The following is a 72,089-nucleotide window of genomic DNA, read 5'->3' as shown; positions in this document are numbered from 1 at the left end:
TGTATCTAATATGGCATTATCATCATTTTCTCTACCACAAACCATCTTCACAAATTAGGTTCCTGCAAGATTGTAACCCTCTGTAAGTTATAGGTTAAATCTGCAGATTTGCAACCCTGCAACCAAATTTGAACCAGGGTTCTATATGATCCAATCTCCACTAGGATGAACCTCAAGCTCTGATACCACCTGATACAAGGAGGGAAAGAAGAACTAAGGCCAAAGGCACACCCAGCAATCCAAACCAACCTTGTAGAGTTAACACAATGGAAGATAACACACAAAGAGAGCAACACCATAGAGAGAGAGAAAGAGAGAGAGAGAGAGAGAGAGAGAGAGAGAGAACAAGATACTTTAATTTATTCATGAAATGATCAACACACATGCCTAGCTATAAGGCCTTCTAGGTTATGGCTAGATACAAAATATGTTCAAGATTTAAGATCCAACTTCAAATTTGCACCTTCTAGACACATATACAACCAACTTTCATAAAACTTTATAGTTCTATTCTAAGCTCTCCAAACTCTGCTCTTACTCTAAGCCTGAACACCCTATTTACACTTGCTAAAATGGCTTACAGAAGATTCTAGAACATTACAAATCCAAAAGGCTAACCCAAAGATGGTTTACACACATCCCAAGACAAGATCTTATCATAAAAATTGTGATCAAAATAAATCACACAAGTTGGCTCTCATCAAAAATGCATAAAACTCATCCAAAATACTGACGCTCAGCATCAACAGGAAAACTTGGTACATGAAGGATCACTTAGCACACATTGGATAACTTGACACATAAAGGATAACTTGGCACACACTGTGAAACTCAACACACACACTCAGAGTGAGATGGGATAACACGTTAGTCTAAGTGTTAACATGATATGGCATAACTTCAACTTGGCTTATACTACAAAATTACTAGCATTTGACAATTGTTATAACTTGGAAATCACTGCAACTCGACAAAAATTGGTAGAATGAACACAAATGAGTAGGATAACACGTCAACTCAAGATGCTCCTGCATCACTTTTCCTCTCAAGAGTAGTTAGGTGCACCCTGATAGTAAGGAAGTCGGCCTTCTCCAGAGACTCAATCTCATTGTTCAAGTCTCACAACTTGGAGATTGTTTCCATGTTTCACAAGGTTGCTTTTAGATAAAATACTTTAGGCAAGAGTGCAAGATTTTGTGTGAACAATTTTTGGCATGCCTAGTGGGACTGTTATTGAAGCATTCTTAAGTCTACGGGTTCATTGTTGTCAAAGAAATGAATTTCAACTTTATGTTGAAGAGATAGTGTTGCTCTTAGCATTCTAGGCCTTCAAGAGGCTCACTTTCAAAGCACTTGACGACTCTACTCCATCTCTATATATCAGTTTCTAGACCAAAAGTTATTGTGATTCATGCCCAAAGCTCAAACAAGGGCATCTTCTAGAGGTAATTTTCAATATACTAATCTTTCATTTTAAAACCCTAAAAGAAAAAGAAGTAGATTATCTCTATCGCCAGTTAGGAGTGCAGAAGTAACACATATACATGTAAGATCTCTCTCTACTCCTTTTGATAGATCACAACCTAGGGTACCATATGTTCATTTAAATAGATCATTATTTCATATGGCATAGCCTAGAGCCCACACTTTTTCCACCTTCAATGGTGGAAGTCCCCTCATTCTAGCCCAGAGACATGATATCCCAATTACTGCACTTAAAAGTATACCAGACTTCACTGGTGAAACTTTCATGTCTCCCTTAGAACATATTTAAGAGATCCCAAATGTTTTTAATATACATGGTATTACAGAGGATGATTTTTTTGTTAGACTTGTAGCTTCATCTCTAAAAGGAAAAGTCTTACAATGGTATAGGGGATCACCTCATAACTCTGTGACTAACTAGGATGAGTTAGGTGAAAGGATTTGTAAGAATTTTGAACATAAAAATGATCATTTATCACTCTTGGAGCAGCTAACTACCATTATATGACAGACTTCAATTATCGATTTCCAAAGACATGGGACATAATACCTACTGCAGTGAAGCCTACCCCTAGTAATGCCTTTTTGTATTACCTCGGAGCCTTTAATAGTGATATTGCTACCACTTTACAATCTATGGGAGGGGATACTTTACCTGCTTCCTATAAGAATTCCATAAGGGCAGAGAATATCCTAATTCAAGGAGGGAAGTTAGCTCCAAGACCTCCAATACCTTTCTTTCCTGACATGTCTAATCACCAACCTATAATAGCCCATATTCCTACTACCTCTGCAAGTCAAGCTCTTGTTATAACCCCAATAGCTTCCATGTCTTCTAATGGAATAGATAAGATTGAGGCCATGATGCAAATGATGATGCAAAACATAGACAATAATTTTTAAGATCAAGAAAAGAAAATGGAGGATAGCAATCCAGTGATGCAAAAATTGAGCAACGAGTTGGTGACCATAAAGAGGCAACAAGCTCAAAATAATAAGCCCCCCCAACTTTATTATCAAGGTCTTGTGTACTATAGACCTCCAAATCAAGGATAGGATCATGCTCTATATAGTTAGAATAGACCTACTGGTACTACCCCTACTGCAAGTGCAAATACAAACCCAAACAGGGCATTAGTCCCTCAAAACAATCTTGCTCGAGATCAAGATTTCTACCCTTCTTGCAATTTTTCTTGTGGATATTATATGTACTAGAAAGCATAATCATTCTTGGCACTAACTACACAAGAACAAGTAGTAGAGAAGCAATATAATGTTAGTCAGCCTACTGATGCTTCCCATTTACAATAGTAGGATGATTGTTCTTTTATGAACCATCAATTGGAGGAGCATTGTCCTACTAATCATAATGTCATAGCTCATAATACCAAAAGTAAAAGAAGAGCTATTGAGGATGCCATACCTCCTCCACCAAGTCAATCTTCAACTTTAGGTATTGTCTCTTACATACCAATGATGAATGCACAACCAAATGTTGCTCCCCAATAAAGGCAAGATATGGGCAACTAGAAGTCTACTTAACCTCAGATTGCTCGATTTCAGCCACCAATCCCCATAGCTCCCAAAGCTCCAACCAAAGTAGTTAGTACCCCTCTCAACATTGTAGATCAAATGAAAAGGGCTACTATTAATCTCTCCATATGGGATGTTGTTGTTGCTATACGATCTCAAAAGAAGTTGTTGCATTAAGAGTTAGAGAGCATAAAGGTGAAATATCAACCACCTAGAGAGGAAAATGCCACAAGCCTAGTTCAGCCAACAAAGGAGGAAGAAAAAACTAAGAAAAATAGACCTCCTCCCTTTTATGTTTCTTTGATCATAGGGACAAGTTGGTCCATAATTGCATGATTGCTTCAAGGGCTAGTAGCTCTATAATGCCTAGGTGTATAGCTAACCTCCTTGGTATAAAATATGAGCCAATGTTTAAGGATGTACTCTAGTTATATGGAAACTTTGTCAAAATAGTAGGGATCCTAAAAAATGTGTAGATGGCATTATATGCATGCCCTGGTTTTACTGTCACCTAAGACATATTAGTAGCTGAGGTCAAGCCATATTTCACCATCTATCTTTCTAGGGATTTCTCTACACAAACAAGTGGTTATATTGCATCTGACTAGTCTTACATGGTTTTTAGAACAAGTTATGGAACAAAGTCTTCCATAAGGGTAGAATCTCTAGCCCTCAATCATATAGAGACCTATACTCCTAGCCCCATAAACATGAATTGCATAATTCATGAGGTAGATGATGAAGACATGGCACATGAGCCTACTACTTCTTTGGCAGAGGTGCATGATTATCTTTTGGATGAGTGGGCCACTACTTATCAATTTGACCCTATACAAGAAGCTAGGGAGATAGATCTTGGAACCTACTATGTATTTGAGGAGAATGTTCCTATTCCCAATCTCATGAAAGAAAAGAAAAATACAAGTGGATTGTGGAATATGTTATTTGATATCTCAAAGAATAAAAATGGTTTAGGTGCTAGTGTCATGTTCATTTCCCTTGAATTGGAGAAATACTATTTCTCTTATAAACTCCAATTCAGCTGCACCAATAATGTGGCAGGGTATGAAGCTCTGATCCAAGGTCTCCAACTTGCATAGAGAAGAGGTGTCAAGCTCTTGAAGGTATTTGGGGAAAGTGAGTTGGTTGTTAATCAAATCAAAAACCAGAATGTCACAAAGAACAACCTATTCAAATCATACAAGCATAGAGTGTGGGATCTACTTGAAAGCTTTCAGGCTTTCAATATTCAGAGTCTCCCAATAAATAGGAATAAACATATTGACAAGCTTGTAGCCATTGGCGCTCATTATGATATACTAGAGCATGTTGCTGATGAAAAGGGGAAATAGATCAAAATTGTTGCAAGGCATGTTGTCCCAAACAATTGCACACATTGGCAAGTATTTGATTCTAATGTGCACATTGTCAATTTCTTGCAAAATGAACTAGAGTTCTTTGCTAGAAACCAGTCCAAGCTACAAAGTCAATATGGGGACTAGATCATGAATCTGAACTCCAACAAATTGCCAAAAGGATTAGTCACCTTGGAGGGAATTTTGAACTCTGATGACTAAGTTAGAGGCAAAGGTTCAAACTTGATTACAAAGAAGGATGACTACACACCTGTCAGTGTTGCTGATGAAAGGACTCTCAACTTGGGAAAGGTATGCACCAATAGTGAACAAGAAGTCTTCATTAAATTATTTCAAGAATTTAATGATGTTATTGCTTAGACATATGAAGATTTAAAGGATTTTGACCCAAATTTATTTCAACATACCATAGATTTAAACCATGATGCTAAGCATGTTAGGTGGAAATAAAGGCCAGTTAATACCAAGATTGAACCATTAATGAGAAAGGAATTATCAAAGCTCATAGAGGCTAACATTATTTTTCCTATTAAGCATTCCTCATGGGTGACTAATCTTGTTCTTGTTGGGAAGAAAAGTGGGGAAATTAGACTATGTATAGATTTTAGGGACCTTAATAAGGCTTCCCTTAAAGATCACCATCCCCTTCCTTCCATGGAACCAATTTTATCCAAGGTTAGTGATTCAGAAGATTTTCTTTCTTAGATGGTTTTTCAAGTTATAATTAGGTGTTAGTCCAGGAGTCAGATAGATATAAGACAGCATTCACTGCCAGATGGGTACCTATGCTTATTGTAAAATGTCATTTGGACTAACCAATGCAGGTGCCACATTTTAGAAGGCAATGGAGATGACTTTCAAAGGTGTGCTAGAAAATTTTTTGCTAGTGTATCATGATGATATAATTGTCTTCTCAAAGCATGCAGCAGATCATCTTGATCGTTTGAGACAGTTATTTGAAAGGTGCAAAGAGTATGGTGTGTCCATAAATCCCAGAAAGTGTGTGTTTTCTACTAACCAAGGAAGACTCCTAGGACACATTGTGTCAAAAGGTGGGCTAGCAATAGACCCAGAGAGAGTAGACAAAATTCTCTCTCTCCCAATTCCCATACATAAGAAATGATTGTAGAGCTTTCTTGGTAGGATCAACTTCGTAAGGAGGTCCATCCCTAATCTTGCTTCTATGGTAAAGCCCCTCACAGATATGTTAAAGAAGGACCTAATATTCACTTGGACCAAAGAGGGGACGGTCATCTTTTAAGAAATCAAGAGATCAATTACATCAGGCCCCACTCATGTCAACCCCAATTTTGACAAGAACTTTATCCTCTACTCTCTTGGAGGAGAATCAAGCATTTCAACTATCCTCACACAGTTAAATAATGAAAATTTGAAGCAACCTATTGTGTTCTTTAGTGAAGGGATCAAGGTTTATGAAGACAGATATAGCTATGTGGAGAAGCAAGTCCTTGTTGTTGTAAGGGCTCTAAAAAAGTTTAGACATCTTCTGTCCAATAACAAGATCCAACTTTTAGTCCCACATGCTAGTGTGAAGGAGTTCTTGCTAAACAAGGATATCAATGAAAAGTGAGTTGGATGGATAACTAAGGTCATGGAGTATGATGTCAATATTAAGATCACCAAGCTTGTCAGAGGAAAATATCTATGTGAGCATATGGCTTCATCTTTTGAGACACATGAGGAGACTGACCTCCTAAACCAAGGTGAGCAACCAGTGGAGAATGAAGATCGCAGTGATTGGTTTCATAACATGACTATCTTTTTGGTAGAAGGAAAATATCCCCAAGGTCTAGATAGAGCAAGAGAAGGCACTTCAGATTGTAATTTATTCCTTATGTCTTCATGGATGGGGTGTTGTTCAGAAAGGATTCTAATGGAGTCCAACTGAGATGTATACATACTTACTAGATTAGCAGGCTCCTAAAAGAATTTCATGATGGCCCTGTTGATGGCCATTTCTCAGCCAGAGTTACTGCAATGAAGATAATGAGGTTTGGCTATTATTGGCCAACCTATTCAATTACTACCATAGGTGGGGGAGAAAATGTGAGAAATGTGCATTTTTCTCAAGAAATGAAAGATTGGTTTCCCTTCCTCTCCATCCCATCCAAGTTAACCAACATTTTACTCAATGGGGTTTGGATTTTATTGGTCCAATAAACCCACCCTCTAGTGCTGGTCAGAAATGGATTTTGGTAGCCACAGATTACTTTACAAGATGGACAAATGTAGTGGCTTTGAAGGATGCAACAAAAGCCTTAGTGGTTGAATTCCTTGATGGAATTGTAACCAAATTTGGTGCTTCAACTATCATATCTGATAATGCCAAATCTTTTATTGGAGCTCATATATGTTCTTAGGCTCTAGAACATGGGATATATTTGAGCACGTCCTCAAACTACTATCCCTAAGGGAATGGTTTGGTTGAGTCTTCCAATAAGAACCTCATCAGAATCATGAAGAGGACAATTGAATATAATCAGAGGATTTGGCATGCCAAGCTGAAGACTACCCTTTGGGCTGACAGAATTACACCTAAGAGAGCAGTAGGGAATTCACCTTTCATGCTGGTATATGGAAGGGAAGCTAGGCTTCCTATATCATTGGAGTTCCCCTCCCCTCTCTTGAGTTGGTTCATCAATTGGAGCTAGAAGAGAATGATCCCATGATAATCAGGTTGGTAGAACTGATTGAGTTGGAAGAAAAGAGACAACAAGCTATGCATACACTTGAGAGTTGATAGCAATAGGTCAAAAGAAGTTTTGACAAGAAGGAAACAGCCAGAGTTTTTAGAGAAGAAGACCTTGTTCTCAAGTGGGAAGCAGACAGAGTTAAACCAGGCAGGCACTCCAAATTTGATGTTATGTGAAGTGGCCCTTATATTATCACCAGTTGCAAGTAGACCAATGCTTTCCAAATATCTAGGCCTAATGGTGATATTCTACCAATTCCAGTCAATGGAATTCACCTTAAACCTTGCTTCTAGAGAAGGTTAGGGTTTTCTGTATATATTAAAGTAGTTTCCCTATCTTTAATAAGTGCATGAGCATAAGCTATTTCTCTAGAAATAGCGAAGTTTTGAGTTTTTTGCAGTTGTAGAGAAGAGGCAGAATTTTGTGGGGTTTCAAATAGCATACAAGGTTTCATCTTTTATGACTCCAGCCCAACAAATTGCTTAGCAGGAAAGCATCCCCTATGAGTCACCAAAAATGTTAGCCAATTTTGCCCCTCCCCCTTAATTTTATTGACACCATCATCAAAATCCGATTAAAGATTTTTGGGTCTCTCGATGTTACGATAAGTCAATTTTGACGTAGCTTCGTAGACGTGTGTGATCGTAAGGGTGATTTCCATGGTTTCCAATCTTATGAGGGGTCAATACTCATAGGGTCAAAGGGGAAGACTTTTGAAGCCACAACAGGAAAATGATCGTAGGATTGTAAGCTGAAAATTTGTTAGATATGGGACAGGTGGCATTTTTTGTTTGGATGCAAGTGCTAATGAAGCTTAGACATTTTCAACTTTACCATGGTCGTCTAATTTGATCAGATCAACATCTAGCTTATTCCCACATTTTCAAAATGCTCAAACTCTAACGATTGAGGGAATGCGAGCTATGGAGACATGGAATGGTGGAGCCATTGCAAGAACCAAGTGTCAGAAAGATGTCTTCTGACCTTACGATAGACTGTGTTAAAAAGATCGTAAGGGCAAAAAAGAAAGGGTTATGATGTTACGCCAAGGGTGAAGCAGCCGCAATCATAAGATTGCAACGAAGAAAAGATACATGTGCAATGCTACAAAGTATTGATGTTTGTAAGATCATAAGACTGGCAAGGCTGCTACAATTTAAATTTGGGTTTCAATGCTACAACAAAGGTAGATCATGGTCACTGCAACAAAAGGACTAACTATGATCATAGGATCATAGGACAAATTGTTAGGACATCCGAAGCTATGACAAAAGGTTTAGTTGCAAGCTCATGTTTTCATGATCATTAGATCTTCCAAGATCAATGGCTTGTGTATGCGCATTTTCTGAAGATGCACAAGCTTTAACCATAGTGGGGAAGTGAGTGCTCACCACATGGACTTGTGGGACCAGTTTCAAGGGGTAAAAGCAACGGTTATGGATTGCTTATGATGTCATGACAAGGTTAGTTGGCAATTGATTGTAAGATCGCAAGGGCGGGCAGAAAGGCTTTTGATGTTACAAAGAACATTTTGATAGTTGTGGTCATATGATCGTAAAGAAGGAAAAGGTTAGTTGCAATGCTACAATAGGCTTGTCATAGGATTGTAAGGGTTTGAAGGATAACTGTCGAAGTCATGATAAAGGTCCACTAACCACGATCGTAAGATCGTAGGGCAAAGGAAAGTAAGTTAAGATGTTACATCGGTATTGACTCCACCAAGGGTTTCCAGTTTTATAGCGACCGTCTATCAAATGAAGAACTAGGGTTGTTGCTTTCTCGAAATTCAAAGATGCTCAAGTTTTAACTGAAGCGGGGAAATGACGAGCTGCCATGTGTCATAATGGGCCAAGTCCATAAGGAGTTCATGTTTGCATTATCGCAAGGGGCAGAAATATTTCGTCAAACGAGGGAAAAAATCTTTCAATCAATGAGTTCTATCGATTTGAGGTTAAAGGGTTAAGTTGTGATACTACAAGTCTTAGTTGTGATTAAATTTCAGTGCATTTGCATGATCGTGAGCAGTTTTCACATAACCATGTTTTAGGCTGTGAAGCAGCGAATGCCTTCATCGCATGATCACTGAGGTTAATGGTGGGTTAAGGAATTGAGTTGTGAAGTAGTGATTCTTCTTTGATCACATGTTCGTACAAAGCTAAGGAGATAAGGAGGAAACAAGCTACGATGCAGCAATCAAACATGACGAAGATGTTTGTGATTTCAGAGGGTCAAACAGCTAACGAAGAAATAGGTCGCGAAGTCACAAAAGAAGGTGATGAGCGCGAGTCAATAGACAGCTGAAAGTATAAGCAAGGTGGCAAAATGCTTTAGTATTATTGGGCCACGTGGCAGGTTTAACGGTCAAATTGATGACATATCTAATCTAGTGCATCAAAAAACACTCTTAGAGGCAGCGCTTTAATGGTGAACCAATTTCTTGATTGTCTGCAACTACTTTTGATGATCTCCATGCCTATTTGGTACAAAGGACACTCCATCGCCACTTTGAGTTTAGCTTCCTTAGCTAGCTATGCAGTTATGGTCGCGATTTTTGTCTTCTTAGGGCTCGGATTGGTATAAAGGATATGATTCTCTGCGTTTGGATGTGTACCATGATCAAATCTCCCCTAGATTTGTTGTCATTGTTCTCTGCAACTTTAATAGTAGTAGTTGAGCTTTGCCTTAGGGTAGAAATTTCTCAGTTATGCATGAGCTAATAAAAGCAAGTTTTGTAAACCCTCCAAGGGTCGGTCTTTCCTCTGATTCTATAGCAGTTGTATCACATGCTCTACCACTGTAATTTCCTTTTGCCTATGAATGAATATTTTTCTCTATTGTACCTCATTCTCTCATTAATATAAGTGCAAAACCTTCTTGCCTTTGCTAGTGTATTGCTTCAATTCTTTAATCTGCATAACAATATCTATTTGGCCTTGAATGATATAGAGTGAAGTTCCTTCCTTATAGCATTTCTTTTGGTTCCTAATCTGCATGTGATCGATGAATTAAAGCAAAGGTTGAATCAGTGTATTTGAGATTGTATTGTGAGTAGTGCATTGTTAAGCAGAGATAAAGCTGAACAAACTATTTTGGTGTATCACCCCCTTTAGATTAGATTAGGTAGTTTGATTTTCATGCATCTCTGTCTCCCTTTTCCTCTCAATAGTAGTTAGGTGCACCTTGATAATAAGGAAGTCGACCTTCTTCGAAGGCTCAATCTCATTGTTCAAGTCCCACAACTTGGAGATTGTTTCCAAGTTTCACAAGGTTGTCTTTGAGTGAAAAACTTTAGACAAGGGTGCAAGCTTTCATGTCAACATTATTCTCAAGCTCAAAGTAGTCTTCCAATTCACCAAATCCAATCTATTTGGTCTTCAAGATTCAAAGTACCTGAGAAATTAGAAACTTCTATCTTATGCTTCAACTTGAACTGAGATCCAGGTCTAGCAACTAACCAATGTTATTTCCCATAAGTCTCTCTACATGATCAATTATGTCCTCACCATTCGATCCAGCAACTTCCTCATAACCATCTTCAATACCCGCATGTTGAGGTACACCACCTATAGCACGTATGATTTCAGCAATCATATCAATCTTCATTAGTGCCATCTCAGATTTGAAATTGGCTTTAGCCTCCTCTATTTCATATTTAAAATCTGCTTTGACCTTCTCTGTGATCCTTTCTTCCACAACATCACTAAGATCATCAATTGCCCTAGGGTCCAATCTTCTTGGAGGCATCTTCCAGGATTTTCACAAACCCTCTACATTAAATCCAGCAATTCAACCAGCTCCACAAGATCAGCCTTCTCTTCCAGCCTTCACACAAGTCCTGGTGCAAATTGCCTCAACTTCGGTGCTCAGTCTACACACTCAGGAACAACCTTCACTCTGATACCACTTAACACAGTGCAAGGTAGAAGAATCCCCAAAGGAGATGTCCTAACCCCTAGCAAATAACCACACAGCGGAAACACAAACAAAAATGGAAGATCTGATACCAAATCACAACTCTTTATTCATAAAATAACTAATTACATGCAATGTGTCAAGCTGCAAGGCTTTCTCGGTTATGGCCAAATACAAAGCAAGTAATAATTCTGCAAGATCCCATCCAAACCCTAGCTAGTCTAGATCCACACTCTGGTATAAACCTCCAAGGGAGATATAAACTTGCACTCACAAGCCCACCAAGCAATCTCCTTCTTTTCCAAGTCTTAGCTACTAGCCCTTCTCAAAATTTGCTCCTCTACCACCTTTTCTCCAAAATGGATGAATAATGACTAAAGACTTCACAATACCCCCTATTGATACTCAACTAAGCCACAAGTTAGCCCAGTAAGCTACAAATTAAATATCCCTTACATTGACTACATGTAGAGTCATAAGTCGGCCTCCAACAAAAATTAAATACCAAATGCCTTTAAAGGCTTACAACACTTATTAAATACATCAATAATAATTAACCAAGATCCAAATAGGTCCACTCAACTCCACCAAAATCCCTCCAACATGCAAGATGGCCAAGTACCCTAGGATGCTCCTACATCAATTCCAAAAGACTATAACCCATTTTTCAGCTATACTCTCCTTTATTTCTACCATCCCAATTAAGGGAATCCTTACCTCCCTTGAAGGAAATCTTTCTTGAACAAAGAATTGATTGAAGGAGATTTTTATCTTCCGTGGGAATATCCTCATAATCAAAATCTTTCCAATTCCAATTCAGCCCATCTCCCTCAAAGATCAAATAATCCCTTACCTTAGGGCCCCATTTGGATTCCAAATAGATCTTAGTGAGGTGAAGGGACGGATAAAGTTCTAGGGCCTTATATCCTCCCCAAGAGTCATGCCAGAACAAAACCTCCCTACCATCCCCAAGATTCCAAGTTAGTTTATTCTAAATAATAGGTTTGCATTTAAGCATGAAATTCCAAAATCTTTAGTCTTTAGGAGGATTAGCTTCCCTAAAAAAATTGACTAAATTTTGGGAAGTAACATATTTATGAGTTAGGGTCTTAAGCCATTTTGGGTTAGGGAACCTAATCATCCTCGAAATTAACCTAGCTCCTAAAGCCTTCCCTTGAAGTTTGATATTCTTAATGCCCGCTACCCCTAATTCCTTTGATCTGCAGCCCTAATCCAAGGGAGCAGAGGAAACTTTCTTTTTTCTACACTTCCTTGCCAGAAAAAAGGCCTAAGATATCATTAATGCCAGTCAAATTACCACTTGGTCGATCCATATATGAAAGTTGATAAATTGGTTGAGTTGACAAGACAAAAAAAACCATGATCTTCCTCCCTGCAAAAGAGAGACACTTGCCCTTCTACCATGCCATTCTCAGTTTCAATCTCTCTATCAGAGTATCCCAAAACCTAGATAAATTCTTACCAGAGTTTCGAGGCAAACCTAAATATACTGTAAATTTACAATATATTTCTTCATATTTTGTTTCAAGGCTAAGGCATCCTCTGTCGAGCTTTCCTCATATAACATAGTATCATCAAAAATGTTGATGAGTGGTGTGTTCTTGGTCACTAGTAATGGGGATACCCTTTATCTCCCTTAGAGACCTAGCCCAAGATATCAATCTTCCTAAAGCATTTGTCATGAGAACAAAAAGGGGAAAATAGGGTCCCCTGCCTTAGTCCTCGAGAAATACTGAAAAAACCTATTGGAGTGTTATTGACTAGAATAGGCATTTTCAGAGTTGAAATGCATTCAAAAATTAATTATATCCATATCCACTGTTTGGAGAAACCACAAGCTTCTAGACATTTGCATAAAACTTGTCAATCGAGCCCATCATATGCCTTCTTAATATCTAACTTGATAAGCATATTGGGTGTTTTGTTGCATTGGATTGAATAAATAGCTTCTTGTTCTATAACAATGCCATCATATATAGAGCTACCTGGGACAAAACCCAATTGCTCCTCACTAATGAGGTCAGATAAAATCCTTCGAAGTTTAGAAGCCAAGATTTTGGTAAAGAACTTATAAAGAGTATTGTAGAGAAGTTTCCACACTTTCCTTCTTTGGGATAAGAGTAATAAAAATATTATTAATTCCATGCAACAGTTTTCCAAAGTTTCTAACACCTCAAAAGGCCTTTGTTATATAGTCTCCAATAAAGTCCTAGCATTTCTAGAAGGCAGGAAATCCATCTAGCCTTGGAGATTTTTATCCAAATACATTTGTTTAAGAGTTGATTCGACCTCTATTTTAGATATTTTCTACAATAGCTTATTTTGTTCCTTAGAGACAAGTTTAGAGATGTTTGGAAGGATACCTTGTTGGGCAGAGAAGTTAGAACTGATCAATTATTATCACGCTTCCAATTCTGATCTTTGAGATTCATCCACCGACTAGTTGTTCTCTCTATTATAGTATTCATGGCTTGAATGTCGACTATAGATTGAATATAATTGAATATGGCATTGTTTAGGCTAGATCCTAGGGTACTCTCTTGTTTCATGCATTTGTATATGGCATTATTTAGGCTAGATCCCGGGGTGCTCTCTTATTTCATGCATTTGTGGATGCTTACAATGTAGTCCAAGATTTTGATCTTATTAAAAAGAGAGATCAGAATAGTATTAAGGGAGTAGTGGCCGTCTTAGAAATTGCATGTGATACCTTGGAGTGATGGCCCTCAAAGACATTACATGTGATAGCTTTTCTAGATATGACATGAAAACACATTTAAATTTCCAACTTAGAAGACTAATCAGAAGAAAATGCTCAGATCTGTCGTCATATTTAGTTTATTTTCAAATTGATGGTAGTTAGAGTGAGTAAAATTATCTAAGGCTTGGTTTTTGTGATGCTACAGAACATCGATGACTGGTGATGGTAGAGAAGGTGGTTTCAATGTAAAGCAGCACATTTTGTAATTAGGGTTTTGAGGATAGCACTCCAATCATATTTGTTAGATAGCAAAGACTTAATAAGACCAGCCTTGAATTCTATTGGAAACAGAGATACGTTTTTGAGATGGATTAGATGAAATAATATATTATTGACGTGGTCAAGGAAAAAGAGAATAAGGATAATAGAGATGAATGAAATGATGATGATGTTGATACAAACGAACAGAACGAATATGGAGTGTAGGATGATGAAGAATACAATGATATTAAAGGTTTAATATGGATTAAGTCATTGAACTTCAGAATCTACTTAGCAAAATTAGAGCCTGTCTTAAAGCTCTTAATAGCAGTACGCTGCTAGGGTTATCAAAGCCCAAGGCACAGCACATGTTCGGTAAACTATTTAACCATTTATGTGCATAACTAATGAGTACAACGCAAAATTGTTAGTGATAAGGTAAAAGGCAATATAACAGCACCTCAATCAAACAGTTGCCACAAGGCTGCATATTCCACTATGCAACTGTCTACTGCATCAACAACTACGATTAAATTGTTACGCTGCTGATCATTAAACTAGGATTAGAAACATTAATCCATACAATGTAATTAGTTTTACAACAATAATAATTGAGCTAGGTTTAGAATTATGATGCCGATACTGTGATTAAATGTAAGGGTGCCAGCTAGAAAGGTTTTAGCAGAAAATACGAATTTAAAAATTGTCCAAAACTACAAATAATCAAAAATATCGTAAGGAAGACTTCTTGAATTTAAGAATTTTCACTTACACAGAAAACGGTAGTTACTTCCTGTCAAAATGAACCAGGTATAAAATGGCGCTACAGATTAAAATAAGTAAATAAATTCAAAATAGGTAAATCTACAACATTTCTGCATTGCACTAAGTTGTCCAGCACAAGAGACCCAGAAAGCTCAACCAACAGATTAGCTGAGCACTGTTTTCCTAGCAACCAACCATCAGAGCACCGCTCTGGCCAACAAATTTATGGAAAACCTTCATTCAATTTCTTTAGTTCTTAAATCGAAAAATATTTTATGTCTAGAAATACTACAATCATTTTTTCTCTACCAGAGAAGACCAAGGATCAAGTGGCAATCATTTCAAATTATTATGTGTGAATACCCATTTCTCACTAAAAAGATTTGTATTGCCTTCAGTTTAGAACACAGAGGCCCAAAAAAATTGATCAACAAATATAACCTTAATAAACTTCTGTAGTGCTGCCCATATTTTAGGAGAAAGGGATCCTTAAATTGCATCCAACAATCAGCACTGCTCCACCAGAAAATCAGTTGAAAACCTTCATAACATTTTGATTTCTACAGATTTAAATATACATGTTTAAATGTTTTATCCAAAGCTACCATAGTCATTGTTCCTCTAGCAGAAAAGACCAAGGATCAAGTCTTATTCATTTTGAAAATCATTTCAAATTATTATGTGATAATTACCCATTTATCAGTAATGACAAGACTTTCTGCTGTTATAAATTAAGTACATGAAGCAAAAAAAAAACCTAGACAATTCTTAAACTCTCAACTGATAAAATTATTCGCCATTAACAGATCATTCAAACAGGGGAGTACGTTGACAGAATTCCACACATATAGCATCCAATGCAAAAACATTCAGTAATCTTAAAATCTACAATGATAAAATTGCTCGCCATTAACAGATTATTCAAACAGGAGAATAAGTTGAGATTATTCCAAGTAGATGCATAAAATCTGATGTGCTTCAAGATTCTCCTGCTGATGATTTAACTATGAAGTTCTGTCTTCTGATTGGATTCATAACCACTGGAGGACCGGCAGTTCGAGGCCAAGCCTGTAATCTCTTATCTGTTTCTTCTGCCCATTCTTTGTTGGTAACTGTAGAGGGCACAGTACCTGCAAACCCAAGATATACACATTAATTTAAAAGTCACAACTCCTGGATTGGAAGATAATTTGTCCTTTTTATTATTATATACTCTAGCTCACAACAAAGTTCAACAAAAATACAAAAATATGTAGAAACTGACAAAAAACAACAATAACCACCTAGACTCCCAAATACATATTTTTAACTAATGCCCCAAAAAAAGTTTATTTGTCAAAAATGTCATTTTAGCAAACTCTAGTGCATAATATAGTGTCCCTTCTAAATAATATGATCTACTTAGACCAAAATTATATATAATTTATAGTTGTATCTCTGTTCTCCAATAACCTATTTCAAAATGGCATATCTTCATTTATATTGATAATCTTCCTCCTTCCTTTCCTCCCCAAATCACGGCTTGATAGAGGAGATAAAGAGTACAGAAGTCTAACTGCATCTCACCCACTGAATATGAAATCACTGAAGTCAGAACAGTAACACTTACAGAGATTCTGCAATAAATTTCCATCACATGGACTATCTTAGAAAAGACAATAAAATCTACCAGTGTGATCTACTCTCCAGGAAAGCTAGAACATAATGTGCATTTTGAATTTTACTTTTCTTAATCACTAGGCTTTATATAAACCAACTTATCACTCGACAAGTGACCTCAAACAATTGAATAGTCGCAAAAACCTGCCACAAAACAATGATACTTACTGATCACCATTTCTTCAATTACCAGTTTAGCCTGCATGAAATGAATGGCTGTTACCACACATGCTCTTTTGTACTTTTATCTCTTTCATTAATTTAAATAACTGCTTTTTGGACGTAACAAAATGCGGCTAAAATGTTTAAGGGACTGAAAAAGAGTTTCAAATAGTACACAACGACAGCGAAGAGGAAGATGCCAATTCAGACAATTTTCAGAAATACGAGAGGAGAAAATGAATTAAAACAATCTAATGATTTGCCAAAGGTGACTGAAGGCAATCTCCCTTCAAACGTCCCAAGTAAAGAAAAGTAAGGTGGAAAGACTTCAAACCATCAAAAGATCTATAACTACATTATATGGAATATGACAAGTGAACAATCAAACTGAAAATATGGAGAAGCTTCTGACAATTGACAAGTGAATGAATCATGCCCAGATCATTTGGAATAATCTTTTATGCATGCACCAGACTCGTACGATTCTAACTAAATATATCATTTTCACACTCGGTCAAATAAACAGAAGATGTTGTGATGCTTCAGGCAGGCTCCAAGGTTGTTATATCTCCTTCACCTAAAGCTTATGTTTACAGATGTATAATACAGCAACAAAAATCTACAACACATATTACAGTAAAAAAGTATATTCTCCAGGCATAAGAATCAACAAACTTCCTATACAGCCATATATACACCTATACCTCCGATCATCAAGAATAATGAAATCCCCTGATTTAAACTTCATACCTTAATAGAAACTGTCGTTACCAATGAAAAGGTACCCACAGAATAGCAAGAGACAGCAGCTACAAGAACTGATGACACCCACAAAGATATTGACAGAAACTGTATCATAAGCGACGGACAATCTTATTAGCCACAAACATTCTACTTCAACACATGATGAATCCAAGTTGTTCAATTCATATCATCGACGGTACCATGTCATCATAGACGGTTGTCAATTCATCAAATGAATAGAATAGACAAAACCAATGCCATGTCGAACTCACTCATCGATTAACAAGAAAAATACTATGTTAACCGGGGACGCATCTCCAGCCTAAAAACCCTTGTCCCCGTACTGGAAATATTTTGGGGACTTGGGGACGGCTAGGGGGCATCTGCACCCAGTCCCCCTTTTCTAATAATTCCCAAAAAATGTCCCAAAAACTTGGGGACTTCAGGAATATTTTTTGGGGACGTCCGTAAGTCCCAGGGACGATTGGGGATGCCTCAGAAGTCCCCGAGACAGATGGGCATCTCTGATTTTATGGACAACATCAGCACTTACTAAAAAAAAATTAATAAAACATTTTTTTTTTAACTTTAAAGTGAACCCTCCTTCCAAGTTCACCCTGACATGCTTATTACTGTTTGGTAGTTAATTCCTTCTATTTGGGACCCTCTGATTAGTATTTGACAACATTAAGTTAAGAATCATAGAATTAATATTGTTGTTACAGTCAAGCTACATGCTCAGAAATATATAGCAGACTGTTTGCAAGGTGTTGGGAAAGTCTGAAAAGTGCATTATAGAGCTAGAACATGCATCCTTATGTCATTTTCTGGCAATACCTCAGTGCTTGGTTGGTCTTGAGTTGATCTGGGTCCTTTATGGAAGATATGGTGTATACTGGAAGTTGCGTCAAGATACCGTCTTACTATAACAAACCTATATCATGATCAAAATTGTATAGAGGAGCTTTTTGTATTAATATCAGTCCACTTACAATGAATTGGAAGTGTAGTTTCAAAATTAAATGGTAGTAATGTGTTTCAATTTGAAAGGTGGGTTATTGTTCTTGTTGAAATTGAAAATGAATTCTAAATTATGTTCTTGGGTATATTTCAAATTTTTATGTTATTATTTTAATATCACATGTACATTGACAATAATTCCAAATTATGAATGCATTATAGCATATTGAGCATTGAGTTTGATATTTGAAATGTTGTATGTTAAAGTTCTATGATGTTTAAATGGCATGCTTTATTCATATCTTTATATGAATGCAATGTATATATGCAAATTTCCCTATATATTTTATGATCTCCCTATATTTCTATAGTTGTCTCTGTTTGTTGTTCCCCCCCGTTCCCAAAATCGGCAAATTTTTTTGCTGTCCCAAAAACCCATCATACCGTGCCCTATGGTCCCCATCTCGGAAACTCAGGGGAACATAGGAAAAACATAAAAGAATTTGATCACAGTTGAATAGCTGAACCGTGGTAAAGGAACAGCTTGAATATTTCTGTCCAGCTAAGAGGCAGGCATAAAGTAGAACTAATGACATCAATTCATGAGCCAAATGTACGGCCACCTCGTAAATGAAGAATGACATTTAACGATGTCGTTAAGGAAGGCAAATGTCTCAAATTATATGTAACAATTCAAACATGAACCGGCGAAGCATGAGCATCTGATGCAACTCTTGGCTTGAACGAAAAAGAACGTCACGTCCAGATTTTGCGATGACATGGTGCATTTGAAGACATGAATATGGTCGTATGACCACCCAAAAGCAACAGAAAATGAAATATAAAAGAAATACTAACAATACGAACTGAAGCAGCATGACAATGTTGCAAAGTTGGGAACTAACAAACCACATAGATTAGATGCACGATTAGACACTCAGATAGAAGAGATCTTTCTTGCAGTTACACTAGTTTTTTATATTCCTATTATCTAACCTAGTCCTAATACCATGTTTTTAATATTTTCCCCAAAAATAGTGATAAACGGCAATAAATATCTATATATATAAGAACAAAAGACACAAGAGATTATCCTGGGAATACCCTTCAACCTTGAAGGTAAAAACCCAACCACACCAGAAAAATCTCTTTTATCGATTTAAGTACAATGCTTCCCACTTGATGTCATGTCTCATTACACTAAGTGGTCACATGTATAAATAGAAATGAGAGGCACTTCAGATTACACCCAAAGGCCTCTTCAATTTCCAAGACACGTGACTCATTGCATGACACAAGTCTCCAAATAGTATTATCGTAAATATATTCTCCAGCTGTTGATACAATATTTATATTGTCCATATCAGAGGTAAAGATCTCTATCACAGCTACAATCTTGAACAAGTTTGTGTGTCCAGATGGGTGTGGTTGTTGTTGAGTGGAAGCAGTTTACTATTATTAAAAAAAGGTACAGAAAGGTTTCTATGTGCAAACTGTTCTAATTGTTTGAATTTTCAACTTTGGGTTTAAGCCCTATGTCATTGTGGCAAAAAGGGGGGGGGAGAACGTGGAAAAAAAACATTAATGGAATGTCTACTCAGGGGAAGTTGTGGCGTTCCAATAGTTCCTTTGTCTTTCAGTAAATGTAAAATGAAATGTATGCATCTTTAAGTGTTACTAGTATTTAGGTCCTGAAGTAACATGTTGGAAAAAATTTCTTAACTATGACCCAAATTTAGGATTCGTCGTAGCATGTTAAATACAATTATAATTTCTTTTGTTCTGGGGCCTACATGTTTTGTTGTAGGGCAGACATTTGTGGCAACCTTATTGTATGCAATAAGCAAAGGCATCTTTTGTATCCAAGCATGTAGAAGAGTGATGTGTGGATGCAAGTAAGATAAAGATTTGAATGTGATATAACGCTAGTCTATTTTGGTGAATATCTAGCAGCAGTGTGTAAGCAGAAGAAAGTTAAGGTCTTACATACTGTGTCACAGAGGTTTGATATATGCTAGCAGAAGATCTGTATCGGATCTCTGTTGTCAGTAATTTGTGCTTTCAACTAGAACTGTTTCGTGTCTAGCAGCAGTGTGTAAGCAGAAGAAAGTTAAGGTCTTACATACTGTGTCACAGAGGTTTGATCTATGCTAACAGAAGATCTGTATTGGATCTCTGTTGTCAGTGACTGTTGTGCTTTCAACTAGAACTGTTTCATGCGTAGACAAATGTAATTCTATCAGTTCACGTTTTGTCAATAAAATAGTTTCTAATACATCTTTAGTATAAGGGTATTTAGACCTACTGACAGTGAGCCCTTTGTAAAAATCACCTTAATCGGTGTTCCTTTCATTGTTATGGTAAATTGATGTTTTATTAAATGGAGTAGACGAAAGCTCCTTATATAGATTTACAAAGATGATATTTCTTAAAAAAAAACTAAGGACAAAAATAGAAACTATCTAATAAACTAAAGATTGATAACCATTTTTAAAAATTACACTATTCCAATAGCCTCCCTTAATGGTCTTTGCTAACTTCTCTACAAAAGACTATGCATCTCTTGTGGTCATAAATTCTTCAAAACATTCTATTGTTGTTGCTAAGACACTCCCTAGATCTACAGAACGTTAATGACCAAAAGTAACCAAAATATGTCATTCCGTTCAAAAAACAACAGAGAAGGGTGCCCTCTTCTTCCGAACGCTCTGCAATAAGAGACTAGAGTCTGCCACTGACTCTACCACTGAGATGAGCATGTGACTTACCCTCCCCCAATCTGCAAAACATCTAACCAAAAATCCCACATGAACTTCATGAATTACTTAAAGAACCAATTTTTGAAGAGAAAAATCATAAAGAAACTGGACTTGATTTTTGAAGTGAAAGATCAATCAAAACCAGGAAACAAAATCTGAGACATGGATTAGAGAATACAAAACTTCATTTTTTAACTATGTTACCCCAAGTTTCTAGGACGAGGGGATGGGGGGTGGGGAAATGGGTTTCCGGGACAGTTTTTTTTTTTTTTTGGCCGAAATAAGGGACGGCAGGGGACAAATATATATATATATATATATATAATGAATTTTCAAATATATTCATCAATTCTACATCCATCACAGCAACAAAGTTTAAAATTATCAACTCCATTCATCAATGATCATAGAGCATAGCAATCAGGATCTAATAGAATAGCATCATTTTCAATCATTATCTAAGTACTTAAAATACCATTAGTACATAATGAAATAAATCAAATAAGAGAATGAAAAACATCAACTCTCAATAAAATAGAAATATTGAAAAGATAAAGACTCAAACTTTAAATTTTTAAACTTTTAAAGTATCAACTATAGTCTATCAATGATCATATTGATATATAATCATTCCATCAATGTATCAACTATCAATGATCATATAGTGTCAAGACAAAACACTCCAAAGTTTGAAACATCAAAGTCAAAATGAAAACAAAGATACTATGGCAGCTATCCCTAATCATCTATATCAAAGTCACTATCACTATCATCCTGAGCCTCAAAATGAAAACAAAGATACTATGACAGCTGCCCCTAATCATTCATTTTATAATATATTTTATTAAAAAAATGACTTCCACAAGTCCGGGCCTGCAGATGACTGGAAAATCATTTTTTGTAATGGTTTTTTTGAGTCTAATAAATTTTTAATAGGAAATTTTTTATGCAGTCCCCAGGACGTTAGGAAACGGAAAAACAGTCCCCAAAACGGTCAACGTGGTTCGGAAACTTGTTGACCGTTTCCAAAGTTTTGGGAACATGTTTCCTATTTTCTTCTCTAGGTGGGGACGTCTGGAAAATCTCCCCTTTCGTCCCCCCATCCCCAAAACCTCCCCGTTTCCGAAACATTAGGTTGAGGGGTGGAAACGCGTCCCCGGGTAACATAGTTTTTTAATAAAATCAGTAAAACCCAATTAAAAAATTTAAAGGAAAATTTTATTAAACCCCCAATAGATAATGTCTGAGTAAAAAAATACTAAAAAGCAATAGACAATTTTAAAGGAAAAAACATCTTAAAACCCAACAAACAATCTTTTAATAAAAAATTATTCAAACACAACAGCTACTTTTTTCCTCAAAAAAAACATTTAAACCCACCAAAAACTTTTTAATGAAGAAAAAATTATGAAACTCCATCAAAAGAAATTTTAAGGGAACAATTCATGAAACCCCATTAGAATTTTTGTAAGGGATAAAATTATGTAAGAAAATTATGAAAACCTACCAGAATTTTTTAAAGAGAAAATTATAAAAATTCATCAGAGAAACATCCGTGCAACAAAACATAAGCTTCATGTGGTAAACACCATATGCAAGCAGCATGCAACTCACAAAAAACACATGCAAGCAAGATGCAAGAACATGCAAGAGCATGAAAATATGGATGAGCACAGAATAAACCCAACCCCACAAAATGACAAAATTTGCAAAAAGACAAGAAAGTTTGAATCACAGACCAAACCAGGATCGATAACTTAGCCTAAAGACCTAGTAATGTCCTCTTTAGAAGCAAAAGCTAATAAAAAGTACTCTGACATTGAATTGGTTGAAATCTAAACAAGAGTCAACAGAAATTAGTTAAACATTATGAAGAAAAATTCAGCAATAAATGATAACTAGTAAGATGATGATAATGCTCGATTGTTGCAAAGAAGAAAGTAATTCTAACATCAAAGCTGGGAAATTTTAACAAGTAAATGGAATAAATGATCAATCCTTAATAGTAGAATGTATCAGAAAATATGATACATTAAATATGGAATGAAGACTCTCTTAGCTCTGAAGGAGTAAAGCCAAATATAAAAGACAAAGCTACTGATAAAATTGATAGAATGAAGTGGGATATTTATGTTTAGGATAACCTCTAAGAAATTGCATGCATTAATTTATTTTATTTGCATTCATTGATTGTTAATCTGCATAAAATTCCTTATCAAAAGGATATCTCTCATTAAGCCAATAGGCTTGTTTATTGTAGCACACAATGGCCAGAAACTTGTCGTATATCTGAAAACTGTTGAATGTTTGATGGCCGAAAATTGTTGATTGTCTGAAAATTTGAAAATACTAAAAAGATTCAAAAATTTACTAAACATTGGATTGGATAAAAAGAAACAGTTTTAGGGTGAAAATTACGAAGAGAGAAATTCTTGCTTGCTCGGGATTCAGGGAAAGGGTGGAGACTAATAATAGATAAGGACTTGTTAAGAAAATGCTTCTTTTTTCCCTGAGAGGGAGAGCGGTTCTAGTGTCAGGCAGGGTGGGCTTTCCTTTCTGGCTGATGTAGTAACGGCAACCTTTCTCTTGGAGAATATGGTAGAAGTTTCAGGTTCCAAATCTGTTAAACTCAGTATGTCTGAATGTGTTTTAATGTACAGATGGCTAGCTCAATGCGTAGTTGGTATTTCACTAGAATCACTATATGAGTTGCCTTTATACATTTCATTTCTGTGCGAGTTCAGTGAACCCGATAGTTTATTTTCTTTATAGGAAACTTTGTTTTAATGAATTAATCTATAACTGGGGGTCATTCTATTTACCTAGTTCCTCAGTCTTGGATAAACCATGATCTTTTTTTGGTTATGTTAGGTACCAGAAACCATTTTTAACTATATGGTAATGTTGATTTCTTAACTTTAAAAATACATCCGCCGACTTGTGTAAATCTACGATGGACAAATCAATAATAGCTTTTTAATAATCAGGAGACTTATTGCAGTTGTGTAAGCCTCCTTTGGCATAAACTTGAGCAGCATATTACTACTGCTACCCTCATTTTGTGAAAATCCATTTAATGGCAGGAATAGTATGAATGTGTTAAAATATGATTCAGTGCTGCAAATCCTATGAACAATAGTGAATCATTGCTTTCATAGTTCGTTTATCTGGACATTGTAAAACTAAAGTGTAGGATGGATTATATCAGATTTATAATGATTATGAGACAAGTTGGTATCAATCCTACGTCTAAAATGGCCATCGAAGTTTCTAGATATCGTGCTTTAAGTTCCCTGCAAAACATATCCCATCATTTGGGAAACAAAAACTTTTTATGTTGGGATGTGTCTTCTATTACAATAATGGATAGTTTCTATTATCTCTGTTTAGTATCTAATGGTTATCTATTGTAATCTTCTATAAATATTAGAAGGTTTCTAATATTTAGTTTTATGTTTCTAGAATAGGATGTTTCTATTCTTTATGATTGTTTCCTAAGGATATCGTTCCATTCTTTTGTATATATAGACCTCTCAGTCTCTGTTAATAACAAGTACTTTACCAATTACTTCCTAATATGGTATCAGAGCCAATACTCTAAAAAATTCGAAAATAATTACTAATTTCTTGGTTGAAATTATCTACCTTTTGTTTTCGAAATTATTTTCAAGCATATTTGCTTCCAAAACCTCTAGTTCAACTAGGGCTTTCTACCAAAAAATTGTGTCAATTTGTCTAGACTCGCATCCTTCTATCTATAACTAGCGTGATTGAATCCTTTGAAAATCAAGGGTTATTCTCTGCTATTCACGTAGAGGTCTATTGGGCGTCATTTTTCTGCAACTCACACCTAGATTTTTCTACCACTCGCATCCAAATTTCTCTAAAAATCGTGTCTATTTTTGTAATGGGCACCCAGGAATGCCCAAAAGCTAAACCAAGGCTGAAATTATATTAATGCTAAGAATGCTGCAATCAATTACAAAGAGATGTATTCCAAAGGCCAAACCCTAAGAGAATGACCTCTAGAATGTTACAACAGAGAATGAATGTCCTCTATTGCCAAAAAAAAGAAGTGTGATTCACACATCCAAGCTCTTATCAAATGCAAGTCATAATCATCTCAGCAATGAGACTTTCAGCCCTATTTATCCTTTTCTTCATCCTTCTAGAAGGAACTAAAACATTAATTAATTGCAAAAGCTAGAAGCTTCCTCCTTCCAATAATTAATGCGTTCTCTAGAAATTCCTCCCTGGCAATAATTAATTAAATCACGAGAGGCTTCCATCCTTCCAATAATTAATACATACCCTAGAAGCTACTCCCTTGTAATTTTTAATCTTTAATTGAATGACTTTATAAGGATATTTAATTTAATTTATTCTTATCCTTCACTTAGACTTTGGAGAACGTGAGAGCTAAAAGATGGGATCATTACAAATCCGCCTTCCTTGAAATTGTTTGTCCTCAAGCAACTAAGTAACATAATGAACTCCAACCTCCACCTGGATCCCAATTGAAGTAATATGTGATATCCATATGGACATTAAACAAACTGCAAATGAAAATCATTAAGACCAACCACATGTCCTAGAAGTTAGCTCCCAAAACTTGTGCTGATGAAGTATAAGTCTAGATGTCACTAGAAGGCAGCTCCATAGAAGATCTATGAAACCTCTTCCTCCCAACTGCTGCAACACAAAACTGAATCTTTGTAGATGGTGAAAACTGAGCCAAACTCCACTCAGGCGAATGATCAGCCTCAAACATCAAATTGTCATAAGACAATGTTGTATCCATGTTGAACATAGTACTATCCCAAGAGTGAACATTAACACTTTGTTGATCGATAGTATAATATGACTCTGTCACTATATTGCTCACCTCATTAGCAATAACAAGTGTACTATCATCAGAGCACACATCTACAACCGCATGCTTACTGCCAAACTCCTCGTTGGATGGTTCAACTGACATAGAAGTGGTTGTTGATATGACAATTCCCTTGCATTCTCCTAATTCCACTATTGTTGCATCATCATCCCCTGACAAGGCTTCGTATGTGGTCTCCTAACTTGGCATGCATGTCTCTACTGACTTTGCCGAAATGCCCACATCACCAACATCATAGCTGGCTGGCTCTATACGTGTCTCGATCCCACCTGAGGAATCAACTACCTTCTGCTCTGGAGCAACATACAAATCGTCAATGTTGATGCCCATCTATCTAGCCATAAGCTACAACATCATATCCATTCCCCTATTTTGCTCCTGTTGCATCCTATTCTTCTCCTGTTACATATGTTGCCCCTTCTCTAATGTACCCAATAACTGTCTAAACATCACATCTTGATCTGGACTACTATACATTTTGTCAAACACTTTTCCCTTTATCCGGCTATCTATATGATCTCCACAGGATGACAGGACTTATAGCTCTAATACCATTGTAATGGATACCCTAGAAATAGCTCTGATACCACTGTAATGGGCACCCAGGAATGCCCAAAAGTTGAACCAAGGCTGAAATTATATTAATGTTGAGAATGCTGCAATCAATTACAAAGAGATGTATTCCAAAGGCCAAACCCTAAGGGAATGACGTCTAGAATGTTACAACAGAGAATGAACGTCCTCTATTGCCAAAAAAAAGAAGTGTGATTCACACATCCAAGCTCTTATCAAATGCAAGTCATAATCATCCAATGATCAGCAATGGGACTTTCAGCCCTATTTATCCTTTTCTTCATCCTTCTGGGAGGAACTAAAACATTAATTAATTGCAAGAGCTAGAAGCTTCCTCCTTCCAATAATTAATGCGTTCTCTAGAAATTCCTCCCTAGCAATAATTAATTAAATCACGAGAGGCTTCCATCCTTCCAATAATTAATACATACCCTAGAAGCTACTCCCTTGTAATTTTTAATCTTTAATTGAATGACTTAATAAGAAATTAATTTAATTTCTTCTTATCCTCCACTTAGACTTTGGAGAACGTGAGAGCTAAAAGATGGGATCATTACAATTTTGTTGCCTGTTTTTTCCATTTTTTTTTTTAAAAGTGGTATTTATTCCCTATGTGAAGGCACCTAGATTCTTGATGGGTTTTCTAAGAGCTCAACTGGGTTGTCCGATTTTTTTGGGTGCCTCAATTTTTTAGCCAACGGATCCAAAAACCGACATGTTCTTTCTAGGTTTTTCGAGCTCTCTACTGGGTCATCCTTCAAATTTTTTAGGTCTTCTGCTTTTTTGCCTCGAAGAACATGCCTTCACAGATTTTCACACTTCATTGAAAAACATGCAATGGCATCATTGACCAATATTTTGCTCTCGAGCAATCCAAAGTTCAATGGTCAAAATTATGGCACTGGGAAGCAACGAAGCATAGCAATTTTTTAATATCAGAATACTAATCAAATTGTTTTGGGTGTTACAAAGCGTCCGATTGCCCCTGGTACTTATCAGGATACATGGAATTTGAATAATCAGGAGGCGGTGATACTTCTCAAATTATCTATAGTTGATGATCAGCTCTCTCAGATTCCATTTGGTAAGACAACTACCAAGATATGGGCACATCTCAAAGGTCTTCATGAGACTTTTGACAATAGCAAAGATTTCTTCTTGAAGAACACACTGTTTTCTATTATCATGGATGAGCAAACCTTGCTCCAAGCTCACCTGAATAGGATTCATGAAATCTATGATCAATTAATTGCCACTGGTCGCAAGATGAAGGAAGAGGACATTGTGGTTATCACTCACCGAAGTTTACCAAAGTCCTACAAGCATTTTATTGAGACTCTCAACATCACATCTTTTGGCGTTGATCTAAAGTTCATTGATCTCTGCACACTTCCGCTTCAGCAAAATCGATGGAAACAACAGTTCGGTAGCACTTCCAACTCCACCTCCACAAAGCAAGCCCTTGCTGTCAAATCCTTTCAGAAGGATGCAAGCAAATCTCAACAATCTTCTCAGCAAAAATCCTCTACTCCAAATTCAAAAGGCTCTCGAAAAAAGAACATTCAATGCATCTATTGCCACAAGTTTAGGCACATGAAGGTTGAATGTTTGAAGCGCTTAGCTGCCCTACCTAAGTAACCTAGTTTACAGCCCACAATGAATAGTGCGAAGCACTCTAAGCAGACAGAATCTCCCTTTTACGCTTTTTGACAACTTCGTGCTCAAGATAGATTAACCATTAAGGGAGGGTATTGCGATAATATATAGTTTCTATTATCTTTGTTTAGTATCTAATGGTTATCTATTGTAATCTTCTGTAAATATTAGAATGTTTCTAATATTTAATTTTTTGTTTCTAGAATAAAATGCTTCTTAAAATATAGACCCCTCGGTCTCTGTTAATAACAAGCAAGTATTTTACAAATTACTTCGTAATACCTTCTTGTATAACTACGAGCTCATTTGATTCCTTGTGCATTAAAACTGCAACTTGTATTTAGTTATTTGCATTCTTTCCTTTGGATTGTGCCACAAAGTTCATACCCGATGTTGCGTTATGCTTTGGATTCGAGACGAGGACGGCAAGGCATAGTGGGATGGGTTTTTGGGACGGCAAAGAAAATTGCCGATTTTGGGGATGAGGGGGAACAGCAAATGGGTACAGCTATATAAATATAGGGAAAATATAAATATATAGGAAAATTTGCATATATACATTACATTCATATGAAGACAAGGATAAACCATGTCATTTAAACATCATAGAACCTTAACATACAACATTTCAATAATCAAACTCAATGCCCAATATGCTATAATGCATTCATTATTTGGCATTATTGTCAATCCGCATGTAATATTAAAATAATAACATAAAAATTTGAAATCTACCCAAGAACATAATTTAGAATTCATTTTCACAAGCAACAAGAACAATAACCAACCTTTCCAAATTGAAAACACTCTACTATCATTTAATTCTAAAACTAAAATTCCAATTCATTGTAAGTGGACTAATATTAACACAAAAAGTTCCTCTATACAGTTTTGATAATGATACAGGTTTGTTACAGTAAGATTGCATCTTGACAACTTCCAATATTCAACATCTTTTCTACAAAGGACTCATATCAACCCAAGAACAACCAAGCACTGCTGTATTGTCAGAAAATGACATAAGGATGCATGTTCTAGGTCTACAATGCACTTTTCAGACTTTCCCAGCACCTTGCAAACAGTCTGCTATATAATTTTGAGCGTGTAGCATGACTGTAACAGCAATATTAATCCCATGATTCTTAACGTAATGTCAAATACTAATCAGAGGGCCCCAAATAGAAGGAATTTACTACCAAACAGTAATAAGCATGTTAGGGTGAACTTGGAAGGAGGGGCCCACTATTAAAAAAAAAATTTAAAATGTTTTATAGAAGAGAAATATTTTTAAGTGTCCCAGGGACTTCCAAGGTGTCCCCAACTGTCCCTGGGACGTACAGACATCCTGGGAAAAAAAAAATCCAAAAGTCCCCAAGTTTCCGAGACATTTCCTAGGAATTTTCAAAAAAGGGGAACGGGGTGGGGATGTCCCCAAGCCATCCCTGACATGTTTCGGGTATGAGGATGGGGGTTTTTAGGCCAAGGACATGTCCCCAGCTAACACAGCTCTGGTTAGAAAGACTTCCTCCAGTGATTGTTTTATAAAATCTCAGACTTGTGAGCTGAGGATCCGCCAAAAGTTTTCATACCTTTTAGTGGAGTCGGCACCAACAACAACTTCCTCCATGTTTTTGCCAGACCGACCTTACCCCTTGCAATGTTGTCCATTGGGTTGGCAGCGAAATGTTAGCACATTAGAATATGATAAAACACTACTTTACTCATCCTTAAGTTAGTGGTAATTATTGGAAGTAAATTAATAGGGTACCATTAGCCTTAAGATGCATATCTGTTCCTTCACTTGTAGCATCAATAATCTTACAATGGGCTTAAGTGCGTAGAGTCAAGGAGTTTCCTAGAACATTATCTTCCCATTTAAATGTTAAGAGTTGTAAATGGAGTTTTATCTAGCTTGAAAGTTTTGACAATTTAATTTTCAATCAGCAAACACTCCAACCACACCTCTTAAATGGCGTCATTTTTTCTGTTGCTTGCATTTATGCATATATATTTTGTGATTAAGTTCGAACTATATTTTCATTAAAGATTGCCTTTGACTGTATTGAAGACTACTTTAGTTTTTCCTTCCTGTCCAAAAGTTACAGCAGCCAGTAATCAATTTGCCATTATTTGCAATGCTGAAATAATAGAACTTGACTTGAGCAACATTTACTAAATGTATACTGTCAACAAAGAGTGTAGAATATGATGGCAGCATCCTTGAGTAAACTATTTTGATGTGGAATTAAGGTTTTCCTTGTGTGTATAACTGCCAATATCATTGCATGCTAAACTTATTTCTCCATTCTTTCAAAACAATGAATAATTCGATATTCAATATATTTTGCTCATATGTTTCTATCTAAAGTATAAACGACCCTCTCTAACAATGTTAAAAATATTACATTTTAGACAATATCTACAGCATATGCTCCGATCAGCGTAAACAATGTATCTTCTGGTACAAATGCTAGTTATAAAATTTAAATCAAATGATTTAGTCTACCAATCCAATATATCATGTAATTAGTCTGTTTGTCATTGCCATCAAAAACAACTATTTAGCAATGCATTGTCAATTATAGAGCTAACAGAAATAGGCCCAACAAAGACAAACTCTTTTCTGCATGGCAAATACATCTCTTACATATTAATGGAGATTTACGAGGTTTATCATGCCACAAAATGCATATGTGCTCAGTTGGGTCACATTGAAAAATATACAACTACAAAACTACTTTATTCAACTCTGAAATATTTAAAGCCCCTTGTTGGTTCCCAAAACCACACATTGGAAATCCAAGAGCTTGCCAATTCTCTAATAGGATTCCACAATTAGTTCTGGCCAACGAATGAGAATCACCTTGATTCCCCTGCACTTCAGGCTCCACTACACCCAGGCAGGTAGACCTTCACCTCAAGCGTTGACTGCCTAGTTCAAGGGTTTTCTATAGCAAATTTAAGCTTTGCGAGTTCTTCGGTTGGCAAGGTCCTCAAACTCGATCAAAATGAAACTGAATTCTAAGTGTTTGAATTGAATGAATTGTCTAAGGTTTTAACAATGGATTTGAGGCTTGTAAGAAGGAAGTTATAGATTCTTTGACTTCAAATATAAATCCAATACTTCAATTATAAAAAGACCAATGCTTTAGCTTATTCGAGCAACAAAGTCAACTACAATAAAGATTATAATGTACAACTTTATAATGTTCTATGCACATAAACTATAAACAATTTGATTATCAAGAAGCAACGGATCAAATATATATATGCAATTCTAAACTAGTCCACATTTGCACTTTAACTCCTAAGGTCAGGAAGACAGATAGATTCAAAAACAATTAAATACTTCATAATATCTACGATGATTGAGTTTAAAATGCCATAGATGACCTCGTCTACTTATCTAACATAAATTGTTTACAGAATTTTTTTTTAAATGATTAGAAAGGACGAATCAACTGCAGTTTAAATCTCCATGCCTTTTAATAAAAATAAACAAAGGACTTTTCGTTTTATTATTAACAAATAATTGAATTTACATTATAAAGCCATATTTTTGCTTCTTATTCCTCCGTACAAATATGTATGAATAATTCTTCTTTTTTTATAAAATGCTTGTCGAATATGTCTTGCTATTCAACTTCTCACTTATATCTTTTTTCACTTGGAGTTGTGCCTTTTCGACATTTAAAAGTCATATTGTTCAATCGCACTACTTCATATCTGTAACTAAAAACATTATTTTAATATCATGTTTTGTCTTGTTATCTAAATGATAACAATACTTTCATTACTTTGATATGTGCCGCCTTTAATTCTTCTTTGATGATTAGTTTCCCAAATATATTTTTGGCACTTCTTTCGTGGATTGCTTATACGATGCTTATTGTTAAATCTTCTATACGATTGGAACCTTCAACGCTGAGAAAATAATGATTTTGTAATTGTTCAAGGTGTCTTTATGAAATGCGAGAGTATTAGACTTCGATTCCTCTGATGGCATGGTCAACTCTTCTCCACATGTGAACAATAGTTCCCTTCTAATGGTTAAATCATAATGTTCGATTCTTTGAAGTCTCCCAGTGAATAGACTTATAAACGCTTTCTATCATCGTGTGCAAATAGCATTTCTATTGTTTACCATGACTTTATCGAGCCTTTGAATTCATCAAAGTTTCTCTCTCCATCTGATCAATCCTATGCAAATGTCTTCATTCGTATTGTCGTAAATCTTCTATCCTTGACCGCTGCTTCCTGTAGAACTCATATTTGTCTTGGTTCACAAAAAAAAAAAACACTTCTATCACTTTCAACAAGGGTGCAAATATAAATAATTGTGTTGTACGATAATGGAAACTGTCGTGTTGCTTGATGGCATGGCAAATGAATCATATTCCTTAGGCTCTTAATCATTGTCTTAAAACTTTAGTTCCACTACTAATATGAAAGTTTCAGAAATAAGAATCTGTAATTCATTCTTTATTTTAGATGCTTGATATGGTTTTGTCTCTCTTACCCTTCAATTCGGATATTTTGCACATCAGTGTTATGCTCGCTTTCATCTGTTCAGTTCAATGAATAATATCAGCTATCGCATCCATAATCAAACCAATTTGTCATTTATTGACCGTGCTATTTAGTGTTGAATACTCTATCATTCATATGGAGGCTTGTATCTTCTTCAACAATGTTTGATGACCAACATCATTGCTTACTCTATCATGTGTTTGAGATCACTTGTTCCAAGTAGTAGATCCAATGTAAAATGCTAGCCAAGTCCTCAATAGTTGTCTTACATAGCTATTCTCTGTTTTGTTGATCTCCATTTGAACTCTTGCTTTCCTCAACATTCATGGAATCTCTAAATTTTGTCAAAATTTAGAGTTCCATCACCCCTAACATGATAAATTCCACCCAATGATAGGGCGCTTTTTGAACACAAATCTTTTAGAAACACACTCAGCATGCATATTGTTCCTAGATTTACTAAACTTTGCTTGTGCTTGCACTATTTACTGCCTACACTTATTTCAAGCCAAAGCCCCCAAGTACATTTTGCCATCACCAATTAATTATTATGGAAAATCCATCTACCAAGGATGATATGCAACACTAAAATGCGTTTTTCTAAACAAATTCTTCCTAAAAAATTGTTCAACTTTACAATGTGCCACAATATCTCTATCTGATGAACAATTCTAAGGAAAATCATTAGCCTTACACTACCTCAACAATTGCAACATGTGCAGTGCAACCGGCCTTCACACAGGCAACGAAACATAAAAACAATTAAAATCTAACAACATTTTACATCTTATTTCCATGGCCATCCTACCAAAAAATATATGGCCAATTCCTTCCTTACCAAAACCCCCAAGTACATTTTGTCACCGCCAATTAATTACTATGGCAAATCCATCTACTAAGGATGATACGCAACACTAAAATGCAATTTTCTAAACAAATTCTTCCAGAAAGTTGTTCAACTTTACAATGTGCCACAATATCTCTTTCTGATGAACAATTCTAAGGCAAGTCTTAGCCTACACTACCTCAACAACTGCTACATGTGCACTGTAACTGGCCTTCATACAGAAAACAGAACATAAAAAAATTTAAAATCCAACAACATTTTTCATCTTATGTCTATGGTGTCCTACCAAAAAATATATGGCCAATTCCTTCCTTGCCCCGTTGCCACCATCAATGGTTTATATAATCTAGTATTTATCTTCTTCCTTTTGCTAGTAGAAACTAAATTCTCTCTCCACGTATTTACTGTCATACTTAGACATATGAAGCAAAAAATCTGTTGCATCACAAATCAAGGTTCCAGTCTCATCCCACGACCAAAATGGTCACTCAAGCTGCCATCAGGTAGCTTGTTAGTTGAATTCCATGACACTGAACCCCTAAACAATAAATGCTTATACTACCACCACAAATGGTTCTTGACAGGATTTCCTCATGTACAATGAGCTCATCTTTTGAGTACAGATACTTCATGTTTTATAATAAAAGTATCTGCCATTCTACCCTATAAACAATTTAGTGCTTCTAAACAAAAGATTTCTGAAAGTACGCTACTCACTTCATATGCCCTAAATTCACATTCTTTGACAGTATATGCTTCATAATGATCTTAACCAAACAAACTCTTTGGTGACAAATAATGACAATCCTTTTAGAGAAAAATTGCCAATTCTTTTTGAAAGTGCAAGCTGCCAAATACTTCCCAAGAAAAGGATCTTTTCTGACCATTGAAATCTTCAATATTTAGTCTTCAAAAGATGGATTTGGACATTGGTTTTCTTGTGATTGCTGATTTGTTGAAAATTAGTTTACAGAGTCAAAAATACATGATTTGTAATTGGTAGCAATGGATACAATTGGTGATATTGCAGTCAACGACATTTTTTAAGACCTTGCAGCATCCAGCTTAAAGAAACACAAAGTCAAGCTCTAACAAACTGAGGGGCCACAGAATATAAAATTTGTTGAAACAGTTCATTTGAGAAACCAGGAATTAATTAAGTTTCTGCACCGGTGAAAAATGTATTTGCATGAAGAGGGTCAGCTTCAGGTTAAGATACAATAACATGATATATTCTTTGTCAGAGCAATATATTATGCATGGGAAAATGTCTGGCAAACTCCAAATCACTCACTCAACATCATCTCTCTAAAGCTATAAAATAAATATAAAACCAGTCTTGTTTGTTTGTCAGAGCAATATATTATGCATGGGCAAATGTCTGGCAAACTCCAAATCTCTCACTGAACATCATCTCTCTAAAGCTATAAAATAAATATGAAACCAGTCTTGCTTGTTTGTATTCTCACAACTAACCCTAATTATAAGTATTGATATACAAAGTATATCACATGTTTCACAAATTAAAAAAAGATTGTAATATAATAACTGCCAATTAATCTAAACATTTTCTACACAGATCTTGTTAGGATCATATACTGTAATACCTTAATTTGAATTTTTCTGAGAGGCTGTAAGTTGTTAAATGAATGGGAAATTCCCTAGAACTAGTCTAAAATAAAATAGAATAAGATATGGAAGCATTCCACTTCTTTCTTATTCAAAAACCCACTTTAAAAAATGTACAGCCCACATGTTAACTTTCACCACTTCCATCCCAGTAGAAAGAATAGTAGGAATCATTCTACTAGGGGGCTTGCTCAGTAGCAACACCATAAACAAAACACCTTTGAACTTATTCTCAACAGATTTCTAATGGCCTCACATGAAATAGAGGTAACATTGGAAACAAGAAAAGACCTTATTCCCCACTTATTACGCCATTGTCTTAAGATTTGGACAAATTAGCTTTCAGCCATTCACCATTGTTGACTGAAGAAATTTCATCTTGTTGACTGAAATAAAGTTACAAACGAAAAGATGCATTGTAGTTTCAACATTTGATCTGTGATCACCATGAGCACTACTACTCTTCGAGAGATGTATGTTTTTGTCTGGATCTTGTAAAATCCTCCAGTAACTAGTTTAAAAAAATTCTTGTTCATCAATATGGTGATGACAAAAATGGTAGTGTTCACTCAAAAGCATTCATCAAATGCGAAGCGCTTCTAAACTCTCATCTTCATTGTCAGATTAATTGAGTTAATTATATATTTAAAATAATATTTTTTGATATCCTAAAAATAGTCACGATATTAGAAAAATAGGATGAATATTTGTTTGGAGTTAGACCTCTTTAAATCATCCAGCGAAATTCTGATTCATCAACATAATGATGACAAAAATAGTAGTGTTCACTCAATAACTTCAATTATTGTTAATTAATGAGCTTGCAGACAAGCATCAAGAACAATTCATGGGCATTATTCCTATAGATCTAGACAACAAAGATTTTCTAAATTAAAGCAAGATAAAATCCATAAAAATGCTACACGGTCTAGACTAGAGACCACTCTATTCATGAAGGGGAACAATTGACCACAATTTAATAGCATATGTGACTTGAGCATCACTCCAAATTTAAAAAGTTTTCATTGTTAGTCCTGCTCCCCAAAAAAAACTCATCAAAAGAGGCATCTTGGGACCTCATATCTGTTTCAGATGTTTTAAAGATGTAAGACTCAAGTTCACCTCCCTTTTGCTATGAAGAAGCCTCTTTCTTGTATTTGGTTCTACTTCTACAATTTTGGAGTAGACTTCCAAAATAAATTTGCACTCAAATACACATCAATATAAATTCAACTTAGAAATTAGTTTTCAGCAGCTCAACGTCCTAGGCATTCCTCTAGTTGATTTTTTATGGTCTTCTTTACCATTCTTTTAAATGTGTTTCATTTGGATTGCAAAGAATTTTTATTTTTTATGCATATATATTGCTACTTGAAAGAACACTCTCATCTATATGATTCAACACACTACCGTGCAGAATTCCAAAACTCACTTTCAAAAGGAAACAAATTTATATGTGCTGTATAGAATAGAACTTCATCAACTCAACAATTATAATCTTGAGGATCCTATAAGCAAATCTCCAGCTGGCTACCCCTCAAAAATAACACTCAAGCCATCCAGTGCTCTTTTTTATGGGGTTTCTATCGTCTGGACCTCAACTTAAGAATTTGAAATTCATGACTTTAGGATATGCCTCAAATAATTATGCTTAACTTATAGACTACAAATTTGACCTTTCTCTTACAGTCAAATAAAAAGCTCAAAACAATCAAATCAACTATGGTGCTTCCAAATTTATAATCTAGAGAATTTTTGATACCAAGATCCTCCAAAAATGACCACATCAACTGGCAGGACATCTCCAGAAATATATACCAACTTGCTCACAAAAATGCCAATGAATCCAGTTATGAACCCTTTCAATCTGTATAATAAAATTCCAAGCTTGAAAAGCTGACACTTCTGATGTTGACTTGGTATCCACTGGCTACACTGAACATCTTCAAAGACTCGTGTATTTTGCCTTTTGTGATGATGTCTCTGGTAAGTTTTGTAACATGTCTTTGTGATTAAATATATGGTATACCATTACATTTATGGGAAGAAGAAAAACAGTGATGAAAACAAGAGCTCAAAAAGCTCACCTGCCCTAAAATATACCTAAAATCCAGAACCCAATGCCATCTCCGAAACCAATTCAACCATGAACTCTTCGAACTTCTGTCTCCTGTTTGTGTGCTTAGGTTGATTTAATTAGTCTTATTTATTTGAATGTTCAAAAAAATTGTATTTATTTTTCACAATATGATTATTTTGATATCATCCCAACATGAACCCCAAATCCCAGAAAAAAAATTACCCACCCCCAAAACCATGTCTTTCTGTCCTTGAAACCCTGAGAAATACTGGTCAATATCTACTGGAGACCAAGTTTTTGCAATGATATGAATGCAAATTTGTGACATAGACCTGAGGATTATCTATTCATAGGAGGATAACCTTTTTTTCTAATGTAGACTTCACAATGTGAAAAATAAAATCACATTTCTCCACTAATCCAGTTTTATAATTGTAAATGACAACTTTGACACATGTTCAGATCTGTTGCTCTCCTATCTTATATTGTTTCAAACTTCCCGCACTCTTTCAAACGTCTGGGTAGGGGCTCTGTTAATGCATCATGTTTATTATTTAATACTAAAATTGTTTTTTTTTTTAAATCCTTAAACTTGGTTAAATTACTTGCCATGCAAAGAAAGATACTATAGATCACACTGACTATGATCAGTTGGCAAATATTAGTTCAGAATTTTCTGAAATTAACTAAATATATACATATAGTCACCAAGAGACTGTGTCTCCCCCACTGGAGATGCGTCCTGTAGACATGTACCCGGAGACTTCAAATTTGGCCAGAGCCTTCCTGTCAAAGCCTCCCAATGTCTCAAGTCTCCCACTATGAAGTTAACGTCTCCAACACCTCTCCAGAGTTGAAGCATATTAAAAACTAATAAAAATAAAACATTTTATTTTTATTTTTTTCCGCGTGAGATTTGAACTATTGGACTGTATATGGCATAATATTAAATGAGTAAATGAAATTACTATTAGAATAAGTATTAGTATTACTATTAGTAATTTGAATTTCACATTTGATATTTTTTGAAAAATAGACATAACAGCACGCCACCAAGACCTCCAAGTCTCCCCGTCTCCAGGTGACTGTGTGCAAATTGTTTCCAATGTTTCAAATCATTCTCCCGGATGCATTTTTACAGAAAGTTATAAGGAATAGGTCAACAATTAATTGGAGGATATAATTTTGTGCAAAAGGCCCATTGTGCACTAATGAATAAGATATACACGCTACCAGGGCATTAGTATGATCCCAACAAAAATACAAAAAATTAACAAGCAGCTCTACCAAATGCTTTATAACCTAAATAATATTTCTTTGCCCAGTCGACCAGTTTTATCAGGCAGACTAGTACATCCAATTCTATTTGCGGGATTTGCAAACGAATGAGACAAATGCAAAATCTGGGTAAATTTAAGAGAAGCGATAATCCTCGGTCACTGCAACCACCCAATTCGATTCACCTTGAAACAAATTTACCAATATAAATATCCACTATACTTTAATCCTACAGTCATACTAAACTTAACCCTAACCCTAGCCCTGATTAAAATATTGCCACGGTAAATTAAAGATTCAGAATGAGAAAGAGTGAGAGTATAGCAGACCTCCAAAAATCTTCCTGTGACTGGTCAAATCATAGAAGAGATAAGAAAGTGCGAAAGCCCCAGCCGTAGCCGATAATATCGCCTTTGCAGACATCTTCAGATCGGCCTTCAATAAACAATTTGTACAAACTTTAAACTTCAATCTCGGGCTTAAAATGTATTGCAAGCAAACAAATTTGTTTCGCAGTTTTATTTTTAGGCAACCAGAAGCTTATGCCACAATTTGAACGCCATTAGAGCAAATAATTAAAAACAATGGATTTTTTAACATGAAATGAAAGTTGTTAAAAATTATTTCAACAAAGAAGGGCTAAAAAGCAGGCTTGCCAATCCTGGTAGACTCGTGTCAAACGAGCTCTGAAAAATCAATGGAAGGCAGTGAATCTTTGACTGTGTTTGAGAAAAAATGGAAAAATACCTGATCTGCACAGCGTTGCTTTTCCCTTGTTAACCTTCGCTTACGATGAAGCCGTGAAAATCCTCCCCGACTTATAATTTCACCCAATATAAAAAACCGAATAGAAGAAACTTTTCCAAAACTACATATCCCAAAACTATATTTTAGCAACTACGGTAATCATTTTGGCAAGGATGTAGTTATTCTTTCACTAAAAATTGTACCTTGGTGTGCAATGGGTACATTGTAGATGTATGGAACATGAAGTAAGTATTTGTCCTATTTTCAATCTATCCCTCATCCTCTCTATATCTCCTCATCTCTTTACCAATCTATCTTACCATCTATATCTCTATCTATCTCTTCCTCTCTATCTTTCCCTATGTATCTCTATTGTAGATGTATGGAACATGAAGTAAGTATTTGTCCCATTTTCAATCTATCCCTCATCCTCTCTATATTTCCTCCTCTCTTTACCAATCTATCTTACCATCTATATCTCTATCTATCTCTTCCTCTCTATCTCTCCCTATGTATCTCCTTAAATTTATTCCTATCTTTATCTCTAGATCTTTCTCTCTATTTATCTATCAATTTCTCTCATCCTCTCACTCTATGTTCATCTCTATCTATATCTTCTATCTCCCTCTCCATATTTCAAAAACTCTCCCTCTTTTATCCATCCAGCTTTCTTTATCACCCACTTTCATATACCTTTTAATCTTGACACCATTGAATTTCTCCAATCAAACCTCCTCTATCAATATATCTATTTTATGTTCTCTCTCCATTCCTCTCTATTCCTAATATATCTCCCCCATTTAGATTATCATATATCTTTATCCTTCTCATTCACATATATCTTGATATTTTTCTCCCTCCCTCCATCTATCTCCTTTTTTTTTGTCCCACACTTAATCTCTCCCCATCTTCATATATTTTCATGTGTATTTATCTATGTTTGATGCTTGTTAATCTATCTATTTATCTCTACCTCCTTCATCTCCCTATACATCTCCTTATCCTTTTATCTCTCTTTTAATCTATCTCATTATCTATTTATCTCTGACTATCTCCCTTCTTTCTTATCTTTCAATATTTTCTTCTCTCCCTCTCCCTCTTTGTAGCTTTCTTTATCTTTATATATGTGCACAATTATGTATCTCTATCTTCTCCCTCTCTCTCTCCCCCTCTATTCCATATGTTGTTTGATCAATATTAATTTCTTTTATCAAATTGATCTTTGAAGGTTAGGCTTTCCTTTTTGTGAAGACATCTTACTATTGTAAATTGGTATCATAGCAGTATTGACAATGAAATTATTTGGATTCATTTTTTTTTGCAATGTAGCAAAGGGGGAAATGGTAACTATTTTCGTACATAATCTATAACTGTAAATATTCCATTATTATTATTTGAATGCCTATTCTGGCCACTCCATATTTCTTATTTTAAATCTGCTTTCTATAAGGTGGGGGTATGCTCCCTCAATGTTTGGGTGGCATATACATGAATTACTATATTTGAAACCATGACCTCAGCTGGACATTTTATCTTTGAAGGTGTCATTTGTTTGTATCATATTTTATCTCATTGAATGGAAGGGGATTCCTTGAAAGAAGATATTGTTAGAGCAATAAGATATTGCCTTATTAATTAAATCATTTTGATTTAATTATTAAGTCACTTATTATCTCTAGTTTACTTAAACTTTAGGCATATAAAAATTAATTCTTCTATTAATTATTATCATGCAACCTAGGTTTTACATGTTAGGGTTTTGATCTCCTTTTATAAGGATTGATCTCTTTGTAATTTATCAATTCACTTTTGATTAATAGTAATCTCTCTTTTTGCTCATCAAGAATGTCTCATCTATGGATCTAGGAATTCCAGCCTCCATAGCTTTTGCTTCTCTCTTTTTGTGACAAGTGTTTGCATGCAAGTGATTCTTGGGAGTTCTGGGGTTGATATTTCATCAACTTCAACATGGTATCGGAGCTCTAGATCTTCATGCCCATGTTTTGTTTATGAGAATTTGGTGCAAGGAGGAGGTGGTGATACTTGTTTCTTCTTACCAAACTCTAATCACTAGGCTTCTTCCAAGCATTCCAAGCAAATTGCTTTCAGTCCCTTAGGACTCTTCCAAGTCTAAAGACCAGGTGGTTGGCCTATTCTTCATGCCACACTCACTTATTCCAAAAGCCTCTAACTAAACCTTCACTAACTCAACCATCTCACACAACACCCAACAACTCCACTACCTTACACCCTCCAGGATCTTTCATGACACCATGCCCCAAACTACTTCCAAAAGGCCTAAATCATTGGCAATAAAGAGATTTCAAACATGCAAAAGGTTCTACATACTTTAGTGGGCTTCGAACACCAATTCCCACAAACAAACCTGGTGAGGGCTCTTCCTTTTAGCCTTTTCTTGGGATTTAAAGCGAGAAACTAGAATCTTTCAAACATCTACCAAAACTAAAGGCAGATTTAGATGCCCATTATTGAGCTTGACTGAATTCCAAAATTATAGATTCTCAACTATTCAATAAGGCATATAACTCGTAGGCCCTAATCTAGGCTAATAGACCTAAAACTCAATCAAACTATAAACTCTCCAAACTCTCAAATAACCCTACCAAATAAACTTGAATTCATCATTACCTTATCGAGATGTCTCAAACTTTTGACTTTTAGGTTCCTAGTCATAGAGGAGATACCCAAACCTTCAAACCCTTGATGTAATGAGGGTTTCATTGTTGAGTACTATAACTGGCCTTCGAACTCCAATACTTCGTTTGCTCTATTCTTCCCAAAGTTTCCTCAGCATGCAAAGAATATATGTATAAACCTTCATACACATATCCAACCCTAACTAACCATCTGTCACATTTTTCTAACTATTGATTCTCTGTACTTATTGGTGATAGCAGTTAGCATGTTGATTCTCGGTCCATGCTAATATGGGGGGATAAGTTTATGGTTTAGGCTCATAATAGTGTAGTCTCCAGCAACACTAAAACCCTTGAATACCTTCCACAATCTGCATGAAATGAAAACATGCAATCACTATGCCATCTTACTCTGAAAAATATACAACACTTACTGTTTAAACAACAAATAGTGATTTCTTGTCAATAACATAATGATACCAGACCAACTTTAACATCAATAGCAATTTCATACTTCATTACCATCTATCTAGGAAGCTTAAGGATCACCATAAACACGAGATAAGAGAGAAGGTAAAGTGACTGCAATTCAAATACCAATATATGAGTTGTATTTAATAAAACACTGGTTTCTATTTCATAAACCATACACAAAACCCTTCTCTTCTCCACATATCCTCCTCTCTTCTATGTCTTCTACATGACAATGTATTTTTTTCATACTAACATGACCTTTCACCTCCTTTAAGAGCTCATCCAAGATGGATGACTATCCATCTTCCAAAAATTGTCATTTTTGCAAAAAATTGTTGATAGCAACTTTTTGACAATTTTACATTTTTTGCACATATTTGCATTTTATGTTTTCACATGCTTTCTAGGCACCCTAAATAGCTTGTTATGACCTTTTAACATTTCATCTATTGCCTTACATGGCATTTTCCACATTTTGAGGGATTTTGACCCACATTGCTTAAAACATGAACTTGGTCAACATGACCTTAATTGAACAATTAATATCATGAACTGAAACTACTAATTCCCTAATCTATCAAGACTCAAAAACATGCTAACTAAGACTCAAAATTCCATGAGAGATGGTCTGGGTGCTCCTGCACCAGAAGTTTATCTTGGCTTTCATAAATGTGTCTTTTTTCAAAGGGTTTCAATTTTCAGAGTTTTTTTTGTATTGAATATTGGGAGTCACTAATTGTTGGTGTAATTCGAACCCAAACGAACATCATCGTTGAGCTTTAAGCACCAAAAAACCCCTATTTTCATATAAAATTTGTCAAATTTAGACACAGTTGGATTCTGAAGCAAAAAAATATTACTCCTAGATTTGGCTCATTTCCCAATGCAATGATTTTTTGATTTATGGTACGCAAATTGAGATTTTTGGAGCAAAATTTGAGATTTTGGTACGCAAATTAAATTTTTTGCACGCAAATTGAGATTTTTTGGTTTAGAAATTGAGTGAATTATGGTACGCAAATCAAGATTATTTTGCTCAAAATGAGGATTTCTTGCATGCATCCCAAAAATCTTGGGTGCGTAGATCAAGATTTTTGGGCGTGCAAATCAAGATTTGGTACACAAATTAAGGTTAGTTGGTACTATAATAAAAGGTTATAGCATGAATCTCGATATAATTTCTATTACTGGTGGGCACATTTCCCAGTGCATTCTAGCACAGATCTTGAGGTAGTGATTTTTTTGCTTTTCTAGTGCTTTTTTGACATGCCTATGGTTTTTTGGCCATAACTTGCTCATCTAGACTTTGTTTTCCACAAACAAAATATCGTCAGAAAGTTGGTTTCGAGCCCATCATGATGGCACAATTTATTTGGATTTTTTATGTTGTTCAGTTGCTCATTTATATAGTTTTGAGCCCATCATGATGGTGCAGTTTATTTGGATTTTTGATGTTGTTTGGTTGTCGATTTATGCAGTTAAAGTTAGAGGTCCTATTTTTTCATTCTATTTTCCAGATTCTACCCATGCACATCCCATTCAATTTTTTGTTTTTTGCATTATGGTGGATATCTTGATTGTTTTAGGTCTGGAGATTGATTTTGTTGTTTTAGATGATTTTTCATGGGTTGTATTATCTCTTTTATCAGCCTTATGTCTCTTTTGATCTTTGTTGACATCCCTTTGTAGTATTTTTGCAAACACACCAAGATAAAGTGCCACTCTATTGCATTTCAAGATCTTAAACATCTTTGTGTTTTGTTGTACTTGCACTACATTATAAAGTTCCTCGGTGGGTTTCATGTTGGCCATATTTTCCATCTTCCTTTGTCAAGTGAGTGTCCCTTCCATGACATTAGCCTTATGATGTGTCAATGACACATGCCATTATAAGTCAATGTATTTCTTTTGCACACTCGATGTTCTTGGTTCTTCTTTTTGCAGGAGATATTACATTTAGTTTGAGTGTTCACGTCTTGCCTCTCATTATGTTGGTTTTATTGCTTTCTTGGTTCGATGGAGTAAGCTATGTATTCGATATTTGATCCTATGTACTAGGCGATTGCAATGGTTGGATACCTATGTATTTCGATAAGATGGATCATTTACCATATAGACATTCTTTCATTCCTAATTTTGGAGGACATGAAGATACCTTTCATCTTTGATTGATCAGCTCTTCAAACTTAGTCTTCTCTACCTGGTCATATTCTATACAGTGGAGGTTCTTCAGATCAACAATTTTGCAGTGTTTGCAGCTTCATGCTTTAGTCATGTTCTTCTTGATCATCATCTTGTTCCTATCTTCTAGAATATTTTATTTCCATCTCTTTTTGGTGTAGGGTTTTTCCCATGTGGTTTTATCTATTTCTCTTCTTTACAAAGATTTGGTTGTGCTTGGGTACCTCATCAGGCCTTGTTGTCAAGACCCAAATTTTCTTTCAACAGTAGTTTCTAGGTTTTTAGCTACTCCATAAGTTTATCTTAAGGGGGGGTTTTAGATTAATGAGATATTGCCTTATTAATTAAATCATTTTGATCTAATTATTTTATTTTTTTTTAAAGAGGGGTAAACGCTTTGACCTGGAGCTATGAACCAGTGAGGCCACAAACGGAGGACCTCATCCCCATGAGATTTGAACCTTGATGGCAAGGATAACAACACAACAACTTAACCATCACAACATGCCACTATTGGCACTTTTTGATCTAATTATTAAGTCACTTATTATCTCTAATTTACTTAAGCTAAACTTTAGGCATATAAAAATTAGTTATTATCATGCAACCTAGGTTTTACCTATTAGGGTTTTGATCTCCTTTTATAAGGATTTATCTCTTTGTAATTTATTAATTCACTTTTGGTTAATAAAAATATCTCTTTTTTCTCATCAAGAATGTTTCATCTATGGATCTAGGAATTCTAGTCTCCATAGCTTTTGCTTCTCTCTTTTTGTGACAGGTGTTTGCATGTAAGTAATTCTTGGGAGCTGTGGAGTTGATATTTCATCAACTTCAAAAGACATGGCAATGATCATTTATTCCGGGAAAACAATTCATTTTGCACTTGTATGTAGTGTTATGATTTAGTTGTCTATAGTGTTATGATTTAGATCCTAGATTAGGATTTTTGCATAGTTTGAATCTATAGTTTTCAATAGTATCATGATTGAACTATGATATCATCACCCTCGATCACCTATTCTTATTTGGTAATTATCTCTCACCAATTTAAAGTATGGATCTAAAATTTCTCTCAGATTCTTCATTCTCTATATTTGTCATTCTCATTTGTAAAGTATGGCAATGTCTTAGTTTCTAAATGTTTCTCAATTTTGTCTTTCAATATTTTCTCCCCAAGCTATATTTTTTTGTCATTTCTTGTAATGATTGTGAATTGAATGTCATTTTCTCTCATAGCATTGATAATGATTGCTAAGATGCTTGCGTTGCATTCCTCTATTTTGTAAAAGTTGTCAAATGTCTCCAAACTCTACCCTAGTTGGTCCAATAGGTCTTTTATCTTAGGCATGGGGAACCTATACCTAATAGTGATTATATTTATTACTCTAGAATCAGTGCACAACTTCCATGTGCATGCCTTCTTAGGTGCCAACAGGGTGGGTACTACACAAGGACTAAGGCTTTTAAATCAATCCCTTATCTAGGAGTTCTTGTATTTGTCTTGCCATTTCCTAATTCTACTATGGGGTCAGTTTATATGTTGCTTTATTAGGCAATGTTTCTCTTGGGATCATATCTATGTTATGGCTTATGTTTCTAATTGGGGGCAACTCACTTGACAATTCTCTGGTCACAATGTCTTTATACTAGTCCAATAGGTCTGCAACCTCTTTAGGACCTACATGTCTCAAGGGTTTCACTTCCTTCGCAACCTTTTTAGGTTTGTCATCCTTAGGCATAATGACTAGTGCATAACATGGAGCCTTTTCTTGCTTCACAACTTTTAGAAATTCTTTTCCATCTAAAACCAAAAATTTAGGATCCCTTTTATTCTTCTATAGAATTTGGCAAGGGTAAGAGAGATACCTTTTCACCCTTGTGATTGATGGTATATGTGTTCAAATTTTCATCATGGTGTGCCTCCACATTGTATTGCCATGGTCTCCCTAATAGCAAATGACAAGCATCCATTGGTACAATATCATAGAGAAATCTATCCTTATACTTTCCAGTCTGGAATTCCACCCAAGCTTGCTTCTTTATGACATTTTGTTGCTTCTTTGTGAGTCACAACACCTTATAAGGGTTTGGATGTGGTACCCTCCTCAATTTCAACTTCTTTACTACCTCTTCAGATGCCAAGTTGTCAGTAGATCCACTATCAATCGACATTTTGCAGACTTTGTCTCCACACTTGCATGTGGTTCTGAACAAATTCTTCCTCCGAGGTGGTTCACGAGTGCTTGGGGAATTCAATAGTATCCTCCTCATCACAAGGTTTTCTTCCTTCTCAGGTGTTGCACAAGATCGTTGGGCTTCCTCTTCTTGATTGTCCTCTTCTGTGGTTAGGTTTGTGTTGGTAAATAGATTTCTCTTCGAACAAAACTTCCAAATAACCTTTATTCACCCAAAAATGAAAACACAAAAAGCTACCAACAATGGGGTCGCTTTTTCATTTGATTGTGCAAGCGCCCTCTTAATTTTACAAGGTATAGCTCCCTAATTTAGATATACAAAGAATGAAATTAAGAAATGCTTTTAACCTGAAAGCGAAGGCTACCCTCATTATTCTTGGATAGGGGATGAATAATCATTACCTACTTCACATAAACACCTCACAACCAAGGCAAATACATACAATCATTTACTTTGTCATGAGTTAAGAGCATAAAAGAGACCACGAATACATAAAAACAATACACTTGCAGCTCCTGAACAAAATCGACGCACAAGGAAACAAAGATCTTAAAATACTCCATGATTAACACTGTAATCATGAAATAAAGAACATAACAAATAATCTCAATATTCTTCAAGATATCATTTCATTTCAAAAATAAAAATATCTCATAAATCATGTACAAGTTCATTATTCAGAAAAATACAAGCAACAAAGACTACTATTTATATTCTCATTCTATTCCCCTGCCAACATACAATCTGGTAAGATAAGAGAACAGAAAAAAATAACTCCCCCTGTCATGTAAAAACCTTGTTTACAGAAAAGTGGAGCTCTTTCTCGTACTTGTTGAAGCATATTTGATATCTCTCATTCCTGTAACATTTCAGTTATTAGCACAACCATTTCTTGGTGAGGCCTTCTTTTATCTTTTTTCGATGGTTATATTCTTGACGAACTTAATTACCACTTCCATATTAAAGTTGAAAACTGTTGACACAATGCTCCCATCTAGTCACATTAATTTTACAATATATATGCATCTATTGGGGAAACCAATACCCACTAATGAAAGTTAATTTTGGTGTTTATCTCGTGGAAATTGGTATATTTCATTATGATGTGTTGGGTCTACATATTAGGCATGTGCCCTTCATGTATTGTTACCAAGGAATTGTATGAAGTCTCTTGAGAAACTAATCAACACATGTGGATCTATCAAACCCATGGCTTCAATACCTTCATATCTGGTCCTTCAAAATTTTGTAGACAATTTGAATAGCATGCATTTATTGCATGTGGAGGCATAGGCATTCTATCAAACATTCTTCATGCACTATTTGCACTTCCACCTGTGACATTCAATCAAACATATGGTTAATGGTCCTCACATTTCACTTGTTAGATATGTTCTTCTTTGGTCGAAGACCACTTAATGAGGATTGTCTCTCCTTCAAAATTCAATAGCTTTCATAATAGGAAGAATGAACTTTTAATGCTCAGTCAACAGGTCACATACTCCTCATCATAAAATGTTTCATCCTCCATCTATGTTATGCCTTTTTTCCATAAGATATTTGACACCTCCAAGACCATATATGAAAGCCATTGGTATGATAGATGGTGTAAAACGTGGACTCCACATTGCAGTGCTTCTTCTGTCTCACCATTTAGATCTTCAGCTGATGGTCAAACACTTCACACACAATATCCATACTGTTGATTACGATGAATTACCAAGGAAGATTATTTTGGGTTCAAGTATGAGATACTATGGTGTTTTAAGAAAACATCATTTCAAAGATCTCTGCGAAATATATGCCATCGGGTGCTTCATGAGGATCAAAGGAATCACCCTTTTAGACCATGGTTCTAACGTCAATAATATTACATTGCATTGATTACATGTTCCCCTTGTGTATCCATAACTCACAACCGGCTCCTACATTGTTGCGACAAAGAAACCTATGCTTTCACAATCTAGATTATTAATATGGTAACATGTCAGCAGATTATGGATTTCAGAATTAGTTGTCGTAAGGCATCATCTATAGTTTCCACATTGTTTCCAATATATAATTGGATTGGTATGACTCGAGGGTCTTGAGGATGATTGGGCACCAATGGTTTTGAATAGAGATTCAACTCCAATCGACCTTTCTTTCGATGGTTATTAGTGATGTAGCCGTCTAGAGATCTCCCTAACATGAAGTTGTTTGAACATATATCTTGGCATCTTCAATGACCCGATCAAAGATAGTGATTAATCTTGATATGCTATGGGGAACTCCATGTTGTTACTATCCATAATTTACACAAAATTTATATGATTTGATAGCATAGAGTTTCACATTCAGGTCAATTGTTCATACTTACATCCCTCATGAAAAATTCCCTTTAAAAACTCGCAACCCAAAGATTTTATGTGCATCCAGATCAATTTGTCAAGCCAGATGAGCACAAAATTGATATTGGCTGTGGTTTGGATCTTTGATTTTGGGCATCTAAATATGACTCCCCTGCCAGTTGGCATTTTATCAATCACTTTAAAGATAATCTCTGGATTTCATTCTCGAGCATTGATTATTACCACTATGACCTCCATGTGGTAGATAATGACAATGGTGTTGCACATTTAACTAAATGTATCACAACCACTTTCTACATTTCATATGCCCATTATGTTATTTTGATTTTTGAATGATGCTTCCATCTATTGGGAATTGGGCCTTCTCTACTATATAATAAGAACAATGTATTGACTTCAAAGTTGGAGTAGAGAGCCATCACTTCCCTTAGCAACTGAAACGTATAGTATGGAAGATATTTTGAAAAAAATCCATGAGTTCTTATGTAACTTGGACTATGAACCCAAACACAGACTGCATTTCTATTTTTGATATATGTAACTCTTGAGGTTGAATTGATCACTTAAACCTCAAAATTTGCATTTTGGACTGTGAGTCTGAAATTGAAAAACTAAATATGCATCTTGAATTCACATTTCTAGAATGACAATGGCATGCATTTGAACCTGAAACTGCACTTTTGCACATATGAATTATTACACACAGTCTTGCACAATCTGGAAACATTCCTTTGAACACACCTGTTGTATCACACCAAACCAATGAACCCGTTTGAAATGTAGATTAAGTTTTTGTATCTGTCGAACCATTTGAACCTTTGAACCTTGTTCCTTGTTCAATTGGTTCCAATTTTGCAAAGGAAAGTCTTGAACTTGTGTGTTTGAGCATTTTGATTCATTACCATGAAACTTCATCTGAAACCTACTTTACACAACATTTTCAACATAGACTAGAGGAGATTTCAAGAGAACAAAGGAAAAGATCATCAAGAGGATGAGATTTTAAAGTTTAAAATTGGGGTTTAGAATGCCAACTAACAGTTTGCTTTCCTATCAGTCTGGTTCATTGCCTTTTCAGGACACTTAGATGCTAGGTGCCCTAGTTGGTTACATATATAACACCTTGGAGGTCCTAATAATCTCCCTCTAAATCTCCCTCTCGAGTCTCCTCTTCTTCCCCTATGGGATCTTCTAGAAATTCTCTCACTAAAGGAATTTTCCTGACTGGTCTCCCCATGGTGTCTAGGAGTTTGTCCTTTGCCACCACTTATTCCTCTTCCTCTATTTCCAAAATCTCTCTAGCTTCTTCCTTTTCCTCCTTGGTCTTGTTTCCTCTTAAGATTCTCCTCCACTTTCAATGCAAATTGAAAGCATTTCAAGATTGTGTTAGGAGAACATAGACGTAGTTCATCTTGGATATTCATCCTCAACCCTTGCATATACCTAGTAAGTTTGACACACTCTGGTTCCACCAATTTGGACTTTATAGTGAGTTTGTGGAATTCCTCAGTGTAACTAGAGGCATCCATCTCCTTTTGTCTCAGACTCTGCCACTTTTTACAAAGTATAATCTCATAGTCCTCAAGTACTTGGCTTCCTTTATAAAGTTCACCATCTTCTTCCATGCACTCATCTGATTTTTGTCCGTCTTCACCCTTTCTGCTTGAGTGAGATTCCACCAAGTTAAGGTAGATCCCTTCAACTTGGATTTTGCTATCTTCACCTTCTGATGCTCTAGTAATTCCTCACAATCAAAGAAACTAGTGAGTGCATCAATCCAATCCACTTCTTCTAGATCCATCTTACCACTATAGATAAGAAGTTTGAGTTTAATGTCCATGGTCCTTCTCTCCATGGATTTCAAAGTCTTTAGGAACAACTTTTGTTCTGTCGGGATTTCTTCTTCTTCCTCCTACTAAGGGGTTTCCTCATCACTCCCCTCCTTCTCATTCTCAGAGTTACCATTGAATGCTTTCTTGACTTGTTCTTTTAGTTTTTCCATCTCTCTCTTCATTTTCTTCCTCTCAATATCATGCTCCTTCACCACCCTTAGTAGTTTAGCATTTGTCATTTTTGTTAGGAAGTTCATTTTCATTTTCTTCTCCACCATCTGACATATTTGCAACTTGTCTTTCTCCAAAGATCTACTAAGTTTCTCTGATACCACTTGGAGCAAAGACCTTTGATTATATCAAAATATTCTTACTTGTGAATACACAAGCCACCCTCCAACAATACAACCTAGGGCTCCACAATATGATTCCCAATACCCACACTATCTAGACTTAGATCAAATTCAAAGTCTATAACACCTCCTTTTTTGTCTAGTGTGGAGTATGATCAGTCCCCAAGTGGGTGATTGTTAGTTTGTGGTGACCGATCAGGAAAGTACTATACATACTTCATTAATTCTTTGGGGTTTGATTTTGGGTCGTGGCCAACATATGGCTGACATGTTGTAACCCTGAAGTGACATAAAATTACTTATATAAAAGGGCTTATGGTTAGGTATTTTCATTAAGTTGTGATGCAAAATTGGTTCTTGTGGCAGTATTGAGTTGTAAGGGATTATGGATTGTAATCAGGTTGTAATTATTGGATCATAATAATATCAAACTTTCTATTTGGTGGACATAGCCCAGGGATTGGGTGAACAACATTAAATCTTGGTGTCTTGTGTTCTTTTTTGTGTGTTCTATTATTTTCTATTATTGGTTATATTTGCATTTAATTGTTATTTTTGTCCATGGTTTAATCCTAACATCCTTGAGGCATAACAAGACACAACCTTAGACCAAAATGTTTTAGGGATGAAATATGGCCTCCTTTAATACTATATGTTGTTCCCAAATGTTTTCAAACAAAAATTCCTCAATATTTGCTTAGGAAGATCAAACTACTCACCTAAAACTCCAAATATGGCTACAAGGAGAAAACTAGGATTTATGAAGCCAACCTTCTTGGAACTCCACCACAAAAAGTCTTAAACACATTCAAACACTCCAATCCATTAACCAACAACCCTCACCAAGTTAGGACCCTTGATCAATCCCCTAACTCTAGTTGTTTGCAAATCTCTCCTAGGCCTAATAGGGCTAATTAAGTCTCTTTTACAAAGAAAGTACAAGGAATTAAACACTTCTTTCTAAAAAACCTATTATTATACTTTAGGGACATGTAAAAACATCTAAATCCAAGTTCTTATGTTTCTATCCCACCCCTGGGCCAAGTTGTGCCTAAAAAACCCAAAATTAGACAATCACATTTAGATGCCTATCTAGAGGGTTTAGTAATTGCGCCCAACATCTCTTGCCTCCTAATATGAGACCCAAATATTCTTAAATTAAATCCTTCCCCCTTTCTTTCCACCAAGGCTCAAATTTTTTCATGGCAGAATCTCTAGGAAAGAGAGATTTTCTCTCGAAACCCTAATTAGGCCTTCCTACGACCAACAAGCAAACAAAAAATTGATTTCTCTTAACCAATATGACTTGAAGAACTAAAAAAACTTGAAAAACCTTCATATGAAATTTATTCAACTTTTCCAATCCTTTAGAGTCTTGTGTGAATCCTTACAATTTTGTGCAAATAGTTTTTCAGGCAGAATTAATATGAAAACAACAAATTTTATTGATTTCAAAGCAATGGGTACATTAGATTCTTCTCTTATCTTCTCGAGAAATATTTCTAAACCTTATTTATTAAATTCTCAATAAGTTCCAACTGATAAATGTGGTTGTGAATTTTGGGATTCAAAAAATTGCATTTTTGCACAAAAGTTGCATTATGCAACATTGGCAACTTTTTTGCAAAAGTTGTCAAATGTCTCCAAACTCTACAAAACTTTAATCCTAGAATCTACCTAAGAAATTAGGAAGGTTTTGATCATTATATAACCATTATTTAACCTTCTAAACTAGTTTATCCCATTTCTACCTATAAATTTTCCATAAAATAACTAAGGTAGACAATTAGGTTTACAATGCACCTAATGCCTCCTTGCCTTACAACTTGGACATTATTACCTAATCCATTGGATGAAGTACCTCATTTGAGCTTTGCATACTAAATTCTTCCTTTTTCTTCCATGTCTTGTTCATCTACACCTTTACCTTCTCAACATTGACCTTTTCTTTGCCTTTATTGGTTCCATTACTTGGCGTCGGTGACCTAGTTGGACAGTTTTTGCTTACATGACCAGTCTTAAGACAACTAAAGCATGTAGTCTCATTCAACCATCTATTGTAGTTGCCTCTGAAATGTGTTATAATGCAATTCTCAAGAACATTTCCATATTCTTGACAATAGTGACAACTATACCTTGTGTTGTAATTCCAATCATAGGAATTTCCATTTTGTTGTACCTTTGTCTGCTTGTTTAATGTCCACTTGTTCTTGGATTTGCATTCATATGCTTTGCGTCCATACTTTTGAAAATTGTAGCATCATCCTTCAATTTTTTGAGTACTCATGGTCTTGGTCTTGCATTCATTTGCATGATGTCCTTGTCTGTTGCAATTGAAGTAGTAACCTTTGTAATTATGCTTGGGGTTCTGGTTGACAATTTTACTCCTACAAACATTTGTTGTATGACCTAATTTTCCACAATTATGAGAAGTAGATTTGTAGTTCTTACCTTTGTTATTCTTTTTCTCACCACTTTTATATGATTCTCCTTCCTCAGTGTTGGTGTATCCCAATCTAGCAATATCATTGTTAGGTCTTGGAGATTTCATCAAAAATTTAAAGTGTTTGATGGCTTCACTTGGTTTGTTGAGTCTTTCAATGAATTCCTTCTCTTCTCTTAGTTCATTTCTTAGTTGATCATTCTGTAACTTTAGGGTTATGATCTCAATGTATTTTCCATTCAATTCATGGTTTACAAGCATCAACTAATTCATTGTCTCCAATTGCATGTTAACAAGCTTTTGCACATTTGATGTCTTCTCTTCAAGTCTGTTAGTCAGTATCCTTTTGTCATCTTCAATCATGAATTTGTCTTCCTCAATTTTATTTTTCTATCCAATCACCTCACATAGCAATATTGATTGGACTTCTTGCTCTATTTTGAGATTTATGACCTCTTTAGTTAGGTCATTGTTCTTTTCCATTAGATATGCAACTACTGCATCAAAATCACTTGAGTTTCCATCCTCAAACAATCTAGTAGTGTCTTCTTCTTGGTATTGAGTGTCATTTAGTTGAATAGCCAGTTTCTTTCTCCTCTTCAATAAACACTACAATTCATCTCTTGCCTCCTTGAGTTGATGTTGTATTTCAATCTTTTGGTTCTCAATAATCTTTCCCAATGTGTAGACTTCCATCTTCAAGATATTACCTCCAAAGTTATAAAACTTTCCTTTTTAGAGAACAAAGATCTGATACCAATTGTTGGAAATAACAATGGAAAAATATTTTCTAAGAGTGGGGGTGAATCAACACCTAAATTTTTTGGCTCTAAAACATATCACCAGCATCCATCTCATAACTTAACATGTAAACTAAAATAACATAACATGCATCAAATCCATAGCATAAATTAAATAACACATAACACAGTAAATTGGTTACCCATAAACCCTCCAATGAGAAGGTAAAATTTTGTTGGGGATGACACCCACAAATCTTCACTACTGCAGTTGTAAAGTGTGGCCTATTATGGCTACAATGTGTTTGATCATAATCTATGATCTACCCTATGAAAGGTATGCCCTGTTAAAGGCTTACAAGGACTATTAGGTCTCACCTTGTTAGAGGATTTAAGCTTACAATAAAGCAAGCACTCGGTTAAGAGATTTACAAAAGCATGTTAAAACTTTAAGCTTTTTAGGATTACTCAGTTAAGAGATTTTATCTGTATCACCTATTAGAATGATTCAACACCATGATCCTTTGGTTAGCACCTCTCTGCTTGATTTCAAATATTCTCTTTACTAATTAAACATTTATCCTCCTAATCAGATATGTCTTCTCTATCCTTTCACCTCTATACTATGTTCTTCTCAAACTGATTCTTCAATGCATAGCTTTGTCATAGTCATCTCAACCATTATGAATGCTCTCTCCACACTTAGCATTCATCTCCTCACACACATACAAACTCTTTAGGGTTTTCCTTGTTAAATAAATATTGGTGGGGATGGATTAGGTAAGAATCAAGGGTTGTGGTTGATCCATATTGCTACCTTAAGCTTCTCTTTTTCTATTTGGTTACATGTAATACATAGGGATTCACAATATACCTCCATACTTATCTCTCATAATCATAAAATATGACTATGTTAGTGCAAAAATGGTATAACTTGACTTCTAAATAGCTCGACACTAATTGTTTACTCGACACCTAAATCACTCGGCATGTATAGTATACTCAACACTTGAGTGTCTTGACACTAACTATCTATATTGCTCGGTATGTATGGGCTAACAACTTATGCTTGGCATGCTTTGATCACTCGGCTCACACTAATTGCTCAGCTCACTCTAATCACTCGACATACACTATGTGCTCAGCTTGCACTATCTTTCTGCAATACTATGACTAAGTGTTTTATCATCACCTTGTTAAAACCAATATGAGATTAACATTCAATATTTGCAACCTGCAATAAAAAAAGTTTTTGTTGTTGATAGGGACCCCAGTTGAGGAATTAACCTTGAATTGAAATAGCATGAATGTAAAGTAAATTTATGAATTCACCTTACAAAGTCAAATCTCTTGAATCGAATGCAGTGTGCTTGACTTCATTAATGAGTTTGAACCAAGAATATAAAGATGAATGGATGTAGAAGATGTTTCAAAGGATATTCAATAGATTAAAGAAGATATTTAAGAACAAATCCTTCAATTTATTGAGTGCTTGAATCCTTGATCTTTAATGGAGGAATGTTTGAATAGACTTGAAGACTTGAAACTTGAATACTTGATAGGTAGAGATTATTGATGCTTGAACACTTGTGAATGAGATATATTGTTATGATTTTGGATGATAAATGAAGAAAATGGAAGGTTTTATATAGATATCAGAACTAACTCCAATATGATGATTGTCTTAGAAGTTAACACTCGATCATCTTAAAACACAAGATCTGAAGAAAATGGGCCAAACAGGGCCTCACTAGGGACACATTGCACCTATGATTATCTCATTAGGGTACAGTGAACCCATAAAGAATCATGGGTGTATTGCACCCAAGATTTTTAGGTGCACAAACCTCAAGGACAATCTAGGGACCCCAAAATAGGTCCTAGAATCTGTAAATCATGCCCAGACTTTGAGGAAACCTTATTTCAATGCCAATAGTTGATTCCAAGTGGAAATTTGGATGGAAAGGAATAAAACAGGGGAAATAGATCCTACCTAGATCTTATCACCATCAAAATAGGAGCTTTAAAGAGGATCCATTAGATTCTACCCCAATTCCACCTAGGGGAAAGGGTAGAAAAGGGAAGAAGAAATCAAAGAGAGAGGAAAAATGATGATCTCACATTGAATATGTGTTAAAACTTCATTAAGTTGGAGTGTTTATAATTTAAGGCAATACATTTATCCCCCACTTTAGTGAGAGGATAGACCCAATCCAAACTCCATGTAAAGTAGATTACAAGGTATAAGATACTCTCATTAAGATCTAGGAGAGATAATCAATCTCCCAAGGGATTAAGACTTTGCCAACTCCCAAATTATAATGAGAGTGAGAGAGAGTAATGAGAGAGAGAGAGAGAGAGAGAGAGAGAGAGAGAGAGAGAGAGAGAGAGAGAGAGAGAGAGAGAGATGATTGAAAAGAAAGAGTGATAATCTCATTCAGTGGAGTGCCCACCTTATTGTGAATCATGAAAAAATCTTTTGTGAAAGATGGCATTGAAATAGTCTAATGGGATGGTAACCTGTTAGTAATCCATCAAAAAACCCACCCATAGATCAAAGTTCTACGTATCACCGTGGTAAGATTTAGCAAGGATGCATTACCCATTTATGGGACTTTAGAAAATCGTACTGAGTGGCCCATAGATGAGATTTAGCATATGTTTATTTGAAGGAAAGAGAGACCCAATGTCAAGGATGCCAACTTCCTAGATTAAATGTGTGCATAGAGAATCCACTCTTTAGGATCTTGCATGATCAATAAAGGGATTCATAAAATATGTGCATTGAAATAGAATGATGAAGTAGTAATGCATAGATTTGATGCTATCTTAGAAGAGTACTAAGAAACTAAGGTTGAAGTACCCCAAGCTAGACTCGAAATCTATATTAATCACCCCATGATTGGAATGCAAGAATGAGCATAGCGTATTAACCCATGTTAAAGTCACTACTAATACTTTAACAAGAGAAATAGTTTTAAAAAAGTATATGTACAATCATCAAAAGATGCTTTCACTGTGAGATTCCCCCAATAGTTGAAAAATCAAGGGACTACTGACCTTGGGGTCAATATAATCAAATGATAATACGTAAGTATAATATCAAGTATGACATGCCATCATCCCACAAAGGAAGTAGAACTAAAACACAATGGAAGAAAAACATGTAAGAGTTATGAAGAAGAGTCTTTTTGGACCACCGTCATGGAAACCAAAAATAATTGGCTCCACCTTGCCATAAATCCAAGGAGACAACACACAGATACAAGTATGAAAAATATCACATGTACAACACAACATAGAATTTTAGATAGAAGAAGTAGGATACAAATAGAAGAATCTCACGATGTAATGATTTATTTATCAACCTGAGACAACAGAGTAACAAGGATCATTTAAAGAAATTTGAACATACATGTAGCAAACACGATACAGGGGAATCACATAACAATAAGAAAATACACAAAAAGGTTCTATGCTAGAACACTCACTTCAAGCATGATTCCCTCCTCCCCTATACTGGAAAATATAAATAAGATAATGTGGATAACTTGAAAAAGGAGCTATGTCCAACATAGTTGAACAATAGCTAAATTTAAAGAAGGAATCTTAGGAGAGTAACTATGCTCAGGTGTAGATGTAAGTGTAAGCTGTGTTGAAAGCATGTAGGGTAAATCAACATCAATCATTAATCTCATGGTCATCATCTAAAGTATCCTCCTCATCTAAATTAATAGTATTAGAATCCAAAATAGGAATATGCATATCATTAACCTCTTCTATAAACATTGACTAGTGAGAAGCATTCATACGAGCTTTAGTATGATCTTAATGGTTCTCTCAACACTCTCAAGCATGTCAGTTATGCTTATTTTTATTAGATATTTCTTGAGAAGATGAAGGAGGATAAAAAACCATAGGTTCCTTATCTTTTAATGACACAAGAGGAGGAACAACAAAAGGATAATATGTAGAAGAAGGAACCACATTAGGAGGAGCCATATTAGAAGAAGGAACCACACTAGGAAGGTCAATAGATGCAAGAGGTGGATGACTATTAGATATAGAAGAATCATAAGAGATACGTGTTGAAGTTGTAGGAAAAATACTATGAGGCTTACTTAACTCAACAATATTTTGACATTTATATTATTGATACAAATGGAACATATAGTCTAGACAAGTAGGAGGTCTAGTAGGAAGAGAAGGCACAAAGAAGTCAAGAGTAGCAGAATGTCAAGGTCTAGAAGGATGATAAAGACAATGATAGATCTTCTTAATGTCACCATCATAAGGAAATTTAATACATTTATGAATAGTAAAAGTAATAGCTTATATGAAAGTTAACCAAGGTAAGCCAAGTTTCACTTGAAATTGATCAGAAGTAAGAATGATAACAAAAGTACTATTCATCACTTTACCACAAAGTTCAATAGTAAAAGAGATGGAACCATACAGAGGATACATGAAACCATTACAATTTTGAATCCAAGTATTAGTTGAGTCATAGAAGCCATGTTGTTTCCCTTTATTATAAAAATGTTCTATAATGATGATTTTAACCATGGAAGTAGGATCAAGAAGATACCTATAAGAGGGATATTTAGCAATCTGAGTAGAAATATAAAGAGGACCATCCAGAGCCTTATAATTACCAACATCAATAAATGACATGGTAAGGGCTCTAATATGCTTATAGTTCAATTTAGGTTGATCATTATATGTAGAGGGAAAGTCTTCCTTAGGTGGCAGTGGAGGTTGAACTACACGTTCCACAACATTAACATTATTATCATTCTCTTGTCGTAAGGTACTATAAGCAACTTTCACTTCAAGAGGAACATAAGAAGAAGGATGCTAAACAATAATGTTTTTAGTATGTCGAGGTAAAGGATTAGTGTAGATTAGAATATTTAGATTAGGAGGTTCCATATATTTATTTCCACAATCTTGACCCTTAATAGATAAAATTTTAGTATCAATCAAATCTTGAATCTTATGTTTCAAAGAATAATAGGCTTCAGTTCATGTCTAGGCTGGTGATGGAATTAACAAAAATATTGAGGATTAAAATGAGGACTTGACACAAGTTTAATAGGAGGAAAAATAATCATATTAGTACTAACCAACCTAGTCATAATAGAATGTAGAGACTTAGAAAGAGGAGTAAACTTATAGTTCATCTAAAAAATAGAGGAAGAAGTAGTGGCACTCCAAGAGGCAATAACTACTTGATCATCTATTATATTCATGGTTTTGTTGAACTTGACATAATTTTTAGGTGTATGTAATTTGTTAGGATTAAGTGTGAAACCGCGCTTATTAATAGGACCTTGTTTACAATGTATCAAATTGGTCAAAGACTCAAAATGACCAATAAAATTCTATTTTTTTTGTATGAAAGCATCAACAAGTTTATGAAATAGATCAATACAATAGGGAAAAAAAGAGAAATACCATTGCAAAGTTTTGTCATAAAAAGTGTGAGCAAAGAACTTAGCTAAAATCCTATGGTCATGAGCATAGTCACTACATAGAGATTTAGAAGTCTTAAGATGTTTTAATGAACACCTTTACCATTGTAAGTGTGAAGGCAAGGCATATCATCTTGTAAAGGAGTAGCAGTACAAATAATGTCAAAAGAAAAAGGACCACCCATATCACATGTAGGAACATTGAAAATAGTTTGAGTGAAAGAAGCAAGTTGTTATTGCAAAGAAGACATTGTCAAAGCCAAACTAAGGATAGTGGAATCATTAGAAGGGACATATGGAATAGGTATATTTTATATACTCGAAAAATTGTATGAATTATCTAGAATGGACAAAACTATAGGTAGAAAACTATGTGTTAAGATTAACTACGTACATAAATAATAGTTACATGCAAATATAACCAATATTAGAAAATAATAAAGCATACAAATGAGAACAAAAGACACAAATATTTAACGTGGTTCACCCAATTGACTATGTCCACCGACAACAAGTCCAATAATATTATTATCTAATGATTACAATTTACAATCCGTTACAGCTCAATACCACTGCAAGAAGCGATAATATCACCATTCATTATGAAATCCCTAAATCTAAGCCTTTGTATACAAGTTTTTATCACTTATAAAATTAGGGCTAGAATAAGTCATCCAATAGAAAAAAATAGTAGTTGATGCCTTTTACAATGTAAGGTCATTTTTTGTTTTGGGGATGTTGCCCTCAAAAATCCCCATGGGGGCATAGCCCCTTGACCCCACCCTATACTGTGACAGGGAGCACACTTATGGCACTGCCCCAAGACCTCATAGGGGCTCTGCCCCTTGACCCTATCTTGGGAGTGTTGCCCCCAAACCCCTATTGAAATAATCTAGGGAGAAACCATGTCAAATAAACCGTTGAGTCTAATTAGGCTCCACATCACAAAAATTTCCCACTTTAAGACTGGTCAGACTCCACACAATAATAGTGGGGGTGTTGCCCATTGACCCTGTCCTATACTATGACAAGGAGCGCACCTGGAGCACTGCCCCTTAACCCCATCTTGCTGCCCCCAAACTCCCATAGAAATAATTTGGGAAGATATCATGCCAAATACACTTCCAAGTCTTATTAGGCTCCACATCACAACAATCTCCCACTTGGATATTGATAAGACTCCACAACAATAACTTTCCCCTTGGAGATTGATCATAGCACTACTAAACCTGTAGCTCCCCACTAGAATATCAAACCACCTTGGACTCTGTTCTTCTTTTATTTTGTTTAGTCTAGAAGACCAACCAAAGTTGAAGAGGAGTTCAACTTCTCTCTTATTATTTCCTTAGTAAACATATCTGTTGGATTATCATCTATATGTATCTTCTCCAGCTTTAACTGTCTGTCATCCAAAACTAACTGAATGAGCAATTGTATGTGTTTTTTCTTTGAAGGTAGAGCATAACTCTTTGCAAGATGAATAACTCTTTGGCTATTTGTAAACAGATAATTATCCCTCTATGGGTCTCCCAATTCTTCCATGAAGAACTGAAGCTATATCATCTCCTTGGCTATCTTTGTAGCATCAACATACTCTGCCTTTGTAGTGGATAAAGCATTAACCTTTTGTAACTAAGAAACCCAACTCACTGCTGCCCCACCAATAGTAAATACATAACCTGTAGTATTTCATCTAGTATCAATATCCCCTACCAAATCTGAGTCAATATAGCCCTATAAATTAGTAGTAGAGCCCCCAAGATGTAAACACAAGTACTAGATGTTCCTCTTAAATATATGAAAATCTATTTAACTGCATTCCAATGCTCAAGCCCTAGATGACTCATATACCTACTAAAAACTCCCATTGCATTACCATAGCATACATTAAGCTTTCTACAACAAAAGTATAAGGTAAATTGGACATCTTATCATCCTTTGCTTGTATCTTTGGACATGTTTCCTTAGTCAAATTCAAATGACTAGATAAATGTGTGCATACAACTTTAGCATTCTCCATAGAGAAATGTTGCAACACCTTCGCAATATAACCAGCCTGAGATAAAGTCAATTTTATGTTCTTCCTATCTCTGCAAATTTTCATGCCAAGGATTTGTTTTGCTGCCCCCAAATCCTTCATTGCAAATGAATGTGCTAATTTTTCTTTTAACCCCTTAATGTGATCCATGCTAGACCCAACTACAAGCATATCGTCAACATATAAACATAAAATAATATAGTTGTCATCATCTAACCTCTTAAAATAAACACAATGATCTAAATGACACCTACTATATCCATGCTCATGCATAAAACTGCCAAATTTCAGATACCATTACCGAGGTGCTTGCTTCAAGCCATATAAACTTTTCTTCAATCTGTACACTAAGTTGTCCTTACCTTTGACCTCAAATCCCTATGGTTGTTCAATATGTATCTCTTCATCTAAATCACCATGAAGAAAGAACTTTTTAACATCAAGTTTCTCCAAATGCAAATCTTCAATAGCCACAACACTTAAAACAATATGAATAGAAGTCATTTTAACAACTAGAGAAAATATCTCATCAAAATCAATGCTTTCTTTCTATGCAAATCCTTTTACAACTTACCTGACTTTAAATATTTTCTTATCTCCATCCTCTTCTTTCAACCTATAAACCCATTTATTTTATAAAGCCCTTTTGCCTGTAGGCAACTTACATAACTACCATGTCTAATTTTTCAACAAAGAGTCCATTTCTTCTTTCATCGCAAACTCCCATTAAATCTTTGTATCCAGCTGCACAACTTTGTCATAACATTTAGGTTCACTAGCATCAGTAAGTAAAATAGAATACAAAGAAGGAGACAATCTTTCTAAAGGTTACTTAGCCTTGTTGACCGTCTAACATTCACTAGGGTATGTGGTATTTGTTGTTGTAGATCATGAGGAACTATTGGAACATCATCTTTTGGAGTATCATCTAGCACAACACAATCATTTTCTTTCTTCTCATGTTGCTACAACAAATCTTTGTACAACACTTTCTCATTGAATATGGCATCCCTGCTTTTTATAATTTTATGATTTCCAAAATCCCAAAGCCTATAACCAAATTAATCAATGCCATATCCAAAAAATACACATTTCTTTGACTTAGCTTCTAGCTTGGTTCTATTTTCAGAATCTATATGTGCAAATGCTTCACAACCAAAGGTTTTGAGAAAAGAATAACTCACCTTTTTACTAGTCCATGCTTCCTTTGAAATACCACAACCAAAAGGAGTAGAGGGACCTTTATTAATCAAATATACAATAGTATTGATAGCCTCCACCCACATGTTTAAGGGTAACCCAACATGCAACCCCATGCTCCTTGCATGCTCCATTATTGTCTTGTTCATGCATTCAACCACTCTATTTTCTTGTGGAGTTTTTGGAACAATTTTCTATCTATGAATACCATTAGTGGAAAAATAATATTCAAATTCATAATTGCAATTTACTCACCACCATTATTAGATCTGAGACATTTTAATCTTTTACCAGTCTCATTTTCAACCAAGCATTTCCATTTCTTAAAAGTTTGAAATAAATCAAATTTTTGTTTAAGGAAATAAACCCATACTTTTCTAATTGCATCATCAATAAATGTAACACAATAATGAGAGCCACCAAGTGAATATAATTGAGCTGGTCCCTATACATATGTATGCATGAAGTCTAATTTCTCATTCTTCTTTTCCTTTCCACTATTCACAAAACTCACTCTCTTTTTTTTTCCATAAACACAATTTTCACAAAAATCTATATTAACACATTTTAGACCTGGTAAAAATTTCTTTGAATGAAGTAATTTCATACCTTTCTCACTCATGTGCCCAAGTGTGTGGTGCCATAGTGTTGTATTAGAATTATAGCATTTGTTTGTTCTCCCTACTCAACTGCATTAATTATTCATCAGCATTCATTTTTCTCTGAAACAATCGAAGTACAAGGAACAATATGACCTGCACAAAGATATAATCTTCCCACTTTCACAGCTTTTGCTACTACAAGGGAACCTTTTGAAACCTTCCAATTTTTATTATTAAAAGTAACTACACAACCCTTATCACCGAGTTTCCCTGCTAAAATTAAATTCCTACTTAGCCTTGGAACATGTCTTACCTCATGTAGTAGCCAATGATTCCCATCTACAACTTAATCTTAACTTTTCCCTTTCCAACTATCTAACAGGGTTCATTATCGCCCAAATAAACAAGCCCAAAATCCCCTTGGACATAACCAATAAAATAACTTCTATGGGGTATAGCATGAAATGAAGCAACATAATCTAAAACCCATGAATCATCAACACTTTCTATAGAAAGAAGAAAAAAAGCCTCTTCAGATTTTATACTTACCACATATGCCTCCTTGTTCCTTTCTAGTTTATCTCCTTCATTGTTCTGTCAAGTCCATAAATCTTTCTTCTTATGCCCCAGTTTCCCATAGTACCAACAATCTCCCAGTCCTTTGGATTGAGACCTCTTCCCCTTTGACTTTCCTCTTGACTTCCCATGATTTCTAGAATTACTTCCTCTCTCAGTCATTTTGCCTCTAATTTATGTGTTCAAAGAACTTCCTAATATAGATCCATCTGAGGTTTTCCTATGAGTTTCCTCACTCAGAATAACACCAATCACATCATCAAATTTTAGGGTATTAGATCCAAAAACATAATTACTCACAACCATTACCAAGTCATTCCAACTTTCTGACAAATGACACAAAATCAAGAGAGCCCTAATTTCTTCATCAAAATTGACATTCATAGAAGATAATTGACTATTAATAGTATTAAAACCATTTAAATGATCTGCAACAGATCCACCTTCTACCATCTTCATATTAAATAAAAATTTCATGAGAATTACCTTGTTTGAAGCGAAGGGCTTTTCATACAATTTTGCTAGGTTTTGCATCAACTCATCTATCGTCTTTACTTTTTTAATGTTAAATGTCATAGATGATGCTAGACATAATCAAATGCTTCCAAGTGCCTTTCTATCTAAAATCTCCTAGTCCTGATCTGTCATAGTTCCCTATTTCTTTGTTTTTCCTTCCAATGGCTTCCATAAAATTTTCTAATAAAGATAGTCCTCCATTTGCATAAACTTCTCAACTTTTACCTTACCCTCATTTGCCTTTTCTCCCCCTCAACTGTGAGACCTTCCTACAGAGGATCACTAAAAAAAATGATGATGGTCTAGCTTAAAAAAACAAAAAACAACAATAGTCTAGCGCTAATATCACTTGTTAGGATTAACCACAAACATAAATAATAGTTACATGTAAATATAACCAATATCAAAAAATAATAAAGCGTAAAAATAAGAACACAAGACACAAATATTTAACATGGTTTACCCAATCCTTGGGCTACATCCACCAACATCAATTCCAATAATATTATTATCCAGTGATTACAATTTGCAATCCCTTACAACTCAATACTATCGCAAGAAGCTACAATATCACCATACATTATGAAATCTCTAACCCTAAGCCTTTTCATACAAGCTTGCACCTAGGGCAATGCCCCTTGACCCTGTCTTGGGGGCGTTGCCCCCAAACCCCCATATAAATAAGCTAGGGAGAAACTGCATCGACTAAACCTCCGAGTCTAATTAGGCTCCACATCACAACACTATGAACCATAGAAGAAGGGTTAGGATAAGTGAAAGGAATACTGTTATACGAAGGCTGCAAAGTTGGCAATGAAACATGAGGAACACTCACTAGAAAGAAGGGACAAGAATACCACTGAGAGGATTAGATACTCGAATAGAAGTAGTCATAATAAGTGGAATACAAGTGGAAATGCTAGATATAGGTACAGAGGTGGGCAAAGCAAGCTCAAGAGTAGAAATAAGAGAAGCCATCTTTGTTTCAGAAGTAATTTGATTCAAAGGCTGAACATGAGTATGGAAAAGGTGAGTAAGACCACACAAAATATTAACACAATGTTCATCATTACAGATTACTTTTTTAAGAGAATTAAAAAAAAGAAAAGTTTTGGTATTGTGATTTTCTTGTAAAATCCAATCATGTATTTTCTCAATCTTAGAAGCAAGCTTATCAAATTGTTCAGGAGGAACACTCAAAGCCTCATCCTTATCATGAGATGAGTGAGAAAAGTCATGCTCCATAGAGGGATTAGGATCATGAAAAATCATAGGGTCGGTAAGGTTTCAAAGAAGATGAGAAGAAGAATCCATATAAAAAAGAGTCAGGAGTCTACATCTTCTCCTAGTGAGAATACTATAAGTACATCTAAAGTAGTAAATATCATACACCAAATAAGACAAGAAGATACTTAAGAGATTTAACCTTATGACCTGAACTCCAAACCAATAGAATATAAAGCATACAAAGATAAATAAAAGATAATGCTAAATGAAAGATCTAACACAAAATCAGAAGTGGACGTGTCATAAGCTGGGTTCACCAATAAATGTGTGGTAGGAAATGTGAATCAAGGATACAAACCTAAGTTCATTACATAACGAAGAGAAACCTTTCAATCCCAATTCTACAGGACTAGGTCTAGAGAGATTAGTGCTAAGTAAGTGAACAAGGAGCACTAATGCAAACTAGATCTAGGAAGAACAGAGGAAATATGTCTAATTCCTTAAAGACCCTTAATGTGTATGTATAAGCTAAATGTAAGATATGCTAAAATGACAAAGGGGGAGAATGGACTCACCTTTGAAAATTGTTTTGTGCCACTTGTATTGATCAAAATGGGAGGAAATCTTCATATCTTGGCCTAAAACTATGTGACAAGTGGAACCCATAAACATTTTGGTGATCTATTAGGGGTAAATTGGTGCATCAAGGGTGTAGTGCGACCTCGATTGAGTGTGTCCGACCTTGATTTTGATTTTGCAGTTTCAGAGAAAGTAAAATAAGGTACTCCAATTTGCAACCTATTCATCAATTTGATATTCACAACCTATTATAGAAAAAGGGTTCTTTTGTTGATGGGGTGTTTTCCTTGGTCAAACCTCCATTAAAGAATTAACATTGAATTGAAATAACATGAATTTAAAGTAAATATACAAATTCACCTTACAAAACTAGATCTCTTGATTTAAAGTAATGTGCTTGACTTTACCAATGGTTTTGAACCAAGAAGATGAAGATGAATGGATGTAGAAGATTTGGCAAATTATCTTTAATAGATTCAAGAAGATCTTGAATATAAACTCATTTAATTATGTAAGTGCTTGAATTGTTGATATTCAATGGATGAATGCTTGAAGGCTTAAAACTTAAATTCTTGAGAGCTAGAGCTTGTGGTGCTTGAACACTTGTGAATGAGATATCTCGTTATGATTGTGGATAAGAAATGGGGAAAATGGAAGGTTTTATATAGAGATCAAAATTAACTAAGTCCTACTGGCTGACTATCTTAGAAGTTAACATCCAATCATTCTGAAAAATAGGATTCGAAGAAAAGGGGCCAAAATTAGGCCTCATCAGGGGTGCATTACGCCCTTGATTGGCCCATCAAGGGTGCAGTGAACCCCTAATTGTTAGGTGCACAAACCTTGGGGACAATTTGGACCCCAAAATAGGTCTTAAAATTCAAAATCATGCCCAAACTTTGAGCAAAGACTATTTTTGTGCCAAGAGCTAATTCCAAGTGGAAATCCCACCTTAAACTTATCACATGAACATAGGAGATTTAAAGAGGATCCATTAGATTTTACCTGAATTTTGCCTAGGGGAAAGGATAAAAAAGGGAAGAAGAAATGAAAGAAAGAGGGAGATTTATGATCTCACATTAAACATGTGTTAAACCTTCGTTAAATTGGAGTGATTCTAATTTAAGATGGTACACAATGAATCAATTGGATAGAGTTGGGAAAACATCCTAGGGCAAAACCAAGGAAAGCAAGGAAAGTAAATAACCAAAATTAAAGAGCCTACAGAGTTAGAAATTTAATCTACCTATAGTATAATTTTGCTCTATTATTATCAGCAATACATGCTTCAGTAGTGGGATAACTTAGACACATGCTCGATCAATAAATTTAAGACATACAAGTGCTACAAATGAAACTGGTACTTGTAATTACTCAAAAATGGTCATCTAGAACTTGAACCCCCTTTCTAGCATTTATGCTTAATTTCAATCAAACATTCAAAAATCAATTTATTTGATTTTACCCTATAGTTTGATCACTATATCTTAAGTTCTTATTTAATTAAAAGGAACATGCCCCCTTTAATTAAATAAAAGACCCCATTAATCTCTTATCCTAAGTTTCACACATAAAAGCATTTTCCCATTTAAAAAATAAAAGAAAAGTCTTTTGTCTCACATAGAGATACAAAAGTCAACTCTTTGTGATTAGTGAAAATGATTGTGGACATGGATCATGTAAAATTCAGCTCCTCACCCTTTATTATATCCTCTTGCCTCATGATCTCCACTGTCTGTACTTCTTTAAAATGGAGAGCTCTCTCCTCATCTTGGATCCACTCTTTTTGCACTATTTTTATGTTGTAGGTTTTTCTAGACACTCTTGGAGCTTTGGAAGATCACGTGGATTCATATTTTCATACCATAGGATCTTAATCTCATGTTGTATTAGTATAGTTTCCTTTTTGTGCACTAGAATAAAACATCTAGTTTATTTAGAAGGCTTGTAATACACCCATTTTCTTGCTAGTTAGTTTACATTCCTTGCATTTCATGTAGTTTAGTTGCATTTTGTATATCATATCATATTTGTTTTTAGACACTAGCATTCTTTCTCTCTTTTTTGAATCTCCCATTTCATGGTGTACTTACAAGGGGCTACATTCTTATGCTTATTTAAGAGCCATTTTATTCATACTTGCACTCTTTGCACATTATGACTAGGGAGCTCTAGGTTAGCATTTGAGGCTCTCAATCCATGAGATCCCTCGAATATGGCTTAGAGAAGTGCACATTCTAAGTCTACATTTTGGTGCTCACTGTGGGGTTAAACAACTCTATTTTTCCCTTCTTTTTATATTTTAGTCACTATCCTATGTTTGCCGAGCATTCCAATATTTTCCAAGTTCGGAAGATAGTGTCTACTAAGTTCACTCGGGCATTGAAGAGAAGTTCACAGAAGTTGAGTGTTAACCGAGGTTACTTGGTTAACAAAGGAAAATTTGGATGGAACCAATGTTAACTGAGCTCACTCGGTTATCAAAGGAAGTTTACAAAGTTGAAATGCTAACCAAGTTCACTTGGTTAATATAGGAAAATTATTTTAGTGTTAGTGCTTACCGAGAAGGGTCGGCTAATAAAGGATTTTCTTATTTGGGCATATTTAATTTAATAGATTTGTTTGTTAGTTATAGCCGACTGAAGAGATGAAGAATTATTGGTTTAAGTTATATTCAAGCTAACTTGACAATGTATATGATATAAGTATAAGGTCAAGTTGAGAATTCAAGATGTGTGAGAATGTGTGGATGATAAGAAGATGCTTAGAGGAAGCGAATTGGAAGGATAAGCATAATATCCTTGTTCGGTTGCAAAGGTTAATCTGATCAGGAATGATCAAGTATTTGAGCCAAAAATTGAGATATGAAATCAACAATACAGTTGCATCAACAATTAGATCATATCATTGTTATTCTCTAGCCATTGTAGTAGTGTATCAACCCTCTTAATAGAGTTATCCTAACAACTATTTGCGAATAATCTAACAAGGTGACATTTCTAGATTAAAGTGTCTAAAGACCTCTAAAAAGGCCACTCTTAGCAGGCTGATTAAATCCTCTAATAGGGTCACACCTAGCAATGTGTTTTGTAACTTTTAACAAGGTTGGATCCTAATAGGGCTCACCTTAGAAGAGTGAAAAATAGTAACTAGTTGCAATTGGCATTTTTCTCAAATTAGGTTTCCACAATAAATCTTGGTGTCACTTATGTTCATGCTATTTCTTTTACATGCATGCAACTAAGTTAATTAAGGTTAATTATAGTTAATATATTAAGATTTTCATGTTCAGTATTTGCTAAGTAACATTTGATATTATAGTGCTTTTCAAGTTACAACATATTGTTAGTATTAACCAAGTGCCTGTGTGTTAACCGAGTAACAACAGTTTCAACAGAGTTTATGTTTTGTATTGAAATCTAAGGGATTTGAGATTTATTTTTGTGGTAATTGATTCACCCCTCCCCTCTTAGTTACTCCTCTTATATTTCCAACAATTGGTATCAGAGCTTTTGGTGCTTGCAGAGAATGTTTCAAGGATCTAAGCTAAAGATTAGGACGTCTTACAAAAGAGAGATTCCCAAGTTGAACAAAGATAAATTGAAGGCATCAAAAGAATTTATGAAGCTATATCTAGCAACTATTAGTGATTCAGGATTGAAATATTTGAATACTTTGTATAAAGCTCCTACTAGAACATTTACCATGGAGGAGATTGTTGAAAAGAAGAATCATAACATTATGATGATTGGCATTGCATCCACTCTTAACTATGCTGAATTTAAAAAATTCAAAAGGTGTGCTACTTCTCATGAGATGTGGAAAAAGCTAAAAGATATCTATGCAGGTGATGATAATGTAAGAAGAGCCCAGGCAAAAATCTTGAGAGGTTAGTTCTATCAGATGAAAATGAGAGAAGATGAAAACATTGCAAAATATGTTGATGGAATCAAATCTAGCTTAAGTGCAATCAAAGCCTCTAGAGTGAAAATTGATGATATCATAATGGTAGGAAAGGTACTCAGAACCCTTCTTCCTATCTATGCAATTAGAGTATCAACCATTCAAGAGATGAGATGTGATCCAAATAATAAGATAACCTTGGATGCTCTAGTGGGAAGGTTGATAGAATTTGAGCTAAATAACTATGATAATTATGTTTCTAGTTCTAGAAATCTTGAATCTTCATTTGAAGCCAAGTTGTCACTCAAGAAGAAAGCTACAAAGTCTAAAGGCAAACAATCTAAAAGTGAAGAGGAAGATAGTTCTGATAGTGATCTTGAAGTCATTGAAGCATTTCTTGCAAGAAGATATCCTAAAGGCAAAGGAAGAAAGCTACAAAGTCTACAAGGCAAACAATCTAAAAGTGAAGAGGAAGATAGTTCTGACAGTGATCTTGAAGTCATTGAAGCATTTCTTGCAAGAAGATATCCTCTAATCTATTTTTATTGTGAAGAAGTTGGTCACATTGTTGCAAGGTGTCCAAACAGAGAAGACAAAGAGGAAAAGAAGAAGAGCAAGTATAAAGGCAAGAAGGATTTCAAGAACTACAAGAACTACAAGGATAAAGGTAAGAAGCCATATTTCATAGCTAAATATTCTGATAGCAATGGTGATGATGAAATGGTTTATATTGTTGTAAAAGATGAATCAGATAATGAAGATGATGACACTTATCTCTCATGTTAGAAAAAATGATACATGGATTATTGATAGTGGTTGTTCTCATCATATGATTGGTGATAAAACAAAGCTTGAACATATGGAACACTATGATGGTGGAAGTGTAAGATTTGGAAACAATGAACCATGTTGCATAAAAGAAAAAGGTTATATTTCTCTAACCAATGAACTCAGATGTGATAATGCTTATTGGTTTGAAGGATTAAAACATAATCTACTAAGACTGGCATAGTTGAATAACATTGGATTCAAGGTAGAATTCATGAATGGGAAGGCCAAGCTACTAGATGGAAAAGGAAATCTAGTTGGATCTAGTAATCAAACAAAAGGTAACTTATTCTACCTAGATCTAAGTGAAAGTTCATGTTTCATTGCTCAAGTAGAAGAAATTTGGTTATGACATAAAAGGTTGTGTCATGTGAACTTTGATAACCCATTCAAGATAAACAAAAACAAAAGAGTGAGAGGTATTCCTAGTCAGAGGAAATTTGACGTGGGCCTATGTAAGAATTGTAAAATTGGTAAGATGGCCAAGATAAATTTCAAGAGAAAGAACTATCATTCTGAACAAGTCTTGGAGCTGGTCTATACATACCTTTGTGGACCTATTGGCATGGATAGCTACAGTGGAGATAAGTATTTTATTTTATTTGTCAGCCTTAGATGATTGTACTTTGT

The 72,089-nt window shown here is 35.2% G+C and overlaps 1 protein-coding gene across 1 annotated transcript; it reads right to left on the bottom strand.

The window, feature by feature from the left end:
* Positions 1 to 15,533: 15,533 nt before the first annotated feature.
* On the bottom strand, positions 15,534 to 39,305 carry LOC149565539 (uncharacterized). The gene is made up of 3 exons (XM_089819053.1): positions 39,196 to 39,305; positions 38,869 to 38,974; positions 15,534 to 15,898 (listed from the first exon to the last, which is right to left on the bottom strand). Exons 2-3 carry the CDS (start codon positions 38,960 to 38,962, stop codon positions 15,747 to 15,749), a joined length of 246 nt encoding a protein of 81 aa, XP_089675179.1. The 5' UTR covers positions 38,963 to 38,974; positions 39,196 to 39,305; the 3' UTR covers positions 15,534 to 15,746.
* Between the last annotated feature and the right edge of the window lie 32,784 nt (positions 39,306 to 72,089).

The sequence above is a fragment of the Cupressus sempervirens genome, chromosome 3 (assembly GCF_028749045.1).
Source record: "Cupressus sempervirens isolate cs-2001-9-10 chromosome 3, ASM2874904v1, whole genome shotgun sequence".
Taxonomy (NCBI): Eukaryota; Viridiplantae; Streptophyta; class Pinopsida; order Cupressales; family Cupressaceae; genus Cupressus; species Cupressus sempervirens.
Note: the sequence above shows the minus strand (reverse complement) of the source record. Positions and strands in the feature narration are given on the sequence as shown.

What these genes read in the sequence shown, in the direction of transcription:
- LOC149565539 (XM_089819053.1), bottom strand. Translation starts at nt 38,962, where the DNA reads ATGTCTGCAAAGGCGATATTATCGGCTACGGCTGGGGCTTTCGCACTT. An exon ending in TCACAGGAAGATTTTTGGAG is followed by an intron (nt 15,899 to 38,868) that starts GTCTGCTATACT and finishes TTGGGTTTGCAG; the next exon opens with GTACTGTGCCCTCTACAGTT.